Consider the following 72,089-nt stretch of genomic DNA (forward strand, 5'->3'; position numbering starts at 1 on the left):
GTTTAATACTTGGTACAGCAAATACAAAAATAAAGAAAGTAAAACTGGAAACAAATAAGACAGATCTCTCTCTTTATTGACTAACAAGATAATAAAGCATCTCAATCAGCCTCTTCTTCAGCTTCCTGAGCAAGAACAGTTAATAAAAAATGTTTTTTTAAAAACACTTGTACTTTTAAACATATAGATTATATTAAGCAAAATTATATATGATATTGCTCTTTGGGGAGGAACTTTATCTTTGAGTTGATGTGAATCTCACAGTTAAATATAAACTATTTAATGTGACAAATGTTGACAATGTTTCTTTTATACTGTCGATGGCTGTGGCCAGGGCTGTAGAGTTCTAGAATCGCCAGTGTCCCAGATTTGAGGTAGTTCAGGGGGTTCGGGGTCAATTATTTCACAACCTTTGTTATATACACCTTGGAAATATACTGAAGTCTGGACCTCGGTGACTTCATAACTGGCTACAGCCGTGGTTGAGCCTGGTTAAGACAAACTAATAGAAAAGAGAGGTGGCATCACACTTGAAAGTGCTGGAACTGAAGATAAGCTACTTAATGTGAGTTTTTGTATGACTGTGTAGATGAGATAATTGAGTGAAGCTCTTCCCACATGCAGTGCAGTGATACGGTTTCTCTCCAGTGTGGATCCTCTCGTGTGTTTTCAGATGTCCTGACACACTGAATCTCTTGTCACAGTGTGAACACTTGTAAGGTTTCTCTCCAGTGTGGATCCTCTGGTGCCGTTTTAAATCTTCAGCTCTAATAAAAGTCTTCCCACACTCAAAGCACATATGATTTCTTACACCAGTGTGTATTTTCTGATGTCCTTGTAAATCCTGCAGACGTGAAAAACTCTTTCCACACAAAGAACATGAATGTGGTTTCTCCTGTGAATGAACTGTCATGTGGATCTTCAGGTTTGAAGCCCTCAAAAATGTTTTACCACATTGATCACATTCATGCAGTTTCTCTCTAGTGTGGATGATCATGTGAGACTTAAGGTTTCCTTTATGTGTAAAACTCTTCCCACACTGATCACATGTGAACGGTTTCTCCTTTGATGTTTCTCCACTTCATTCACTTCTTCATTCTCATCCATTGAGCCTGAAATTAAAGTTAAAAAAAAGCTCAGTAAATCAATAAAAGAAAAATAATGTTGTGAAAAAAAACAAACAATCACAAGTGGATGTGCTAAACACTGGTGTAAACAGGGGCTAAAACAATTTGAGCTTGTCCACTTTTGACCACTTCCAGAGGTAGTCGAAAACACATTCAACCGGATTGCTTTGGTAGTGTAGACACTCATGTGGTCGAGTGTGTTCAAACAGACACAAATGCGTAAACATTATGGGAAGCGCTGTAGCCAGACGGCATTTAAACTTTGTTGGCTGAAGACCCAAGTTTGGTTTGAAGAAGGAAAACTCTGTGTTTGACGTGGACTTGCAGCTTTAAGAGCAGAAACAAAACTCTTCGTCTATTTTTCTGTCCATCTCTGGTCATGCTCACATGCAAATTGCATGAGCTTATTTCACCCATTATATTCAAAGCCTGTACATTTACCTGCCCATAGACCGTCCCCTCAAAGAAACAGAACAAAAGTGGTCGAAAGTGGATAAAAGAGATGGATTTGAAGCACCAGGTGTAAACGGGATTGGGCCCTTGTGTACTTGTGATCCAATTGACCAAAACGCATCTTAACACCAGCTGCAGGCAAAGCCTCACAATCTTCTTTAATCCTTTTGAACATGTGATTGAAACCAAATGTGAGACATTTAATAAACTGACCAATCAGCAGATTACAGCTTTCCCACATCGTACTGAAGGTGTGACATTTAGCAAACCTCAGATGTACACACACATCTTGGCCGACAGACCTTTATCACTATCAGCACTTCTTTACGGATCACTAATGGAATGCAATAATGCTATAATTTTAAAACTCCCTGTTTTTTACACAAACTACACCACGTGTAGCAAAGTCTATTTATTTGATTTTTTTTTTTAAATGTTGGAGTTAAGTCAAGATAGTAACAATATTTTAGAATGTGTTAAACTGTATTAAGACATATCCATAATTTTGGTAACATGGTTGCGGTAATTGTGAACCAGATGTAAAATAAACAGAAAAAAAGCTCAGATAATTCTTATATTGACTTACAGATAACAAACATCCTTGTTTTTTTTTTTGTTTTTTTTTTAATTGCACCCAGTTCATATTATTTGCTGCTTTAATTCTAATTCACAACTAGATTTGTCCTACTATAACAGAGCTAAATCTGATGAACTGCTTTATAACCTTAATGTTCTTCAGCCTCACTAATGAAGAATCAGGAATAAACACCAACCTCTTTGTTCTTCAGTGTGTTTCATTCTGCAGTGTTCTGGATCTCTCATGTTCTCACCGTCCTTCAATAAACTCTGTCTTTGCAGATTTCAGCTCTTCCTGATGGTTTGATGCTCGTCTTCACTTGTAGCTGATGGGAATATTCCAGCATTTATTGGTGAATTGCAGTGGGAGGAGCTTCACTGAAGGAGGAGGAGCTTCACTGAAAGAGGAGGTGCTTCACTGGAGGAGGAGGAGCAGATCTGACAAAATCAAGAAGAAATCACTTACAGAGTTTGTTTTTATTCTAATTTACACATTTTAAATGTTTATGGTCACATTATCTATCTATCGATCTATCTATCTATCTATCTAGAGAAGTAACTTTTAAGTAAATTAATGGAAAAGTGTCAACCACACACTTTATTTCTACATTTATCTTACCTCTCATTAACATATTGGCAAAGGATTTTATAAAGTATTATGGAGTATAACAATTAACAGACACCAAATATATATAAGAATAAAGATGAAAGAATAAAACTTATACAATTTTTTTTACAGATTTGCAAGAAACAAAGCAACAACTGAGTTTCACTAATTTTGTTTTTGTTTATCATATTTTATATGAAACATTAAATCCAGATTATTGAAATAAACAGTTATGAAACTGCCTAGGAAATTGCCTAGTGTTAATCTGCATCGCTATTTGTACTTGTGAATACGCAGGCCACAAGAAGTAATTAGGTGTTTTTTTTATTTTTTTTTTAGCACTTTTACTCAGAACATGCTAGTTGGCAACAAAGGATTCTATTCATTAAGCTAAGGTAAGCTAGAGCCGACCCTGTCAAACTAAAACAATGCATGCACTGAGACAAAAATGCATTTGCCCACCTATCTAAATGTAGGAAAGAAGGTGAATAAGCCCTATTTCAAAAAACGGTGGAGTGTTCCTTTAACCTGTTAAGCTGCAACCCCACTTTTGAAAAATCCCCAGAAATGGCATACCCAAACTGAAACAGATACAGTTCATGAACCCTTTGTACTAAAAGCACAAGTATGATCTCATTTGAAAATCAATTATTGTCATAATGAAAACAAATAGTTAGAAATAGCTTCAAAGTTTTGTAAAGTTATTAGAAATGTATTTTTATGACACATCTTCATGAAAATAAAATTGAAGTTGGCACTGTATCAATCTAGAAATGCACTGCAGCTAAAGCCACATGTCTGACCATGTTATGTTTAAAATCTGAAGATAAGTCTAAAACTCTGTATTTAGTTAAATGTTTTTCAAGATCATGTCATATGACTTTATTTTGATTAGACTCTAAAATGCAACTGATCTTCTAATCTTCATCTTCTAAGCATCCATTCAGTCTATTGTCTCTATTGTTTTGTTCAAGATGTTCAAGATGTTTATTTGTCATATGCACAGAGTTACACCATGCAATGAAATTCTTAAGTTGCAAAGGTTTCCCACAAATATAAAATATAAAATGTACACAATATACACACAATGGGTCTCATTCATGAAACACGAGCAGAACGAATTTTTGTGTAAATCGTGTGTAAAGTGGTTCTGGCGTAAATTTTCGGATTCATTAAAATGTTCGTATTTCCCAAATGTTAGTTGGTACGAAAGAAATCTACACCTGCTCCCAGCCACGCGTAAATAGTACGTTTAACATCCGAACGTTTTGCTCATTAATAAACTGCATTTTAATTCAACGTAATCGGGTACATATTTACACAGCATTTTGAAAAAGTATTATATATAGTAATTACATACGGTTTTTCTTTTTACTTGTATTACGAGAGCCAGTAGGCTAATAGCATCTGCAAACGGAACACAAGTCCACAAGTTTTTTTTATTTTTTTATATTCAAGCTGTTTTTTTTGTTTTTTTTTTTACAAGTCCGCAAGTTACAAGTGTTGCAGTCAAGCTTCATGTCGAACCATTTTCTTTTCACTTCTGGGACTGTTCGATTAAAAGATGAAACTCCATTAACTGCATCTGTAATATGCTGCCAAGCATTTTTACCTAAAGCATGTAGCCTATTACCTAAAAAAATCCTTTTTTTTTAGGACCTGATACGCCACTATGTACGCTTGAAAATAAAATGTGGCGTTTTGAATGAACTTCTGATAATAAAACTTCAATTTCTGCATCTGAGAAATTTCTCTTCTTCATTCGCTTTTTTTTTTTTTTTTTCTTCCAAAATTATACATGTAATAATACAATAGCATTCGCTTTTGAGAAGACATGTTGAAATCCTTCGTTTCGTGTCATAATATGATGCCCATATATAGCTGTCAGTCGGTTTTAATTGGCGGGATTTATGGTAATTGAGAATGAGCGTGCACGCGCGTCCCATTTACGAGTGATTGGAATTCATTAACCCACACACACATTTCACTATCAAATCTGACGTTTACGAAGTATTTGTGAATCAGGAGAAGAATTTTCGGGAATGTCTCTTTACGCGCAAATCACTCACATATTTACTCGTATATTTACGAATGTTTCATGAATGAGACCCAATATACTTAAAAGATGCAAGTGTAGAGTTTGCATTCGGCAGAGAGACACTAAAAGGCATAAAAATAAAAAATAAAAAAAAATAGAAAAGAGAGGTGGCATCACACTTGAAAGTGCTGGAACTGAAGATAAGCTACTTAATGTGAGTTTTTGTATGACAAAAAACATGTTTTGTGGTGCAATCGAGCCCCATTCAGTCTCAGTCTCTCCTGCACACATTCACGCCTCTCCAGCCTGGTTATGGCTCTAAATATTCAGTCTCAGTCTCTCCTGCACACATTCACACCTATCCAGCCTGGTTATGGCTCTAAATTCTCTTTTATCTGCATTATAATTACTAACGACTGGCTATTCACAGGCTATTCATAGAGATTCAATCCCTAATTTCTTTTATCAAAGTTCTCACTTCACATTTGAAACTGTATCAAATGTCATTCTTGAATAAAGAAACATTTCAGTAAGCATACCTATTTAGAAAAAAAAAAATCATAAATGAACTACTAAAAGAACTAAAAGAATGAAAGATAGATAGATAGATAGATAGATAGATAGATAGATAGATATATAGATAGATAGATAGATAGAAAGAAAGAAAGAAAGATAGATTAGTTAGAAAGAAAGAAAGGAAGATTACTTAGAAAGAAAGATAGATTAGTTAGAAAGAAAGAGATTCGAAAGAAAGAAAAAAGAAAGAAAGATGGATTAGTTAGAAAGAAAGAAAGATTAGTTAGAAAGAAAGATATACAAGAAAGAAAGATAGATTAGTTAGAAAGAAAGAATGAAATAAAGATTAGTTAGAAAGAAAGATAGAGATAGATTCGTTAGAAAGAAAGAAAGAAAGAAAGATGGATTAGTTAGAAGGAATGATAAATTGGTTAGACAGAAAGAAAGATTAGTTAGAAAGAAAGAAAGGAAGATTACTTAGAAATAAAGATAGATTAGTTAGAAAGAAAGAGATTCCTTAGAAAGAAAGATTAGTTAGAAAGAAAGTAAGAAAGATGAGTTAGAAAGAAAGAAAGATTAGTTAGAAAGAAATAATGAAAGAAAGATTAGTTAGAATGAAAGATAGATGAGTTAGAAAGAAAGAAAGATTAGTTAGAAAGAAATAATGAAAGAAAGATTAGTTAGAATGAAAGATAGATGAGTTAGAAAGAAAGAAAGATAGATTAGAAATAAAGAAAGAGATTTGTAGGAGCCAAAATGTGTTTGGGTTATGTGTTGTTCTCATTTTGACCATTGAGTGGCACTGTGATATCAGTGTATAAATGTAGCCGTCCTTATGTTGTAGCTAGGAGTGTTGCCCCGGAAAGGCAAAAAGGTTTTGACCGCAGTAGCTGCGGTAAACGTATGTAAACAACAAATCCAATTCTGGACATTGTGCATGGTGCTGTTGTGGAGCCAATAAACTGTGTATGATGGTGCAATTGAAGAATGGTATTTTCGTTTTTAATGAAGGAGATGAACAGCGTAATACCAAAGCAAGAAAGTGAGTCAACCTAATCACTCTGGGACCAAAACAACTCAGTAGCTTAAAATATCAGATTTAGCTCCTACAAGATTAGTTAGAAAGAAAGACAGATTAGTTAGAAAGAAAGAATGAAAGAAAGATTAGTTAGAAAGAAAGAAAAAGAAAGTTAGATTAGTTAGAAAGAAAGAAATATTAGTTAGAAAGAAAGAAAAAGAAAGTTAGATTAGTTAGAAATAAATAAATATTAGTTAGAAAGAAAGAGATTAGAAAGAAAGAAAGAGTAGTTAGAAAGAAAGAAAGATTAGTTAGAAAAGAAAGAAAGAACAATAGATAGATTAGTTAGAAAGAAAGATTAGTTAGAAAAAAGAAAGATTAGTTAGAGAGAAAGAAAAAGAATGATTTGTTAGAAAAAAAGAAAAAGAATAGTAGGAAAAGAAACAAAGAACGATAGATAGATTAATTGAAAGAAAGATAGATTAGTTAGAAAGATAGATAGATTAAAAAGAAAGAAAGAGATTTGTTAGAAAGAAAGAAAGATGGATTAGTTAGAAAGAAAGATTAGTTAGAAAGAAAAAAGAGATTAGTTAGTAAGAATGAAAGAAAGATTAGCTTGATAGATAGATAGATAGATAGATAGATAGATAGATAGATAGATAGATAGATAGATCTCGAAAAATATCAGGAAGGCCATTCCAGAGTTTAGGAGCTAAATGTGAAAACGCCCTCCCTCCTTTAGTGGACTTAGATATCCTAGGAATGACCAGAAGCCTCGAATTTAGTGATCTTAAAGAGCGTGATGGATTGTAGGGCGATAGAAGTTCCGTTAAATACCCAGGAGCTAAACCATTTAGGGCTTTATAGGTCAGTAGCAATACTTTGTAATTGATACAGAACTTAATAGGTAGCCAATGTAGAGATGATAGAATTGGTGTTATATGATCATATTTCCTTTACTAGTAAGAACTCTAGCAGCTGCATTTTGGACTAACTGTAGCTTGTTTATTAAGGATGCAGGACAACCAGCTAATAAAGCATTACAGTAATCTAGTCTCGAGGTCATGAATGCATGAACTAAATTTTCTGCATCAGAAACAGATAGCATGTTACGTAGCTTAGCAATGTTTCTAAGGTGGAAAAAGGCTGTTCTTGGAAAATTACACGTCATCCAGTATTTTATATCTTTAACACACTCTGTCAATTTAGATAATTTATTGTTTTCATCTGGTCGTGATGAAATATATAATTGAGTGTCATCAGCATAACAGTGAAAACTAATTCCATGTTTTCTTATAATATTACCAAGTGGCAGCATATATATTGAGAATAACAGAGGGCCTAACACAGATCCTTGCGGCACTCCATAGTTTACTGACGTTATCTTCGATTTTTCCCCATTTAAACAGACAAAATGGTAGTGGTCTGATAAGTACGATCTAAACCAGCTTAATGCCTGTCCCTGAACACCAGTGTAGTTTTGTAGTCGTTCTAAGAGTATTTTGTGATCTATAGTGTCAAACGCAGCGCTAATATCGAGTAAAACTAGTATTGAGATACAGCCTTGGTCAGAAGCTAGAAGTAAATCATTTGTAATTTTAACGAGCGCAGTTTCTGTGCTATGATGCGGCCTGAATCCTGACTGAATTTTTTCACAGATATCATTTTCTTGCAAGAAAGAGCACAATTGAGCGGACACAACATTTTCTAGTATTTTAGACAGAAATGGAAGATTTGAAATGGGTCTATAATTTGCTAGGGTTATTATGATCTAATTGTGGTTTCTTAATGAGAGGTTTTAAAACTGCCAACTTGAATATTCTTGGAACATGACCTAAAGATAAAGACGAGTTAATAATATTGAGAAGAGGCTCTTCCACTACAGGTAACGCTTCTTTCAGTAGTTGTTCTATTTCCTCAGTGAAGAAATTCATAAAATCATTACTACTACACTTAAATGGAATATTTTGCTCAGGTGATGTCTGTATATTTGTTAGTCTAGCCAAGGTGTTAAATAAAAACCTTGGATAATTTTGGTTATTTTCTATTAGTTTGCAGAGATGCTCAGCCATGGCTGCTTTTAGGGCCTATTTATAATGTGACATACTGTCTTTTCACGCGATTCTAAAGACCTCAAAATTAGTTTGTTTCCATTTACGCTCTAATATACGAGTTTCTCTCTTGATAACATGCGCAGCACTGTTGTTCCATGGTGCTTTAGTTTTCTCTCTAACCTTTTTTAATCTAATTGATGCAACGTCTAATGTACTAGAGAAAATGGTGGTCATAGTGCTAGTCATTTCCTCTAGTTCATCTGTTTGTTTGGGTTCACTGAGCAGCTGAGATAGATCAGGTAAGCGATTTGAGAATCTATCTATAGTGGTTGGAAGGATTGTTCTGCCTGATCGATAACGTGGCGCAACATGAAAAATTTCAGCAGTACGTAGTATGCAAGTTACCATGTAATGATCAGTGACATCATCACTTTGCGGTATAATATCTATATCGGTTGGATTGGTTCCATGTGATATAATTAAATCGAGTGTATGATTTAGACGATGAATGGGACCAGTGACATTTTGCTTGACCCCAAAGGAGTTTAATAAATCTGTAAACGCAGCCCCTAACGCATCATTTGTGTTATCTACGTGTATGAATCGGTCAAGACACGATGATCGTTGTTGCAGGCGATGTGCTGCGTACCATCTTGATCAGGCTCTTGTAGTCCTTCTTCAGAACCTCTGTCTGCCGCAGCCTGATGTTGTTCACTCCCGCGTGCACCACGACAGCTCCGACGCGCTCGTCACCGTTCAGGATCTCGGGAACCTGCGCAGCGACATCAAGAACACGAGCACCAGGAAAGCAGTGAGTGCGCACATGCCGAGGGTCCCCTCTGTCAGGGAATAAAACAAGGGGCAGTGGGAAGAGGCTAGGGAGGCAAAGAGATCAACCTGTGCATCGCCAAACTCTTCCCTAATCAGCTGAACCTTCTGGGGATGGAGTCTCCATTCTCCAGTAAGTGACTGAACCCCTGAGAGCTCGTCGGCCGCACGGTTCAGCTCTCCCAGAATGTGAATGGCTTGACGCGACCTCAGATGCTTCTGACTCCATAGGAGGAGATGACGGGCGAGTTGCGACATACGGCAAGAACGTAGACCACCTTGTCTGTTGATGTACGCTACTGTCTGAACGCACTACTACGTGTTGGTTCTTGAGCAACGCCTGGAAGCGGTGCAGAGCCAAGCATACTGCCAGGGACTCAATTGCGAAGCCAGTGCTGAAGCGGTCTCAGATGAAGCGGCCCGAGAGGTGTGGCTTCTGCTGCGGACGCCATATGCCCCAGGAGCCTCTGAAATAACTTCAGTGGAACCACACTCTTGCCCTCAAATTGATTTAGGCAATTCAGCAGTGACTGCGCACACTCGTTCGGAAAGCTGCACACACATGGCGAGTCGATTTCCATACCGAGAAAAGAGATCCTCTGCACGGGGGAGAGTTTGCTCCTTTCCCAGTTAACCCGAAGGCCAAAACGGGTGAGGTGCCAGAGCACCATGTACCTGTGTTTGCAAACCTGGTCTTGAGAGTGATCTAGGATCAGCCAGTCGTCGGGATAGCTCAGGATGCGAACCCCGTGTTGCCGGAGTGGCACAAGGGCTGCCTCGGCGACTTTCGTGAAGACGCAAGGGGACAGTGTACTGGTATACCTGCACCTCGAAAGCAAACCGTAGAAACGGTCTGTGACAAGGAAAAATGGAGACATGAAAGTACAAACCAATCTAGTGGACGAACGCATTCGAAAATGTGTTTGGCTGTCAACATCTTAAATAGAAGCCTGTGAAGGGATTGGTTAAAGACGCGCAGGTCCAGGATTGGTTAAGTAGGGGCAATAAAGTAGGGGCTGTAGAAGCCAGACTTTATTTCGGCTGGAGGGACAGTCTTGATTGCACCCTTCGCTATTAGGGTGGCGACCTTCGAACGCATGACAGGGGCGTTGCCACCCACCATGGTATATCAGACTTCTGGAAGCGGGGAGGAGACCGTGCGAACTGAATCGCATAGCCGAGCCTGATGGATCTCGTGAGCCAGTGGGACAGATTGGGAAGCTCTAACCAGGCTCCCAAAAACTGAAGTGAAAGGAAAAAGCTCAGCAGAGTGCTGAAGTGCCCAAAGAGAAGAACACACACTGTTGGCAGATCACTGCACAGATCAGCAGCAGGCAATGTGATCTTACTGGAACGCGTCGTTGCACCAACACACTGGAGAGCCGACTGGCTCGTAGTGGCAGAGTTGCGCTACGCAAATTGACCCATGGCCTTTCCCTTGTCAGTTGCTCGTTTTTCTAGAACTCGAAGGTGATAGGCTTCTAAGCGATACCCCCATCACGTCATTCACTGATGTAACTCGCTGTGACTGAACGAAAGGGAACTGTGTGTTTGACGTGGACTTGCAGCTTTAAGAGCAGATCTGTATGTTTTTCTGTTCCTCTCCAGTTGCAATCACATACAAATTGTGTGAGCTCATTTCATCCATTAGATAAAAGAACTGAGAAATCCCATATATTAACTGACCCACAGACCCTCCCTCGAAGACATCTGGACAGAAGTGGTTGAAAGTAGACAAAAGAGACCGATTAAAACACCAGGAGTGAACGTGAATGGGCCCTTGGTATACTTGTGTGACCCAATTGACCAAAATGCTTCTTAACACCAGTTGCAAACAAAGCCTTGCAATCTTATTTCATCCTTTCCTTGACCATGTGACTGAAACCAAATGTGAGACATTTAAACTGACCAATCAGCAGATTACAGCTTCCCACATCATACTTTAGGTGTGACATTAGAGGACATTAGGGGCACCGAAGGAACCTTTTCAAGTACCCCGATTTTGGCGTGTTCACACCCAGAAACTAGGAAAGATTTTAGTTGTAGGAACTCCATTTGGAGGAACTAATTTACTTTTTGCTAATTTACTAATTTACTTAAACCAGCACTATAGGAACTATTCATGACGTTCGAGTTCGCTGTTTGGCCGAACGCACGCTAAACACCAGCATCTGCCATTTAAAAAAAATGGCTGTGTAAACACACAGATTAAAGCCTATATATTTATTCTAGAAACTAACTCTACAAACATGTAAAACAGTGATAGATGAAGCTCTTAAAGGTGCTCTAAGCGATGTCACACGTTTTTTAGGCCAAAATTTTTTTTGTCACATACAGCAAACATCTCCTCACCATCCACTAGCTCCCTTGAACACACTGTAAAAAAGCATGGTCTCTGTAGACTCCCCAGGCTCCACAAACGGCAAGAAAAACAAACTAACCGACAAGAAGGATTTGGGGGTGGGGTTTGGGGGGTTAGTGCGCGGATGAGGAGGAGGGAGGGTCTAGCTAGCCTCCGTTTTGTTTGACAATACTTCGAACCTTTACGCTGAGGAGAAAATCCAATGCAACTTTGAAGGGACTAAGAGAAACATAATTATGTATTAGCATAACTTTTAGATGTAACTGAAGTAAAATTATAAAATTATTTATTTTTGATGCAAGAAGAAGGAGCAGACAATAAAAAACGAACAATAAAAGTTTAATACTTGGTGCAGAAAATACAAAAAGAAAGTAAAATTGGAAGCAAATAAGACAGATCTCTCTCTTTATTGACTAAAGATAGCAAAGCATCTCAATCAGCCTCTTCTTCAGCTTCCTGAGCAAGAACAGTTAAAAATTATATATGCGATGTTGCTCTTTGGGGAGGAACTTTATCTTTGAGTTGATGTGAATCTCACAGTTAAATATAAACTATTTAATGTGATAAATGTTGACAATGTTTCTTTTATACTGTTGATGGTTGTGGCCAGGGTTGTAGAGTTCTAGAATCGCCGGTGTCCCAGATATGAGGTAGTTCAGGGGGTTCGGAGTCATGCTCCCCCGAGAAAATACATATGTGCATTTCAAGACATATGAAGGCTAAAATCTCCTCACTCTTTCTTTTTCTCTCATTCTTTCTACTATGGTCTGTCTTTTCCCCTCCTAAAGCTGAGCTTTCTCTGATATTCTTTTGATTTTTGTCAGTGTCAGTGAAGAAAGTAAACATAGGCTCAACTGATATTTATATACATCAGTTTTCCTGATTATTTTTGTCTGTTGTTTAACATTTCTATCCTAAAATAGCTGTCAAATATGAAATGTTTAGTTTAGCTATATTTGATCTCACACTTCATGACCGTTAACTGAAGCGCTAGAATATGCGCTCAGCAGCTTCTGTGAACATAAAGCCTGTCTACTTTAATTTGATTGGTCATCTCAATATTCTGATGTTGATGAGCGGCGACAGACCGCAGAGCTCAGACGAGAAGATCTTGGAGCTGTGCAATATCCTTGCAGCACTAAAGTAGAGTTAATACTATATTAGGCAATTATTTCACAACCTTTATTACATACACTTCGGAAATATACTGAAGTCTGGACCTCTGTGACTTCATAACTGGCTGGTTTAGACAAACTAATGGATGCATCACACTTGAAAGTGCTGGAACTTAAGATAAGCTACTTAATGTGAGTTTTTGTATGTCTGTGTAGAGCAGATGAATGAGTGAAGCTCTTCCCACATGCAGTGCAGTGATACGGTTTCTCTCCAGTGTGGATCCTCTCGTGTTTTTTCAGGGATCCTGACTGATTGAATCTCTTGTCGCAGTATGAACACTTGTAAGGTTTCTCTCCAGTGTGGATTCTCTGGTGCTTTTTCAAATCTGAAGCTGTGATAAAAGTCTTTCCACATTCAAAGCACATATGATTTCTTACACCAGTGTGTATTTTCTGATGTCCTTGTAAATCCTGCAGACGTGAAAAACTCTTTCCACACAAAGAACATAAATGTGGTTTCTCCTGTGAATGAACTGTCATGTGTCTCTTCAGGGCTGAAGCCCACAAAAATGTTTTACCACACTGATCACATTCATGCAGTTTCTCTCCAGTGTGGATGTTCATGTGTTCCTGAAGGGTTCCATGTTGTGTAAAACTCTTCCCACACTGATCACATGTGAACGGTTTCTCTCCAGTGTGGATCCTCATGTGAATCTCGAGATTACGTTTGCATGTGAAACTCTTTCCACACTGAGTGCAAGTGAAAGATTTCTGAGATCTTCTTTGATGTTTCTCCACTTCTTCATTCTCATCCATCGGGCCTGAAATTAAAGTAAAAAAAAAATGCTCAGTAAATCAATAAAAGATAAATGATGAGGTGAAAAAAAATAAAAAATAAAAATAAATTATATATATATATAACCCAAATGCAATAGCAGAAAGAATTGAGTTTTGTTCAAACAACTGTTATTCAAGATTATGATGATTTTGATCCATTATGTCCCTGGAATTTTCCATGAAAGGGGTACATTAATGTACTAGACATTATTTTTTTATTCATTAGAGTCACAAATCTATAGAGCCCCTAATAATGGGATATTATGATGGGAGGAAAAAATATATTTCCATGCTTTTGTGTTCCCGCAAGAAACTTTTTGATACTCGCAAAACCTTAGAGATATTTGCGAGCAAGCGCAAAATTACACGTGGGAACGCAAACGCTTTTGCGAGGGAGATGTAAGGGCGTCCTCAGGCAGTGGTTCAGGCTTTAGGATTGTCGAATAAAGAAACATTATCAGCATGCTGGTGTAAAACTGTATATTTCTTATCCATTACCACCCATCGCTACCAACCACGGACAGTTAGTATAGTAAAAAATATATGGGAGAGCATTGCAATTTTGTGACTATATTTTAGGGGAGCAACGGTACATGTATTCATCCCGAACCGTACGGTATGGGCCCGGATTGGGCCCTTGTATACTTGTGATCCAACTGACCAAAACGCATCTTAACACCAGCTGTAGACAAAGCCTCACAATCTTCTTTAATCCTTTTGAACATGTGATTGAAACCAAATGTGAGACATTTAAACTGACCAATCAGCAGATTACAGCTTTCCCACATCGTACTGAAGGTGTGACATTTAGCAAACCTCAGATGTACACACACATCTTGGCCGACAGACCTTTATCACTATCAGCACTTCTTTACGGATCACTAATGGCCCTTGTGGTAAGAAAGAGGGGGTTGGAGCAGGAAAGCAAACGTCTTTGTTCATTTTGCAACCCTAAAGAACGCAAAAACAATGAAATATAGTTTTTCCATCACCATGTCCCTTTAGGGGCTCTGAGTAAATCACATTTTTGTAGTGAGAACTATTAAATATTTGATAAACTGGGCGCAGTCGCGCAAGTTAGAGGGTAGGTTTAATTTGACATCAGCTCTTACACCAATTCAAAATAATCCAGATTTTCCTCCTGGTACTGATGACTCTGGGTTCAACCTCTGGAATTCTTTAGGTATTGTGAGGCTGAAAGATACATTTAAGGGTTCATCACTTTTGAACAGTTGTCTCATTTGATAAATTATGCAACTACCTAAAATATTAACATTTTAAAAATACGGAATAGTGCTATAATTTTAACACTCCCTGTTTTTACACAAACTACACCACGTGTAGCAAAGTCTATTTATTTGTTAATTTTTTATTGTTGGTGTTTTAGCAAGATAATAACAATATTTTGGAATGCGCAAAAACTGTATTAAGACATATCCGAAATTTGGTTGCAGTAATTGTGAACCAGATGTAAAATAAACAGAAAAAAATGCTCAGATAATACTTATATTGACTTACAGATAACAAACATCCTTGTTTTTTTTGTTTTTTTTTTTAATTGCACCCAGTTCATATTATTTGCTGCTTTAATTCTAATTCACAACTAGATTTGTCCTACTATAACAGAGCTAAATCTGATGAACTGCTTCATAACCTTAATGTTCTTCAGCCTCACTAATGAAGAATCAGGAATAAACACCAACCTCTTTGTTCTTCAGTGTGTTTCATTCTGCAGTGTTCTGGATCTCTCATGTTCTCACTGTCCTTCAATAAACTCTGTCTTTGCAGATTTCAGCTCTTCCTGATGGTTTGATGCTCGTCTTCACTTGTAGCTGATGGGAATATTCCAGCATTTATTGGTGAATTGCAGTGGGAGGAGCTTTACTGAAGGAGGAGGAGCTTCATTGGAGAAGGAGGGGCTTCACTGGAGGAGGAGTTTCACTGAAGGAGGAGGAGCAGATCTGACAAAATCAAGAAGAAATCACTTACTGAGTTTGTTTTTATTCTAATTCACACATTTTAAATGTTTATGGTTACATATATATCTATCTAGAGAAGTAACTTTTAAGTAAATTAATGGAAAAGTGTCAACCTTATACTTTATTAATTTATCTTACCTCTCATTAACATATTGGCAAAGAATTTTATAAAATATTAAGGAGTACAACAATTAACAGACACCAAATATATATAAGAATAAAGATGAAAGAATAAAACTTATAAACAATAAATTTACAGATTTGCAAGAAACAAATAAAGCAACAATTGAGTTTCACTTATTTTGTTTTTGTTTATAATTTTATATGAAACGTGTTTAAATCCAGATTATTTAAATAAATGCTCTTATGAAACTTACCTATATCTATCTAATGTGTCAATTTACAGATCTGAAGACATCAGCATAATGAATGAGGAGAAAACAGGATCTATTGACATGAAATAAAGAGGCTTTTCAGCTGCTCTGATAATAGTGATGAGCCATAGACTATCAATACTCATTCAACAAGCCATTCAGGATCAGCAGATCATCTCACTTTATTATAAGTATTTGCTGCTAAAAACAGATTGTTTGAGTCAGAATATCTGCTGAAAGACTATTAAAATGCTATAAATTACTATTATTTCTCAAATGACACAGAAAACATAGTAATAATATAAAGACAGACACTATGACACCCATCTTTATCAACCCTTGTAATTTGCCTATATGAATCTAAATATAGTTTGATTTCCTAATAACAACAAAGTAGTTCGCTAACATCTTACCGTTTTGTATGGGAAGAGAAACCAAATCATGAAGACTGTATTTTAGTTAGCAGACACACGAATCGCGCATCATCATCCCTTCCTTGACTGTATTTATCAAGCTTCTCAAAGTGCCATTTTAGTCTTAAGTGCTGAGAATTCATTAAATCTACTCCAACTTTAATATTTAAGTATAAAAGCTAGTTATCAAATTTCTAAGAAACGCTCTTACTCTTCCAGTTTTACTCTTCTAACTTTTTTAAGCTAAAAAACACTCTTACTCTTCCAGTTATTTAAGACAGTTTGAGAGATCTCTCAAATGGTTAAGAGTTGACAGTCGGGCTTGTGATGTTACCAGTGGTGGAGGAAGTACCGAATCTCAGTACTTAAAGGTCCCATGACATGCTACTTTTTGTAGGCTTTAATATAGGCCTATAATAGTGGTCCCTAGTACTGTATCTGAAATCTCTTTCCAAAAATTCAGCCTCGGTGCAGAATTATAGCCACTACAAGCCAGTCCCAGAATGAGCTTCCTTCAGACGGGCCGTTTCGGTGTCTGTAGCTTTAAATGATAATGAGGAGGAGAAAGGCGGCGCAAGGTGGAGGGTGGGTGTGGCCTTGACCATCTTGCGCAACGGTACCATGCATGTTTACGTTGGATAACTGTTATAGCAATGGCACGAAGACACGCAGTCTTTCAAGCATTTCAGTTTGACCCAGAATCTGATCCGGATGGAGAAGCAACGGATGAAGAAGTTGCAACTCAGCGGCTCCAGCAGGACGTTTCCGAATGGTTAGTTTAAAATATTATGTCTGGATACGGTGCTTTATTCGGATGGTTTACAGTTATTATCATGTAGCTAACGCTAACCTAACTTACTGTTGCCTTTTCATGAGAGATCTGTAACGTCTGTATTTATCTTATTACAATTACATCAAGCTCTGCGATCTTGAAATGCGGATATCGCGCGCGCCATATAACCAACAGGAAAACGGTTATCCAAATAACAAAGAAGTGTACAACACTCGCGTTACAGTGTGTGTATTCACACACATAAACTGCATAGCTGCATAGCTAATGTTACAGCCACATTCTATGTGTAACAATCTAGGTAACCATAAACAGTAAAGCAACACACTTATATCATTAGTTGACTTACTCGGACAGCACCCCAAATATGCATTTATTCTATCACTTATTTATAAGTGTGAAATCTAAATTCTCCAGAAGCAGTCATCTTTTCTTTTACTGTCTATGCATCTTTGTTGTAAACGAATTCAACCCAAGCGCTCTTTGATGACGTGGATGATTACGTTACCGTTGCTCATCTGTCCATCATCGATTAAAGCCCGCCCTGCCGGCAATTTGATTGGCTCGGCCTTCTGGGAGCCGAGCATAATTACTCCTCAACGGATCGAGTCCAGACCGAACTTCCCGACCAAAAAATATTGTGGGCGGGGTTCGGGCTGGCACCCAGGCTAAAATTGGGCAATCCCAGCGTTATGTACGTGACATTTGCAGTAAAAACTTGAATGTAACTGACATGACAGATCATGACAGGGGCGGCAGTGGCTCAGTGGTTCATGTAGGTTGGTTCATGTAGTGTCGAGGTGTCCATGAGCAAGACACCTAACCCCAGCTGCTCCCGACGAGCTGGGTGGCGCCTTGCATGGCTGACACCGCCGTCGGTGTATGAATGTGTGAGTGTATGGGTGAATGTGAGGCTTATATGTAAAGCGCTTCGGTGGCCATAGGTCTGTGAAAGCACTATATAAATGCAGTCCATTTACAGATCTCCTTTACGGACGTGAGCGCTCTGAAAGCGGCACTAAAACACTGCTTTAAACCGTTCACAGAGACCTCAAACAGAAAACCCTTCTTTAAAGTGAATTTCGTTTTGTATTAATTGTATATTAATCAATAGATAATCAGGACACGGAGGTGCCGGCGCGTGAACTGGAGAAATGAATCGAAACTCAGCGTATAAGGTTATACTTGCCTCAAAGACCTGAGACTTATAAATATATAGAAAGCTTGAAATGTCTACTTTTAAACAGAGCAATTCAAAACGAAAGAAAACAGACTGCTCTCTGCATGTAATCCTTATGAAATGTGCATTTCTCTCTGGCGCGTTCGTTCACCTCTGCAAAGATCGTGAGTCAGCATCATCAACTTCATCTTTGCAGCCGACACTGACACAGCAAGGAATACTTGTTTATTAATAAACAATTAAAATGTCTCCTTGTTATATTTTACATATTCATAATCATTACTTTAGCCGGTTCTTTGTGACAGCTTTTAGGTGCTTTAATGGCAGCGCCACCCTTACATACATGAACCACCGAAAACATGTAGTTTTTTTTTCATTCCCTGTTTTGGCAGGGGGGAAAAACTGATCCGAAAATGTAACAAAACGTTGTAGAAATGTAGTGGAGTAAAAAGTATAATAATTGCTGCTTTACTTGAGTAAAGTACAGATACGTGAAAAATGTACTTAAGTAAAGTAACAAAGTATTTGTACTTCGTTACATTCCACCACTGGATGCGACAGAGACAGAGAAGAAATCTGAACAAATGAGCGCAGCTCGCACAAAGAAACTCACTGCCTATAAAAAAATTCAAAATGTGGAGTTTTTATATTTTTAACATACGATACAGTTAAGCAACCTCACACACCGAGTGCTGTTTCCCGAATACCATTACGATGTGACATTGATTTCATACAACAGTTCATTAAACAGTTAAAATTAAGTCACTTAGTGGAACCATTCCCCTTGGCAACAACTTCTCCCTTCTTATAACACCAGTGACATCCATGTTCCCCATTAAATTGTTTTATATTTTGGACAGTGCATTGAGCAACACACAGACAGATTAAAATACGAACATTCAAGCTTTGTGCATTACTGTTAGACATTCCTGCTCTAGCTGAATGCATTTATCGACAAATTGCTGCATAAAATAATTTTGGGCTTAGAAGCACCAAACCACTAACCAGCCAGCAGCACATCTGCTTCTCATGTCTGGGGGAAGCCTATCGATTATGATTTGGATTGGCCAAATGTGGAAGGGAGATGCTTTAAAAATGGGGATACCAACAACATTCCAAGTAAATTAAAGGTTCAACTGGTCTGGATAATTTAGGGGATCACAGCTTTATACAAGGCACCATCAAATATATCTTGAACAGCTTTTGGCCCTGGTCCATTTGTAATCCAACGCTGCTCTATCCAACGCTGCTCATATCCCCTGGTTCAGAACAACATGAGACACAGCTGGGAGTTCATTTCCGAAGTAATGATGACATTCAGGGCAGATTTACATAATCTCAAAAGAGTTGCAATCAGATTTTAAGAAACGTATACAGACCCTCTCCAAAAAATTTGAATATCATGGAAAAGTTTATTTATTTCCATAATTCCATTCAAAATGTTAAACTTCCATAGATTATAGATTCAGGGCCCACAACTTAAACGATTTCAAGTATTTAGTTGTCACTTAGATTTGCCGTGGACGAACAGGCCATTCGTGGTCACATAGGCAGTCAGGGGGACGAATAGGCTGTTCGTGTTCAGTGGGCAGTGCCACGAGCTGTCACTTAGATTGGCCGTGGACGAACAGGCCCTTCGTGGTCGCACAGGTGGTTAGGGGGACGAATAGGCTGTTCGTGTCAGTGGACAGGGCCCCGGGGTGTCAGTGGGTGGGCACGGGGCGGTCAGGGGGATGGACGGGCCCTTCGCGTTCGCGCAGGCGGTTAGGGGAACGAATAGGCCATTCGCGTCAGTGGGCGTGGTCAAGGAAATTCGCAAAAAGGGGGTCAGAGTGAGGCTCGGGCACTCCGTGGACGCCCGCCTGCAACCTGTTCGGCGCGCGCCGAAACGACTGCCAGTGGTCGGTAGATCGCCCCCCTGTAGGCACTGAACAGATTGCAAGCGAGGGGGCCGAAATTCGAAAAATCACCTTGGGGGTGCCGCACAGCGGTCCACTGACCTCCTACAAAGTAGTGCCTAGCAGGCTCTTCACGGACCCCTGACCGGCGGCCTTGGCCTAAAGAGCGCTAGTGCCTCTGTGCCGAGGGTCCCCTCTGTCAGGGAATAAAACAAGGTCTCAGATGAAGCAGTCCGAGCATTGTGGCTTTCGCTGCGGATGCCATATGCCCCAGGAGCCTCTAAAATAACTTCAGTGGAACCACACTCTTACCCTCAAATTTAAGGCAATTCAGCAGTGACTGCACACACTCGTTCAGAAGCTGCTCACACATGGCAACCGAGTCGATTTCCATACCGAGAAAAGAGATCCTCTGCACGGGGGAGATTTTGCTCCTTTCCCAGTTAACCCGAAGGCCCAAACGGGCGAGGTGCCAGAGCACCATGTCCCTGTGTTCGCAAACCTGGTCTTGAGGGCGAGCTAGGATCAGCCAGTCGAGATAGCTCAGGATGCGAACCCTGTGTTGCCGGAGTGGCACAAGGACTGCCTCGACGACTTTTGTGAAGATGCAAGTGGACAGTGTACTGGTATGCCTGTGCCTCGAAAGCAAACCGTAGAAACGGTCTGTGTCGAGGAAGAATGGAGACATGAAAGTACAAACCAATCTAGTGGACGAGCACATTCAAAAATGCGTTTGGCTGTCAACATCTTGAATGGAAGCCTGTGGTCGTAACCCACCGGTTTTCTTGGGTACAATAAAGTAGGGGCTGTACATTTACATTTAGTCATTTAGCAGACACTTTTGTCCAAAGCTACTTACAAATTAGCGAGTCATCGTGACGAGGCTACAAAACAACGCAAGAAGTGCTCAAATTATGAAATATGAAGTTCAGGCGTTGTTCAGAGTAGCATAAGCCTGATAAGCGAGGATTTAAAGGAAAAGGAAAGATTTTTTTTATGAGGTTAAGTGCTCACGGAAGAGATGGGTTTTCATATGTCTTTTGAATGTTTCCAGGGATTCTGCATTCCGGATGAGGGTGGTGAGAGCATTCCACCAGCATGGAACTGTGAATCAGAATGTTCTGGAAAGTGATTTTGTGGCTTTCTGTGATGGAACCACGAGACGTCGCTCGTTGACCAATCGTAGGCTTCTGGTAGGGATGTAGACTCGTGGGAATGAGTGAAAGTAGGAGGGAGCTGAGCCTGTGATAGATCTGTAAGCAAGCGTCAATTCCTTGAACTTGATGCGAGCAGCAAGTGGTAGCCAGTGCAGAGAGATGAACAGAGGAGTGACGTGGGCCCTTTTGGGCTTGTTGAAGACAAGACAAGCTGCAGCATTCTGAATAATTTGTAAAGGTTTAGTTGCACATGATGGAAGTCCAGCCAGAAGTGCATTGCAGTAGTCAAGCTTAGAGATGACCAGGGCCTGGACGAGAAGTTGTGCTGCATGCTCAGTTAGGAAAGACCTGATCTTCCTGTTGTTGTGCAGTGCAAACCTGCATGAACGAGCTGTCTTTGAAATGTGATCTGTGAAGGTCAGGTGGTCATCAAATATTACTCCAAGATTTCTGACCGACCTTGATGGGGTGATTGATGATGAATCTAGCTGGATAGTGAAGTCGTGTTGTAGAGATGGCTGTAGAAGCTCGGACTTTTTCTCGGCTGGAGGGACGGTCTCGATCGCACCCTTCGATATTAGGGTGGCGACCTCCGAACGCATGAACTGAATCCCATAGCCGAGCCTGATGGATCTTGTGAGCCAGTGGGACAGATTGGGAAGCTCTAACCAGGCTCCCAAAAACTGAACCAGCAGAGCGTCCCGGTGTGGGGGCAAGGTCATATGCCACGTCCCGACAGAGGAGGCCAGGGAAGGATGAGCATTCCTGGACGAGCAGAGGGGGACGAGAGTGGTGAGGCGGAGCGTTGCACACTGACATCCGCGGCCTCTGGGGGCTCAGAGATGGGGTGTCAGTTTGTTCTTTAACCACATTAGGGTACTGCCGGCCGTGAGGCCAGCAGCAGGGTGTAGAACAAAATATTCTCCTCCAGCCCTCCACCAGGGGAAGGAGTGGCCCTGCTACCATCTCCTGCAAAGAGCTGCAGTCCGCAGCTGCATCCCATCTCTGAGCAGTCTGCATCAGGACCAGGGTAGACGAAAACCTACAGGCTTTGGAGGGGTGCTTAGGATCACCACGCCAGGTAGAAGTGCTCCGAGGACACAACTGCATCGCAACAGAGCGCTCCACCGGGGGACCCCAGTGTACCCTTTAGCCACAGCTCCATCAAAGGAAGAGAAGGTGGAGGAGAAACAATTATGGGAAAACAATTGAGACTGCCAGGACCTCGTGACCTCCTCATGCACCTCCGGGAAGAAAGGTATTGGGGGCGAGCACTGACGGGTGTCGGCACTCGCCACCCTCAAAGACCAATCATCCAGTCATGAGCGCTCAGGACAGGGTGGAGTATTCCATTCCAGCCCGATGCTCGCGGCTGCCTGGGAGAGCATGGCTGACAATTCCGGATCAGACTGGGGCAATGCTGGCGCACCCGAATTAGGCAGCACAACAGAGTCTTCATCTCCGGAAGACTCCAGCCCACCTTTTGATGTGCGAAGGAAATCATGTCATCATCTGGAGTGCCAAACGAGACACAGTGAGTGTCAGAAGATGGTCCCGTGATCTCAGCTTAAACACTCGTGGGTGGCGGTGCACAAAAAGGGTGTGTGGCCCGAGGAAGAATCATCGGGGCTTTATTCCACACCGTCACCCTCAGGTTACCCTGGCCACCAGCCAAAGTATCACCTCTCACGGAGGCGATAGGTTGGGGTTTGGTAGAGGGGACTCCACCTCTATGGAGGTCATTGAGTCTTGACCGCAGCACCGCAATGGTCATGTTCACGCAATGAGAACATGACTCGTCCACAAATGCTGCCTGAGTGTGATCTAAACCCAAACACACTAGGCAGCGATTGTGCCCATCGGATGGCAAAACGAACCGACCACACCCAGAAGTGCATGGGCGAGACATCTTTAAAAAAACGTGCCACGTGCAAGATCTTTTGTGAGTGAGAGGAAAAAGTTCAGCAGAGTGATGAAGCGCCCAAGGAGAAGAACACACACTGCTGGCAAGAAGAGTTCACGCGTGTGATCATAGGTACTAAACCTATGCGCGTGAACTCGACAATCGATTACTATGGACTTCGACCGAAAACAGGATGTAAATACAGGTATGTGCGCTGGCTGAATAAACATCATTTTTATTCATATCTTTCACATCTACTGCAGTCAGATTCACCCGTGTTCACTCCGAAGGAATCACTCACATGACCTGTGCACTTGTAATGACACATCAAGGATGTTAAGAGGCTAAAAGCAGGTTTAAAACTTGCCCCATTGAAGTCAACAGGGTGCAAATTTTAAAAAGAGGATAACACTCTAAAAAAGAGGATTTTTGTCGTTGTTCTCTGTATTGACAGCACTCCAAATGTACAAAAAAATGAGCTCAATGTTAAAATTGACCGGAGTTCTCCTTTAATGGAACGCGTCGTTGAACCAACACACTGGAGAGCCGATTGTCTCGTAGTGGCATAGTTGCGCTACGCAAATTTCGCAGACCCATGGTATTTCCCTTGCCAGTTGCTCATTTTTCAAGAACTCGAAGGTGATAGGTTTTTAAGTAAAATCCCCATCACGTCATTCACTGATGTAACTCGCTGTGACTGAACGAAAGGGAACTCTGTGTTTGACGTGGACTTGCAGCTTTAAGAGCAGATCTGTATGTTTTTCTGTCCGTCTCCAGTTGCGTTCACATACAAATTGTGTAAGCTTATTTCATCCAATAGATAAAAGAATTGAGAAATCCCATATATTAACTGGCCCAGAGACACTCCCTCGAAGAAATCTGGACAGAAGTGGTTGAAAGTAGACAAAAGAGACAGATTAAAACACCAGGAGTAAACGTGAATGGGCCCTTGGTATACTTGTGATCCAACTGACCAAAATGCTTCTTAACACCAGTTGTAAACAAATGCTTGCAATCTTATTTCATCCCTTCCATGACCATGCGACTGAAACCAAATGTGAGACATTTAAACTGACCAATCAGCAGATTACAGCTTCCCACATCGTACTTTAGGTGTGACATTAGAGGATTTCGCACCGAAGGAACCTTTTCATATTTCATAGAACTATTGGTGGAAGTACCCAGATTTTGGCGTGTTCGCACCCGGAAACTAGGAATGATTTTAGTTTTAGGAACTCCTTTTGGAGGAACTAATTTACTCCTACTTCAGAGTCGGTCTAAACCAGCACTATAGGAACTATCCATGACGTTAGTGTTCGCTGATTGGCCGAACGCACACGAAACACCAGCACCCGACATTTAAAAAAAAAAATGGCTGTGTAAACACACAGATTAAAGCCTTTATATTTACTCTAGAAACTAACTCTACAAACATGTAAAACAGTTATAGATGAGCCTCTTAACCTTTACGCTGAGGAGAAAATCCAATGCAACTTTGAAGGGACCAAGAGAAACATGATATGTACATATGTATTTCTACTCAGCATGACTTTTAGATGTAACTAAAGTAAATTGATCAAATTATTTATTCTTGATGCAAGGACGAGGAGCAGACAATAAAAATGGACAATGAAAGTTTAATACTTGGTGCACAAAATACAAAAAGAAAGTAAAACTGGAAACAAATAAGACAGATCTCTCTCTTCATTGACTAACAAGATAGCAAAGCATCTCAATCAGCCTCTTCTTCAGCTTCCTGAGCAAGAACAGTTAGTAAAAAATGTTTTAAAAAAAACACTTGTACTTTTAAACATATAGATTATATTAAGCAAAATGAAATATGCAATATTGCACTTTGGGAAGGAAGTTTATCTTTGAGTTGCCGCCTCGGTGACTTCATAACTGGCTACAGCCGTGGTTGTAGCTGGTTAAGACAAACTAATAGGAAAGAGAGGTGGCATCGCACTTGAAAGTGCTGGAACTGAAGATAAGCTACTTAATGTGAGATTTTGTATGACTGTGTAAAGCAGATAATTGAGTGAAGCTCTTCCCACATGCAGTGCAGTGATACGGTTTCTCTCCAGTGTGGATCCTCTTGTGTGTTTTCAGGGATTCTAACCGATTGAATCTCTTGTTGCAGAGTGAACACTTGTAAGGTTTCTCTCCAGTGTGAATTCTCTGATGCCGTTTCAAAACTACAGCTGTCATAAAAGTCTTCCCACATTCAAAGCACATATGATTTCTTACACCAGTGTGTATTTTCTGATGTGCTTTTAAATTCTGTGGACGTGAAAAACTCTTTCCACACAAAGAACATGAATGTGGTTTCTCCTGTGAATGAACTGTCATGTGGCTCTTCAGGTTTGAAGCCTTAAAAAATGTTTTACCACATTGATCACATTGATGCAGTTTCTCTCCAGTGTGGATGATCGTGTGTTTCTGAAAGTGTCCTTTATGTGCAAAACTCTTCCCACACTGATCACATGTGAATGGTTTCTCTCCAGTGTGGATCTTCATGTGTTCCTGAAAGTGTCCTTGATGTCTAAAACTCTTTCCACACTGATCACATGAGAACGGTTTCTCCCCTGTGTGGATCCTCATGTGAACCTTCAGACTCTGTTTGTATGTGAAACTCTTTCCACACTGAGTGCAAGTGAACGATTTCTGAGATATTCTTTGATGTTTCTCCACTTCTTCATTCTCATCCATCGGGCCTGAAATTAAAGTTCAAAAAAAGCTCAGTAAATCAATATAAGAAAAAAAAAAAAAAAAAAAAAAAAAAAACGATGTCATAGCAGAAAGTATTTTTTATTTATTTTTTATTTCCTTTATTTAACCAGGAGAATCACATTGAGATATTATTATCTCTTCTTCCAGCGAGACCTGGTCAAGATAGCGGCACAGAGTTTCACACAAAAGATTAACAATAAGACAACACCACAATTTACAACAATCAAAAGTTAGGTTAAAGCAAATCAATTAAAACAATTACAAGTATCCTGTAAAACATTTTGCAAAAGACATTTAAAAGTGCTTATGGTTGGAAGTGCGTCTAAATTAAGAACTTTTTGCAATTCATTCCAAGCCCATGGAGCATAAAAGGAAAATGCACTTTTGCCAAACTCTGACAAAACCCTTGGGACTTTTAGCCGAATGTGGGAACCTGACCTAGTACAATAATTATTTGTATAATAAATTAAAAGATTTGATATATAAAAAGGTAATTTACCTAAAAGAGCTTTTGCAATAAATAAATACATGTGTTGCTTTCTCCTTTGATATAAAGATGACCAAGATAAAGAATCATATAAAATACAATGATGCGTCCGTGACTCTGCACCGGAGACAAAACGCAAAGCTGCATGATACACAGAATCTAGTTTTCTAAGTAGAGATGTAGCTGCATGCATATAAAGAAGATCACCATAGTCGATTATAGATAAAAAAGCACTCTCTACTATTTTCTTTCGGGCCTCATAGGGAAAACAGTTTTTTAAACGATAAAAGAAACCTAGTTTTGGCCTAAGCTTCTTCAACAGATGATCAATATGTACATCAAATGCTAATCTTTCGTCCATCCATATACCTAAATATTTATAAGAACTTTCTAATGGTAAGTCATTTGAAGTTATAATTGAAATGTCAGTTACTTTCGAGCGACCCCGGCTAAAAATCATGTATTTTGTCTTTTTTGAATTTAGAACCAATTTTAATTGCGTCAAAGAGTGCTGCAGTACTTGAAAAGCATTCTGTAGTTGCTTCATAGCTTGATTTAAGGAAGATGCTGTTGTATAAATAATTGTATCGTCTGCATACAAGTGTAATTTAGCGGAGTCTATTCCATGACCAAGATCATTAATATAAATAGAAAATAAAAGAGGGGCTAAAACGGATCCTTGAGGAACCCCAGTATTAACTTGTAGGAATGGTGAATTGTAGTTTTCCACGGACACACATTGAGTACGATCTGAAAGATAATTTTCAAACCAATTTAAAGCAGCTTCACTAAGGCCAATAAACCTGAGTCTCTGTAACAATAATTTATGGTCTACCGAATCAAAGGCTTTTGATAAATCAACAAATAAAGCAGCAGATGACTTTTTGCTATCTAGAGAGGTTATAATATCATTTGACACTGACATTGCTGCAGTAATGGTACTATGTCCTGTTCTGAATCCAGACTGATAATCATGAAGAATATTATTGGCTGACAGATATTGTTTTAATTGGTCGTTTATTAATGATTCCAAAACTTTCGCTAAATCTGGCAATCTAGATATAGGACGGTAATTGTTTGGATCTTCAGGATCTCTGCCCTTTAATAAAGGAGTAACCATTGCCGATTTCCACATTTTTGGGATAGTATTGGAGACCAGACTTAAATTGAATAAAGAGGCTATAGGTTCTGCTACGAAATCAGCTGCCAATTTTAGGAGATAGGGCTCAATTTGATCGATTCCTGCCTTTTTTTTTTGGATCTAGTTTCATTAGAGCTTCATGAACCTGTGCGGTAGTAATGGGCACAAAATTAAATGATTGTGAAAGGCAATATTGGATAGATTCTGCAGTTTCTTTACTAGTATTAACACCCGAATTAATAGACTCGGAGGTGGAGCCAACTGAAATAAAATAACTATTAAGAGTATCTGCAATAGCTTCTTTGCCCTTAACCACAATATGATTAGCTTTAAGATGGTCTGGAAATTTTAATGACAGATTTGATACGTAAGTAGACTTGACTAATTTCCAAAACTTTATGGGATTATTTAAATTTTCATTTACTGCGGACAGATAATCATCACGTTTTGCACTTTTGATTAATTTTGTGCATTTGTTTCGTAATGCTCTATAGGAAATCCAGTCTAAGGAATTGTTTGAGTTCTTTGCCTTAGCCCAAGCAGCATTCCTCTGTTTTATAAAGGTAGAAACGGTGTCATTGAACCAGGGGTTATTTTTACCACTTATCCTAAATCTTTTAATTGGAATATGTTTATCACATATGGATGTGAATGTAGATTTAAAATAATCCCAAGCCAGGGTATTGAGTTGTGTTCAAACAACTGTTATACAAGATTATGATGATTTTGATCCATTATGTCCCTGGAATTTTCCATTAAAGGAGTACATTAATGTACTAGACATTTTTTTTTATTCATTAGAGTCACAAATCTATAGAGCCCCTAATAAAGGGACATTATGATGGGAGGAAAAAAATAATATTTCAATGCTTTTGTGTTCCCGCAAGACACTTTTTGATACTTTTTTTGTTACATTTATTTTAAAGGTCCCATTGCATGAAATTTTCACTTTATGAGTTTTTTTAACCTTAAAGGGTATATTGCAGGTTAGAAAATCAATGACGCTGTTACGCTGCACAACGAAGCTCTTACTGTACTTACCTCATGTTTGCATTGGTGAAATCATTATTGAGAGTGCAGAAACTGTGTTGCAATGATCTTCATTCACGCGATCAACAGGCTGTCATCTGCTCAATGCTCTTCACTGCAACCTTTTATGTGATGGGAATAGATCTAAATACTTAAACTTCTCACGATTCGTTAATCTCGATAGCTGTAATAGTAAAAACGTATACTAGCTGTAATAGTAAAAGTTTTCAAGAGAGTTGACAAGTAGCCTAATGCTAGATATTTCATATGCAAGCATGTCAGCCAATCACAGCAGTGGGCGTTTACACTGAAGTCTCACAGCAGCCAATCACAGCAGTGGGCGTTTACACTGAAGTCTCACAGCAGACACGCCCCTTCAAAGAGAGCGTTCAAATCAGAGACTTAAATCAGGCTAGGAAAAATGCCTTTTATTTCTAAATTATAACAACTTTTGATCAAAAACATACTAACATTATAAGGGCACCCCAGGAAACATTCTAAAATAATAAAATAATCCATGCAATGGGACCTTTAACATTTTAAAAATACGCAATAATGCTATAATTTTAACACTCCCTGTTTACACAAACTACACCATGTGTTTCAGCTTAAATCAGCTTAAAACCAATCCAAACACCGCAGCAAGCTAAGACATGTGGGTTTATACTGAAGACGTGTCACGCTGAACCATTGCACATGATGGGATGTCTTTATTGTTCCATTTCACAAGCTTAGAAAGAACCAACACTTACTTTAATAGTTGCATTTCATCAGCCGTGCGAAGATACCTCAGACAGTGCAGTAACAGAAGATGAAGACGATGGTGACGGTCAACAGAAAGTTTCTCCACATGCTCACTCTGCAGCCATAATCCAAACACACCACCGTGCCACACAGGTGAGCACACACACTAAATACAGACACCACACCCCCGGTGACACCCACAGTAATCAATGATGTCACTATGCGCATGCACATACACAACAGTATAGAAAAAGGAGGAAATATCATAGAAGACAAGTCAAACCCAATATATGGCTCCTACATTGCTATTAAGAAATTATTATCTTGCAAATTTAATCTCGCAAGCCACTTCTATGTATAATAATATTGAACCATTTGTCTGTGATGCATTTTTGCTAAAGAGAGAGAGAGAGAGAGAGAGAGAGAGATCTTTCACGCGGAGCCACGGCGCCCACAACACAACAGCTCTGCTTAATGAGTGACGATGAGGACAGAACTAAACACTGAAACGGTTACACTTCAGATCTTTGATATTAAACTCATTTTATTTTAGATTTAGATGTTGGCTTCCAATGATTATAAAAAAGAAGATATTTGAGCCGCATTCTGTCTAGCGCAACTTCCTTCCCTTCACAGCGGTGCGCTGCGGTCATTTCTCCCTAAAACCCAAACATAACGTCAGAATCTGCACAATCGGTGATTGTTGTAAAATGTAGTCTATACTGTTGCTAAACTGCGGGACACGTTTGATAATAAAAGGTTATTAAAAGTACCAAAATTGGCGCAATAGACGCTGTTCCAAATGCACCGCGCGCTGCGAAACACACCGCAACCAGACAAGCAACGTATATTTTGGGCTTCGTGTGCGCATCTAAACGATCAAATATACACAAAAATGTCAAAATGGCCGTCTTGGAGATTCACTTAAACAGTTTATTCACTCAAATGCAGTTTAATGTCTTTTTAGCCCATATTACTCCTGAACAGTAATGTCAATAGACATTACTGAAATTAAAGCACTGGGTATATAATTTGTATATTAGTTTTATTGTATACTTTTTTTGGTTTGACCATGTGTTTGCACCATGTGTGTTTTGGTGTCCTATGTCTTTTGTATATAAAACCAGTGTTGGGGAGTAGTTAACTACAAGTAGCGACGCTACTAACTTAACTACATTTTTCAGTAGCTTGGCATTAGCTCAGTTGCTTTTTAAACAGTGTAGCTTTTCCAGTAGCTAACTACTTTTTGCAGCAAATAGCGGTGTAGCGCGAACAAAAGCTACATTGCGTTTTGTCGAGCCTGCGCGAATCAGCGCGATGCAAGGATATTCTTCTTCTTGTTAGATTAGTAAACTAATTTTTTGCCATTACCGCCACCTGTTGTTTAATCACGCATCTTGCAGGTAATGGTGCACTGACGTACAGAAGTGGGTTGACACACTCATATTATCCATTATGGAGCAAGACGTGGCGGCAGATTTGGAGGATGGAGAAACAACTAACGTTAATTACCCATGGCCTTATTTGTCCAAGTTCATGTCTCTCAAAGAAACGACAAGTAAAGGTTACACTTTTGTATGCAATCTTTGCAAACCAAAGTTTAAAACGCTGTCTACGTCGAAGACCTCAAGCACAAATTTAAGGACGCACATAAAGGTGAGTAATGGCCATTTTAAATGTATTAATTATCCTGCTTTATTGCTCTCTATGTTACATCAAATTTCTATTTCTGATTTAATTACAATGACCCGCCATGATCTGTCCGCCAGTTTGGTAATGAACATAAAAGACCACTAACGTTTGCACCATCGTGTTTGTCAGTTGAACAAAAAATGTAATCTTAGTTTGTTTATCGCACGACAAAGGCTTTGATCTAATTAAATTGCTGTATAGATTTGTTGTGACTGGTTTCAGAGTGAACCGAACTGTGCTCACAAGCAGCTTGTGATTCACGTTCTTCTTTCACAGTAAATTCTGCGTGCATTTTCAAATACCAGTTATGCTGTTTAACGTTCACAAAACTTCCAACATTTGTGTGGGCAGCCAGATAATTACAGCATTTCACTCGATTTTTAATATAAAAGCGTTCTTAATGTTATAGAAACGTAAAGGTCTCGTCACAGTTTTCCGCCAAAATAAAAGCTCAAGTGTTTAATCCTTTCAAGTGGAGAAATTAAGACAAGTGTTATCATTTAGCTACCTTAGTGTAAAATGAAAATTAATATAAAAAGGAAACATTCCTTTATGTTGTTGCGCAGTTGTATTATTAGTAGGCTTATATATTTCTGTCTTGCATAATCATAATTTAAAAGTGTGGCATTTAAAATGTGTTTTTCTTTCTAATTTCTATTTCTTTTCCCTTTATCCTATGCCTATCAGAGACTAAACTGAATGAGTTACTGAGAATGCAGCAACAATTCAGTAAAAAGATAACGACACCCTCCATTCAAGAACAGAGTTCCTCAAGCTCATCAAGACCAATTCAGTATTTCATGAGTATTTCAGTATTTCAATTCAGTATTTCACCAGTTTCCCAGGAAAAATTCAACAAGCTGGTTCTGAATTCTGTTATTCAGGGGCTTCATCCCCTCAGCATGTGATGTCTAGAAAGACATTAGTCAGAATGCTAGAGGATCAATACATTTCCATGAAGGCAGATATGTGTAAAGTTTTGTCTGAGCAGGAATTTGTAGCAACAACCACAGATGCATGGTCTACAAATCACAAGAGCTATCTGGGAGTCACTGTCCATTGGATAGATTCAGACACACTTACCATCTCTTCCGGGGCTTTAGCTTGCCGAAGGATCAAGGGAAGGCACACTTATGACACTCTGGCAGAGATGCTTGAAAGTGTCCACATGGAATTCAGCATTCAAAACAAAGTTGTGTTAACCACTACAGACAACGGTTCAAATTTTGTAAAAGCATTTACTGTGTTCGCAGCTGAAGAAAAAGTGACTGAAGATGATGAAGAAAATGATGAAGAGGCAGATGTTGAGTTCACTGATGTTGCAGCATTTCTACAAGAGACCAAAAAGGATGACTACCACTTGCCAGCCCATCAACGCTGTGCCTGCCATTCTCTCCACTTGGTTGCAACCAAAGATGCTGAGGCAGCTGTGGAAGATTCTTCATTTAAAAAGATTTCAAGGGCAGCTTTCGCCAAATGTCAAAGCCTTTGGAATAAGCAGAGTAGAAGCACCCAAGCTTCTGACAACATTAAAGACAGACTTGGATGCATGCTGGTTGTGCCTAATGTAACACGTTGGAACTCTACATATAATGCAATGGATCGTATGAAAACTTGCATTGAAGAGAAACCTCAGGAGCTCCATGATGTTTGTGAGAAAATTGACATTCCACGACTGAAGCCATCAGAGATTACATTCATCAAATATGTCATGGTGAGTTTGAACTGTCTAAGATGTATTGAATCAATCATTTTATGTAAATATTTTTAGTGTTTCATAGAATCCCATATTTGTAAAATAAAAATATTTTTGGTATATACTGTATTTTAAATACAAATTTTATTAAAACCAATAACTTTAGTAGCCTAATTCTTTAGTAAATTATTTTAAAGTTAATTACCTATTAATAACTCTTAAGAATATAATAATCAACATGACTTATGCATCCTGTGATTTTCATCATGTATTTTTGCACTCATGCATACAGCCATGTTTTATGTGTAATTTCACAGGTGATGGCACCAGTGTTCAAGGCCCTAGATGTTCTCCAGTCGGACAAAATGGCATACCTCGGAGTCTTGGTCCCCACAATCAACATTCTTGTTGAGAAGTTGCAGTCACTCAAGCAAGAAAACCTCCAATTTTGTGGGCCATTAGTTAATGCCATCATCAGTGGTGTGAACAGAAGGTTCAGTTACCTTTCCGGTAAAAAGTATCTCATGGCAACGGCTTCACATCCTATGTTTCGTATGTCTTATATACCAAATTAACAAAAAGATGACATCATCTTAAGACTAAAACAGGAGCTTTCAGCAGCACACAGTCCACATGTTGCAGAGACAATTGTTTCAAGGAAGCCAGAAAATGAAAGCGATGAGATCACAGACTTGAATTGAACATTTGATCACAGATGAATTGAACATTTATCTACAGTCTACCGCAAACACACCTGATAGTGCTTCCCAGCATCTATCAAAAATGAAGAGAGTCTTCATTAAGTGCAAAACTGGTGTCCCTGCCAGTGCCGCATGTGAGCGGTTGTTTAATGTTGGAAAGGATATTTTCCTGCCAAAATGCAACCGTCTTTCCGACAGTCATTTTGAGAAACCTCTCTTGTGTCGAATTAACAGGTCAGGCACTTCTGCTTCAGTTTAGTTAAGAGAACAAATTGAGTTGCCTATACATTTTGTTATTGCCTGCTCTTATTAGAAGGACACTGCACCTCAATTCTCGACTGATGGTGTGAAACCATTCCTGTTTTGCTTGAGTGGTATAACAATAACAGTGACTAACTATGCCAGTTCAACTAAAATACTTAACATTTTCCAAGCGTTTTTACTCTTCAGTTGAGGCTTTTGTAACATTACAAATTATAACATTTTGACCCTTTGGAGGTTAATGTTTTGGATGAGGTTTCAGTCTACTGCAACTACACCGGATAGTTCTTTCCCTGCCAGTGCCACATGTGAGCGGTTGTTCAATGTATTTTCTTGCCAAAATGCAACCATCTCACAATCGGTATTTTTGAGAAAATGTTCTACATGCAATTTACGTTGGATGTATATTTTGTTCTTGCAATGTTGTATTTGTTGCAATTTTGCACTTTTGACAAACAGTCTGAGATATTTGAGTGTTGTGTGTAGTGCTGGGCGGTGTTCCGGTTCATACCGAATACCGGTGTTTATTTTTGTTATGATATTAATTTTTTAAATACCGCAATACCGGTGTATGTCGCTTTAATAGCGATCGGAACGCGGCGCGACACTGTTTGAGAGGGTCCTTTCACTGTTGCACTGTGGTGACGCACGTGTTACTAAGGGGCTGTTTACACCTGGCCACTTCATGCGTTTTCTCAGATCAAGATAACTATCTGATTTATCAAAACGATTCCATTTACACCTGGTCACATAAATGTGTTTTTGCGAAACGGATTTAAATCCGATCTTCAATTCCCGTGCTTTATGTAGATTTAATGGAGCAACACGGAAAGAAACAGATATGAGCTGCATTTTATTGATCATCAGCTAAAATTTCAAAATCAAAGACCGCAATAATAGAGAGCGGCAACAGCCCTGGTAAGATCATTTCGTTTCTCTACTTTTAATGATGATGATTGTGTGTTAAGCGTCTCACTTTTACTTTTGATTTGCGATAGTTTACTCGTTGGCTTAAGTTAATGAATATATGCTCAGCTTCTCATCTGCGGTGATGCGTGTTCCAGTTGCGTCGTCATAACTGGCTATAAAATTACATATAACCTATAACACGCTCTCACACGTTTATTTTTTTTAGCATTTTTGGGAGGAGTACAATTTACATATGTGGTTTCAACAACCAGATGCATTTACACTTTTCCAGTTCGTCTGGAATGCGTCTCAGATCTCCTCCTGAAGTGGTTTGAGCGATCGGATTCAAATCCGTCTCGAATGCATTTCGGAGGGCATTTAGCAGTACACCTGGTCTTTTCACGATCGGATAGCTATCCGGTCACAGAAAACGCATGAAGTGGCCAGGTGTAAACAGCCCCTAAGCGTGACTTTGAAGATGGATAGGTTAAACTATAATTGATAGCTGTCAAATTATATTACAGTGTTTCCCATACATTGGTTCACAATATCAACACAGCCTTTTGGAAAATCTGTTTGTGGTTGGCATTGACATCGTTGAATAAACATGAGCACTGCACATTTCAAAATCAAAAGGCGGCGCGGGTGTTTTTATATGAATGTATGTGAAGTTAACTGACGGTCTTTAGAAAAGCTTCTTTGTTATTACGATTGAAGAGACAAACAACAAGCATCAGTTTTACGAGTGCCCTTGAATGCACCGCTAAAGCCAGCGCGCACACACTACCAGGGACGTGGGAACTATGTTGTGAGAGGGGGGGCGGCGTTTCCATGGTGACGCGTCATTGCTTGTCACGTGACACACCGCAGCAGCAACAGCGCTGAATGAATGATGATCTGCTTTTATGTCATTTTTCCTTTTTTATTCAGAATATTCACAAATGTGTTAGCTATGGCATGAAATATCTGAAAAGTTGTGATATATGACAGCTCTGAGCGCGCCTGTCTCTGGCTAAATTCAACATTTGAATTTAGCAGTTGATCATGTGATGCACTTGATCGTACGCTCCAGGGACCAGCCTAGACTGATTACACCTGTGTGATCGTACGTGCGAAAGGCTTAAAAACAATACATTTTCTGACACAAAATTTTGAAATGTAGGCTTAAATCAAACACATTTTAATTCAGATTCTGTATTATATATATATATATATATATATATATATATATATATATATATATATATATATATCATATTGTATCGATATCGAGATATCTGGCATGAAAATCGAGATATGAAATTTTGTCCATATCGTTCAGCCCTAATCGTTATTTATCTTTCCTGATAAAGTAGCGTTTATGAGCGTTATGAGCTTACCGGGGAAACCGCTATTTCTGCCACTCCTAAAGCGCCTCTTACACCCAGCCATGCTTGGGGAAAAAAACCCGTCATATACCATGAAACCAGTGTAATTTAGAAAAATACCGTGATGTGGATTTTTGGTCATACCGCCCAGCACTAGTTGTGTGTAATAAAACAATACTCTTTGAAATCATAATTGTATTGCATTGTTTTAAACACTAAATATTTTACTTAAAACATTCCTCAGACACTTATTCAGTTATTTACAGAGGTGGACGAAGTACACAACTTCCTTACTTGAGTGAAAGTACAGATACTACTGGTCAAATATTACTCCGTTACAAGTAAAAGTTGTAAAGTATCAAAAGTAAAAAGTAAATGTCAATGCATTGTTTTATTATTGTTGCATTGTTGTGTGTAATACCTACAGTACCTTATGCCTCTGAATCTATGCCTGCACTTATATTAATATCACATTTATTTCTAGAACACAGTTCCAGTAGTGGAATTGAATGTGAGATTGAATAAGTGCTCTCAATAACGTCCACAATGGTTTCGAACACCCAAATGGCTGTTCCCTCAAATATTGCCCTATTTAAAGTTTTTTGGCTTTTAGTATGAATATGTTAGCCTTACTGTTATCTATAAGCTAGTGTGCTCCAAAAAAGTGACAAAATTCGCATTTAGAAGACCAAACCCAACGTTGAAAATGAAAATCAGGTTTATGTCAGAATCCAATGTCAGATTGACGTTGATCTCCAACATTGGACAGACGTTGTATTGTGGTTGAAAATGAAAATCGGGTTGACGTCAGAAACCAACATCAGTCGGGTTCTGACGTCAACCTGACTTTTATTTTCAATCAATATCCAACGTCAATCTGACGTCGGGTTCTGATGTCAATCAGATGCAGGGTTCTGACGTCAACCCGACTTTCATTTTCAACCAAAATGCAACCCCTGCAACCAAAATCATCCACTGACTGATGTTACTTTCTACTCAAGGATCTGACAAAATTGTAGTGGAGTAAAAAGTACGATATTTGTCTTTCAAATGTAGTGAAGTTAAAGTAAAAAGTTTCCAGAAAAAATAATACTCAAGTAAAGTACAGATACTCAAAAGGTGTACTTAAGTACTGTACTCAAGTAAATGTACTTTGTTACTGTCCACCTCTGGTTATTTATAATATACGTTGTTCAAAAAAATCAAAAGTAGTTTCAATGTAGCTAGCTACTTTTTGATAGTTACTTGTAGAGTAGCTAACTACTTTTCCAAAAGGGTAGCTTGACTGTAGTTTAACTACTTTAACTTACGAGTAGCTTGTAGCTTGTCAAACTACAGTTTCAGAGTAGCTTCCCCAACACTGTATAAAACACAAAAGCCTGCACCCTTCTGCATAACATGTTTTATTTGTTTTGTTAAAGCATTGATTTTTCTTTTGCTATAGATATTTATTTTTTATTTATTTATTTTTTATATAACAAAAATAAGAATACCGTTAAAGTACCAGATTGATAAGGAGTATAGGTAAGGGTAGTAATACCGTTAAAACCTTAACGATACCCATCCCTAAATCAGGAATAAACACCAACCTCTTTGTTCTTCAGTGTGTTTCATTCTGCAGTGTTCTGGATCTCTCATGTTCTCACTGTCCTTCAATAAACTCTGTCTTTGCAGATTTCAGCTCTTCCTGATGGTTTGATGCTCGTCTTCACTTGTAGCTGATGGGAATATTCCAGCATTTATTGGTGAATTGCAGTGAGAGGAGCTTCACTGAAGGAGGAGGAGCTTCACTGAAGGAGGAGGAGCAGATCTGACAAAAATCACTTACTGAGTTAAAAAAACATAGTCCACCCACTTTAAGTATTTATGGTCACATTATAAAAAATTAAGAATAAAAAAAAAGATTAAAACATAAAAATATATGTTGCAAGAAACAAATGGCACACCAATACAGTTAACTCAACTTTTTTTGTTTATTGTGTTGCATATGAAACATGGTTCATCACAGATTATTGAAATAAAAGCCATTATAATACTTACCTATATCTTGTAGATGTCACAATAGCTGATCGTGTCGTTTGCTCAAATCTGTTGACAATAAAATGAGCTTAATGTGGCAATTTACAGATCTGAAGACATCAGCATAATGAATGAGGTGAAAACAGGATCTATTGACATGAAATAAAGAAGCTTTTCAGCTGCTCTGATAATAGTGATGAGCCATAGACTATCAATACTCATTCAACAAGAATATAGAGAATACAAGAATGATACAGAAAATATATAACAACAGTAATATAAATATAAAGACAGACACTGACGAAATTATCAACCCTTGTACTTTGTCCATATGAATCCGATTCCCTAATAACTTCATAACAAAGTAGTTCGCTAACATCTTACCGTTTTGTATGGGAAACGAAACGGACACACGATGAAAAACTTTCTGAAAAGAGCCCGTAATATGTTGCGTAAACTGTATAGTAGTTACGTGATTTAACCATAGACTGTAAAAAATAGGATTTAACGTGTGAACTGTTTACCTCAAAAGCCTCAGGAGACGCGCGAAGGCGAGAGTGATGACGTCATCACCACGAGACGAAATAAATGATAGATTATCAAAACTAATTTTTAAGCATATTTTTTCTCCACACAACTCTGTGATTTGGAGCAAACATATATTACGTTTAAAAATAAATCTTTATTTTACAGAAACTGGTACAATAACAGTATAATTTTGGTCAGACAGTTATTTAAGAATAATGAACATCTCTTTACTGTGAATTCCTTAATCATTATAAGGTCCCTGTAACTACTAAAGAGTTTGCTGTAGTATTTGATGCCATTCCCAATGGCCTTATTCAACTTTTATCAGGCATGTTTTTTAAAAGTATATTCTGCTCACCAAGGCTGCATTTAAAAAAACACTAATATTGTGAATTTTTATTACAATTAAATAAATAAATAATAAAGTCTTATTTGTTCCTGTGACCAAAGCTGAATTTTAGCATCATTACTCCAGTCTTCAGAGTCACATGATCCTTCAGAAATCCTTCTAATATGATGATTTGATGCTCAAAAAAACTTTTTTTTTCAGGATTCTTTGATTAATAGAAAGTTCAAAAGAACAGAAATATAAATCTTTTGTAATATTAATCACTACCGTTCAAAATTTTGGGGTCAGTAAGAAATTTTATTTAATTTTTGGCGGGGGAAAGAAATAAAATAAATCAATACTTTTATTCATCAAGGATGAATTAAATTGATCAAAAGTTACAGTAAAGACATTTCTAATATTACAAAAGATTCTATTTCTAATAAATGCTGTTATTTCTGTTTCTATTTAGATGTCTAAAATGGGATCATCAACATGTGAAAAACTACTTAAACCCAAAATCGTATCAATTTATATAGAGATTTCTGTAACTTATCCAACCATACACAAAACAGATCAGACATCCAAGAAATGCATGCTTACTCAAAATGACATTGCACTAAACATGATGCAAGTAGTTTTACATTTTGTTTACCCAGAAAACTAACATATCTAGCATGAAGTTTTGTTCTAGCATTAACCTTACCTAAAGTTTTCATAGCCATACTTGCACCACTTAAATCATTGTCAAGGACACAGCCAAGATAATCAACACTATTTCTGTTTGATATTACACAATCCCCTACCTTGACAGACAGGTTAGGAACCTTGTTCAGTTTACTTTTAGACTCACATAACATGATCCCATTTTTTACCTAAATGCAATAAGAGTTTATTTTCAGAGAGCCAGTCTCTTACTTTATATAACTCCTCATATCACTTGTATTTTACTGACATCCTTGTCTGAAACCAGTAAAGCAGAGAACAAATTACAGTCACAAACTGCTTGCATATCATTTATGTATAGGAGGAATAAAAGGGGGCCTAAGACACTTCCCTGGGGAACTCCATTATTAATAATTGTTTATTCAGAGAGAAACCCATCAATTTTCACACTTTGAATTCTCCCAGTTTAATAAAAGTTCAACCAGGCTATCAGCATACTTGGAAAACACATGACACTTAATTTATCTTACAGTATTGAATGATTCACTGTCAAAAGCTGTTTGGAGATCCAAGAGTACCATTGCACACATTCTCCATCAATCTGCTTCCTTATAAAATCTGTTAAATACAATACATTTACATTTTATCATTTAGCAGACGCTTTTATCTAAAGCAACTTACAAATGCAGAGAGCAATAGAAGCAATTAAGTCAAGTCAAGTCACCTTTATTTAAATAGTGCTTTTACAATACAGATTGCATCAAAGCAACTTCACAAACAACTTCAAGTTTGTTTCTAGAAGAAAATTGCGTCTTCGACCACCTTAAGAAAGGCAGATCAATAATATTGTTGAATATTAAATGTCCCCAACTAAGCAAGCCAAAAGCCAATAAATGAGGAGAACAATAGAAGCAATCAAACTAACAACAGGAAAACATTAGAATTAACTAATTATTTATTCTTGATGCAAGAAAGAGGAGCAGACAATAAAAATGGACAATAAAAGTTTAATACTTGATGCAGAAAATACAAAAAGAAAGTAAAACTGGAAACAAATAAGACAGATCTCTCTCTTTATTGACTAACAAGATAATAAAGCATCTCAATCAGCCTCTTCTACAGTTTCCTGAGCAAGAACAGTTAGTAAAAAAGTTTTAAAAAACACTTGTACTTTTAAACATAATAGATTATATTAAGCAAAATGATATATGCGATATTGTTCTTTGGGAAGGAACTTTATCTTTGAGTTGATGTGAATCTCACAGTTAAATATAAACTATTTAATGTGACAAATGTTGACAATGTTTCTTTTATACTGTCGATGGCTGTGGCCAGGACTGTAGAGTTCTAGAATCGCCGGTGTCCCAGATATGAGGTAGTTCAGGGGGTTCGGAGTCATGCTCCCCCGAGAAAATACATATGTGCATTTCCAGACATATGAAGGCTAAAATCTCCATCACTCTTTCTTTTTCTCTCAGTCTCTCTACTATGGTCTGTCTTTTCCCCTCCTGAAGCTGAGCTTTCTCTGATATTCTTTTGATTTCTGTCTGTGTCAGTGAAGAAAGTAAACATAGGCTCAACTGATATTCATATACATCAGTTTTTCTGATTATTTTTGTCGGTTGTTTAACATTTCTATCCTAAAATAGCTGTCAAATATGAAATGTTTAGTTTAGCTATATTTGATCTCACACTTCATGACCGTTAACTGAAGCGCTAGAATATGCGCTCAGCAGCTTCTGTGAACATAAAGCCTGTCTACTTTAATTTGATTGGTCATCTCAATATTCTGATGTTGATGAGCGGCGACAGACCGCAGAGCTCAGATGAGAAGATCTTGGAGCTGTGCAATATCCTTGCAGCACTAAAGTAGAGTTAATACTATATTAGAGAATTATTTCACAACCTTTATTATATACACCTCGGAAATATACTGAAGTCTGGACCTCGGTGACTTCATAACTGGCTACAGCCGTGGTTGAGGCTGGTTAGACAAACTAATAGGAAAGAGAGGTGGCATCGCACTTGAAAGTGCTGGAACTGAAGATAAGCTACTTAATGTGAGTTTTTGTATGACTGTGTAGATTAGATGAATGAGTGAAGCTCTTCCCACATGCAAAGCAGTGATACGGTTTCTCTCCAGTGTGGATCCTCTCGTGTTTTTTCAGGGATCCTGACTGACTGAATCTCTTGTCGCAGTGTGAACACTTGTAAGGTTTCTCTCCAGTGTGAATTCTCTGGTGCCGTTTCAAATCTTCAGCTGTGATAAAAGTCTTCCCACACTCAAAGCACATATGATTTCTTATACCAGTGTGTACTTTCTGATGAACTTTTAAATTCTGCAGACGTGAAAAACTCTTTCCACACAAAGAACATGAATGTGGTTTCTCCTGTGAATGAACTGTCATGTGTTTTTTCAAGTTTGAAGCCCTCAAAAATGTTTTGCCACATTGATCACATTCATGCAGTTTCTCTCCAGTGTGGATGATCATGTGTTCCTGAAGGTGTCCTTTATGTCTAAAAGTCTTCCCACACTGATCACATGTGAACGGTTTCTCTCCAGTGTGGATCCTCATGTGCATCTTAAGGTGAGCATGTTGATTAAAATCTTGTCCGCACTGATCACATGTGAACGGTTTCTCTCCAGTGTGGATCCTCATGTGAATCTCGAGACTATGTTTGTGTGTGAAACTCTTTCCACACTGAGTGCAAGTGAACGGTTTCTCTCCAGTGTGGATCTTCATGTGTTCCTGAAGGTGTCCTTGACGTCTAAAACTCTTTCCACACTGACTGCAAGTGAAAGATTTCTGAGATCTCCTTTGATGTTTCTCCACTTCATTCTCATCCATCGGGCCTGAAATTAAAGTAAAAAAAAAGCTCAGTAAAACAATAAAAGAAAAATTATGTAGTGAAAAAAACGATCACAAGTGGACGTGCTAAACACTGGTGTAAACAGGGTCTAAAACAATTTGAGCTTGTCCACTTTTGACCACTTCCAGAGGTAGTCGAAAACACATTCAACCGGATTGCTTTGGTAGTGTAGACGCTCATGTGGTCGAGTGTGTTCAAACAGACACAAATGCGTAAACATTATGGGAAGCGCTGTAGCCAGACGGCATTTAAACTTTGTTGGTTGAAGACCCAAGTTTGGTTTGAAGAAGGAAAACTCTGTGTTTGACGTGGACTTGCAGCTTTAAGAGCAGAAACAAAACTCTTCATATAATTTCTGTCCGTCTCTGGTCATGATCACATGCAAATTGCATGAGCTTACTTCACCCATTATATTGAAAGCCCGTTCATTTACCTGCCCATAGACCGTCCCCTCAAAGAAACAGAACAAAAGTGGACAATAGAGATGGATTTGAAACACCAGGTGTAAATGGGATTGGGCCCTTGTATACTTGTGATCCAATTGACCAAAACGCATCTTAACACCAGCTGTAGACAAAGCCTCACAATCTTCTTTAATCCTTTTGAACATGTGATTGAAACCAAATGTGAGACATTTAAACTGACCAATCAGCAGATTACAGCTTTCCCACATCGTACTGAAGGTGTGACATTTAGCAAACCTCAGATGTACACACACATCTTGGCCGACAGACCTTTATCACTATCAGCACTTCTTTACGGATCACTAATGGCCCTTGTGGTAAGAAAGAGGGGGTTGGAGCAGGAAAGCAAACGTCTTTGTTCATTTGCAACCCTAAAGAACGCAAAAACAATGAAATATAGTTTTTCCATCACCATGTCCCTTTAGGGGCTCTGAGTAAATCACATTTTTGAAGTGAGAACTATTAAATATTTGATAAACTATGCAACTACCTAAAATATTAACATTTAAAAAATACGCAATAATGCTATAATTTTAACACTCCCTGTTTTTACACAAACTAACTACGTGTAGCAAAGTCTATTTATTTGATCATTGTTTTTAAATGTTGGTGTTTTAGCAAGATAATAACAATATTTTAGAATGCGCAAAAACTGTATTAAGACATAATTTTGATAACATGGTTGCAGTAATTGTGAACCAGATGTAAAATAAACAGAAAAAAATGCTCAGATAATACTAATAATGACTTACAGATAACAAACATCCTTGTTAAAAAAAAGTGTTTGCACCCGGTTCATATTATTTGCTGCTTTAATTATAATTCACAACTAGATTTGTCCTACTATAACAGAGCTAAATCTGATGAACTGCTTTATAACCTTAATGTTCTTCAGCCTCACTAATGAAGAATCAGGAGTAAACACCAACCTCTTTGTTCTTCAGTGTGTTTCATTCTGCAGTGTTCTGGATCTCTCATGTTCTCACTGTCCTTCAATAAACTCTGTCTTTGCAGATTTCAGCTCTTCCTGATGGTTTGATGCTCGTCTTCACTTGTAGCTGATGGGAATATTCCAGCATTTATTAGTGAATTGCAGTGGGAGGAGCTTTACTGAAGGAGGAGGGGCTTCACTGAAGGAGGAGGAGCTTTACTGAAGGAGGAGGAGCTTTACTGAAGGAGGAGGAGCTTCACTGGAGGAGAAGGAGCAGGTCTGACAAAATCAATAAGAAATCACTTACTGAGTTAAAAAAAAATAGTCCATCCACTTTAAGTATTTATGGTCACATATTATAAAAAATGAAGAAGAAAAAAAGATTAAAACATAAAAATATATTTACAGATATAAATATATTTTGTTTATTGTGTTGCATATGAAACATGGTTCATCACAGATTATTGAAATAAAAGCCATTATAAAACTTACCTAGCCTATATCTAGATGTCACAATAGCTGATCGTGTCGTTTGCTCAAATCTGATGACAATAAAATTAGCTTAATGTGTGAATTTACAGATCTGAAGACATCAGCATAATGAATGAGGAGAAAACAGGATCTATTGACATGAAATAAAGAGGCTTTTCAGCTGCTCTGATAATAGTGATGAGCCATAGACTATCAATACTCATTCAACAAGAATATAGAGAATACAAGAATGATACAGAAAATATATAACAACAGTTATCCATCCATCCATCCATCTTCTACCGCTTATCCGGGACTGGGTCGCGGGGGCAGCAGTCTAAGCAGGGATGCCCAGACTTCCCTCTCCCTAGACACTTCCTCCAGCTCTTCCGGGGGGACACCGAGGCGTTCCCAGGCCAGCTGGGAGACATAGTCTCTCCAGCGTGTCCTAGGTCTTCCCCGGGGTCTTCTCCCGGTGGGACATGCCCGGAACACCTTCCCGGGAAGGCGTCCGGAAAAGATGCCCGAGCCACCTCAACTGACCCCTCTCGATGTGAAGGAGCAGCGGCTCTACTCTGAGCTCCTCCCGAGTGACCGAGCTTCTCACCCTATCTCTAAGGGATCGCCCAGCCACCCTGCGGAGAAAGCTCATTTCATCCGCTTGTATCCGGGATCTTGTCCTTTCGGTCATGACCCACAGCTCATGACCATAGGTGAGAGTAGGAACGTAGATTGACCGGTAAATCGAGAGCTTCGCCTTGCGGCTCAGCTCCTTCTTCACCACGACAGACCGGTACAGGGACCGCATTACTGCAGAAGCTGCACCGATCCGCCTGTCAATCTCCCGTTCCATCCTTCCCTCACTCGTGAACAAGACCCCAAGATACTTGAACTCCTCCACTTGAGGCAGGAGCTCTCCACCAACCTGAAGCGGGCAAACCACCCTTTTCCTACTGAGAACCATGGCCTCGGATTTGGAGGTGCTGATTCTCATCCCAGCCGCTTCACACTCGGCTGCAAACCGTCCCAGTGCATGCTGGAGGTCCTGGTTTGATGAGGCCAGCACGACAACATCATCCGCAAAGAGCAGAGATGAAATCCTGTGGTCCCCAAACCTGACCCCCTCCGGCCCCTGGCTGCGCCTAGAAATTCTGTCCATAAAAATTATGAACAGAACCGGCGACAAAGGGCAGCCCTGCCGGAGTCCAACATGCACCGGGAACAAGTCTGACTTACTGCCGGCAATGCGAACCAAGCTCCTGCTCCGGTCGTACAGGGACCGGATAGCCCTTAGCAAAGGGCCCCGAACCCCATACTCCCAGAGCACCCTCCACAAGATGCCGCGAGGGACACAGTCGAATGTCTTCTCCAAATCCATAAAGCACATGTGGATTGGTTGGGCAAACTCCCATGAGCCCTCCAGCACCCTGTAGAGGGTATAGAGCTGGTCCAGTGTTCCACGACCGGGACGAAAACCACCAGTGTTCCTCCTGAATCCGAGGTTCTACTATCGGCCAGATTCTCCTCTCCAGTACCCTGGCATAGACTTTCCCAGGAAGGCTGAGAAGTGTGATCCCCCTATAGTTGGAGCACACCCTCTGGTCCCCCTTCTTGAAAAGAGGGACCACCACCCCGGTCTGCCAGTCCAAAGGCACTGTCCCCGACTGCCACGCGATGCTGCAGAGGCGTGTCAGCCAAGACAGCCCCACAACATCCAGAGACTTGAGGTACTCAGGGCGGATCTCATCCACCCCCGGTGCCTTGCCACCGAGGAGTTTCTTGACTACCTCGGTGACTTCAGCTTGGGTGATGGACGAGTCCGCCTCCGAGCCCTCAGCCTCTGCTTCCTCAATGGAAGACGTGACGGTGGGATTGAGGAGATCCTCGAAGTATTCCTTCCACCGTCCGGTGATATCCCCAGTCGAGGTCAACAGCTGCCCACCTCCACTGTAAACAGCGTTGGTAGGGCACTGCTTCCCCCTCCTGAGGCGCCGGACGGTTTGCCAGAATCTCTTCGAGGCCGACCGAAAGTCCTTCTCCATGGCCTCACCGAACTCCTCCCAGGCCCGAGTTTTTGCCTCCACAACCACCCGGGCTGCAGTCCGCTTGGCCCGTCGGTACCCATCAGCTGTCTCAGGAGTCCCACAAGCCAGCCAGGCCCGATAGGAGATTCTTCAGCTTGACGGCATCCCTTACTTCCGGTGTCCACCACCGGGTTCGGGGATTGCCGCCTCGACAGGCACCGGAGACCTTACGGCCACAGCTCCGAGTGGCCGTGTTGACAATGGAGGTGGAGAACATGGTCCACTCGGACTCAATATCTCCAGACTCCCTCGGGATCTGGTCGAAGCTCTGCCGGAGGTGGGAGTTGAAGATCTCTCTGACAGGAGATTCGGCCAAACGTTCCCAACAGACCCTCACAGTACGTTTGGGTCTGCCGAGTCTGTCCAGCTTCCTCCCCTGCCATCGGATCCAACTCACCACCAGGTGGTGATCAGTTGACAGCTCCGCCCCTCTCTTCACCCGAGTGTCCAAGACATACGGCCGGAGGTCAGATGAAACGACCACAAAGTCGATCATCGACCTCCGGCCTAGGGTGTCCTGGTGCCATGTGCACTGATGGACACCCTTATGCTTGAACATGGTGTTCGTTATGGACAAGCTGTAACTAGCACAGAAGTCCAATAACAGAACACCACTCGGGTTCAGATCAGGGGGGCCGTTCCTCCCAATCACGCCCCTCCAGGTGTCACTGTCGCTGCCCACGTGGACTGAAGTCCCCCAGTAGAACGACGGAGTCCCCAGTCGGAGCACTTTCCAGCACCCCTCCCAGAGACTCCAAGAAGGCCGGGTACTCTGCACTGCCGTTCGGCCCGTAGGCACAAACGACAGTGAGAGACCTATCCCTGACCCGAAGGTGCAGGGAAGCGACCCTCTCGTTCACCGGGGTAAACTCCAACACATGGCGGCTGAGCTGGAGGGCTATAAGCAAACCCACACCAGCCCGCCGCCTCTCACCATGGGCAACTCCAGAGTGGTGAAGAGTCCATCCTCTCTCGAGGAGTGTGGTTACAGAGCCCAAGCCGTGCGTAGAGGTGATCCCAACTATCTCTAGTCGGAATCTCTGAACCTCACGCACAACCTCAGGCTCCTTCCCCGCCAGAGAGGTGACGTTCCATGTCCCTAGAGCTAGATTCCGCGTCCAGGGATCAGGTTGTCTAGGCCCCCGCCTTCGACTGCCGCCCCAACCCACTTAGCACCGCCCCCTTACGGTCCCTCCTGCAGGTGGTGGGTCCACGGGAGGGTGGCCCCACGTCGCTCCTTCGGGCTGAGCCCGGCCGGACCCCATGGGGGGAGGCCCGACCACCAGGCGCTCGCATACGAGCCCCAACCCCGGGCCTGGCTCCAGGGTGGGGCCCCGGCTGCGCCATACCGGGCGACGTCACGGTCCTCGAATTTATAGTCGTCATAAGGGTTTTTGAACCGCTCTTAGTCTGACCCGTCACCTAGGACCTGTTTGCCTTGGGAGACCCTACCAGGGGCATATAGCCCCAGACAACATAGCTCCTAGGGTCATTCGGGTACTCAAACCCCTCCACCACGGTAAGGTGGCAGTTCAAGGAGGGGATAACAACAATAAATGTAAATATAAAGACAACCGCTGATGACAATATCAACCCTTGTAATTTGTCCATATGAATCCGATTCCCTAATAACTTAATTACAACAAAGTAGTTCGCTAACATCTTACCGTTTTGTATAGAAAAAAGAAACAGACACACGATGAAAACCTTTCTGAAAAGACCCCGTAAAATGTTGAGTAAACCGTGTAAACTTTATAGTAGTTACGTGATTTAAAGGCACAATATGTAATTTTTCTGCTTTAAAAATAGCTAAAATCACTATATCTATGTTATATATTTTCTTTAGTTGTGTACTTACATTATCCCGACAGTTTCCACGAACTTTAAAATCCGGAGAAATTTAGTTTAATTCGAAGACACGGCACGTTTCTTTATTTCCGTTTTGTCGGCCGTCTATGACGTTATATAACCTTTGACTCCTCTAGTTTCTCTAACTTCCTGCGGAACCCGGCAGAACCGCCAAACACAAAGGGGAACAGAAGCAAAGAAGAGACGAAGAAGAAAGAAGTAGTAGCTAGCCTTGATCGAGACTATTTATAGTGGTTATATTAGTATTTATACCTCAATCAAATCAAATCAAATCAAATCAAGTATATTTGTATAGCGCTTTTCACAATACAGATTGTATCAAAGCAGCTTCACAGTATTAAAATAAAATAATACAACAAAGTTTGTTGCTAGTGGAATTTATTGATTGATAGAATAAAATTAAATATCCCCAAAATATCCCCAACTGAGCAAGCCAAAGGCAACAGTGGCAAGGAACCAAAAAACTCCATCAAGTGACCTAATGGTGTCCTAAAACTCCATCAGGTGACCTAATGGAGAAAAAAAAACCTTGGGAGAACCCAGGCTCAGTCGGGGGCCAGTTCTCCTCTGGCATTTATGAACTAGAGGCCGGATTGTAGTTTGAAACTGTGAGATTAACAATATTATATGAATGCCTGGCTGAAAAGATGCGTCTTTAATCTAGTTTTAAACTGGGAGAGCGAGTCCGAGCAACAAACAGTATCAGGAAGACTATTCCAGAGTTTTGGAGCCAAATGTGAAAATGCTCTCCCTCCTTTGGTTGATCTGGATATCCTAGGTATGACCAAAAGCCTTGAATTTATTGATCTTAAAGAGCGCGATGGATTATAGGGCGATAGAAGATCGGTTAAATAGACTGGAGCTAAGCCGTTTAGGGCTTTATAAGTCAGTAGCAATACCTTATAATTAATACGGAACTTTATAGGTAGCCAATGTAGTGATGATAAAATCGGTGTTATATGATCATATTTTCTTGATCTAGTAAGAACTCTAGCAGCGGCATTTTGGACTAACTGTAGCTTGTTTATTGAGGATGCAGGACAACCGGCTAATAAAGCATTACAGTAATCTAGTCTCGAGGTCATGAATGCATGAACTAACTTTTCTGCATCAGAAACTGATAGCATATTACGTAGCTTAGCAATGTTTCTAAGGTGGAAAAAGGCTGTTTTTGTAACATACGAAATATGATTTTCAAAAGACAGGTTACAATCGAGTATAACACCCAGGTCTTTTACTGTAGAGGATAAAGTAACAGGACATCCTACGATGTCAAAGTTGTATTGTGAGAGGTTCTGTGGGCGGTTTTTTGAACCGATAAGTATTGCCTCTGTCTTGTCTGGATTTAATAAAAGAAAATTACGCGTCATCCAATCTTTTATATCTTTAACACACTCTGTCAATTTGGATAATTTAGCGTTTTCATCCGGCCATGATGAAATATATATTTGAGTGTCATCAGCATAACAATGGAAACTAATTCCATGTTTCCTTATAATATTTCCAAGTGGTATCATATATATTGAGAATAACAGAGGGCCCAACACAGATCCCTGCGGCACTCCATAGTTTACTGGAGTTATGATCGATTTTTCTCCATTTAAATAGACAAAATGGTAGCGGTCTGATAAGTATGATCTAAACCAGCTTAATGCTTGTCCTTGAACACCAGTATAATTTTGTAGTCGATCTAAGAGTATTGTATGATCTATAGTATCGAACGCAGCACTTAGATCAAGTAAAACTAGTATTGAGATGCAGCCTTGGTCAGAAGCTAAGAGTAAATCATTTGTGATTTTAACGAGCGCAGTTTCAGTGCTATGATGCGGTCTGAATCCTGACTGAAACTTTTCATAGATATCATTTTCTTGCAAGAAAGAGCCCAGTTGAGTGGACACAACTTTTTCTAGTATTTTAGACATAAAAGGTAGATTTGAAATGGGTCTATAATTTGCTAGATTATTATGATCTAATTGTGGTTTCTTAATGAGAGGTTTTATAACTGCCAGTTTAAATGTTCTTGGAACATGACCTAAAGATAAAGATGAGTTAATAATATTGAGGAGAGGCTCTTCCACTATAGGTAACACTTCTTTCAGTAGTTTAGTTGGTATAGGATCTAATAAACATGTTGTTGTTTTAGATGAAGTGATAAGTTTATTTAACTCTTTTTGTTCTATAGTTGTAAAGCACTGTAATTGTTCTTGCGGGGGGATAATTGAGGCTGAATTATAAGGTGCGATTGAGGATTGAACGTTTACAATTGTGGTTCTGATGTTTTCTATTTTCTCAGTGAAGAAGTTCATGAAATCATTACTACTAAACTGTAACGGGATATTTTGTTCGGGTGACGTCTGTTTATTTGTTAGTCTAGCCACGGTGTTAAATAAAAACCTAGGATTGTTTTGGTTGTTTTCTATTAGTTTGCGGAGGTGCTCAGCCCTGGCCGCTTTTAGGGCCTTTTTATAACGTGACATACTGTCTTTCCACGCGATTCTAAAGACCTCTAAATTAGTTTGTTTCCATTTACGCTCTAAATTACGGGTTTCTCTCTTTAGAACATGCGTAGTATTATTGTACCATGGTGCTTTAATTTTCTCTCTGACCTTTTTTAATCTAATGGGTGCAACAACATCCAATGTTCTAGAGAGAATGGTGCTCATAGTGCTAGTTAGTTCTTCTAGTTCATCTGTTTGTTTGGGTTCAGGCAGCAGCTGAGACAGATTAGATAAGCAATTTGAGAAATTATCTATGGTGGATGGAAGGATTGTTCTGCCTGGTCGATAACGCGGCGCCGCATGACATATTACAGCAGTACGTAATATGCAAGTTACCAAGTAATGGTCAGTGACATCATCACTTTGTGGAATGATATCTATATCGGTTGGATCGGTTCCATATGATATAATTAAATCGAGTGTGTGATTAAGACGATGAGTTGGTCCGGTGACGTTTTGCTTGACCCCAAAAGAATTTAATAAATCTATAAACGCAGCCCCTAACGCATCATTTGAATTATCTACGTGTATGTTAAAATCTCCAACAATTAATGCTTTAACGACATTGACCAATAGATCTGAGAGAAAATCTGCAAACTCTTTTAGGAAATCAGCGTAAGGCCCAGGCGGTCTATATACGGTAGCCAAGGCTAGAGATAATATGGATTTTTTTCTAACATCTAAGAGCGTAACATTTAGTACAAGTATTTCAAATGAAATAAACTTATAACCCGTTTTCTGAGTAACATTGAGAATATCTCTATAGACCGCTGCAACACCGCCGCCACGACCAATCAGACGGGGTTCGTGCTTATAGGAGTATCCTGATGGAGTAGACTCATTTAGACCGAAATAATCATTAGGTTTAAGCCAAGTTTCAGTAAGGCAAAGTACATCGAAGCTATTATCCGTGACTATTTCATTTACAATAACTGCCTTAGGTGTGAGTGATCTAATGTTTAGAAGACCTAGCTTTAGAAATTGTTTTTGATTACTAATAGCAACATTTTCTGGTTTAATAACAATTAGATTTTTTCTAGATCCTGCAGTAGATTTATTATTTGATCTCACTAAACGAGGAATAGACACAGTTTCTATGCAATCAATAACTTAGTTATGGATCACGATTATGCTTTGCCTGCACGTTCTGTGAAGCGCAAACGTACGGGTGAAATAATGACCTTAGAAGGTTTTGGGACAAGAGAAGAAACAAGACACGGGTAAATATTGGAGCTGCATTTCAAAGATGGAGAGAGCTTCGTGACAAGCTTAAACTACAGAGAGATGCCGATCTCGCTTGCATTTTAATAAACAGGTAAGTTAACTTATGCATCCATTCAGCTAACTAACGTTATATCTATCCGTATATTTTGTGAAACGATGATGTCTTGTGTAAAACGGGCTAGCTGTCATGTATAGTATAATGTAAATCCACATTTGTGCTATATCTAGCTGGAGAAAGTAGCTTCATTTGCAGTTCACTATCTTGTTCGATATCATAGTATAAACGTAATTATAATTATTCACGAACGGCGGCCGTTTTTAACAACATCTATTAATACTAGCTAGATGGAATATTGATTTGATAGGGGTCTGATAATTCATATATCTCTCCGTTCGAAAAGACGTGATTGTCAAAATACTAAGTTAGAATGAGAGCGACAGAGCGCGTGTTCCAATGTTGCTGGTTCGCTCGCTTACTCTGTATTATGGGTTCGAGATGGTAAACTAAATTTTTAATATTTTTCAAACAGTTATGAAAAAGGAGGCCCATCTACATCAACTCCTTGCAAGAGACATGGGGCCCTATTTTAACGATCTGAAACGCAAGTGTCAAAGCGCAAAGCGCAAGTAACTTTGTGGGCGGGTCTTGGCGCTGTTGCTATTTTCCCAGCGGGATAAATGACTCTTGCGCCAGGCGCAAATCTAAAATGGGTTGGTCTGAAGTAGCTTCATTATTCATAGGTGTGGTTTGGGCGTAACGTGAAATAAACCAATCAGAGCGTCATCTCACATTCCCTTTAAGAGCAGACGCGCTTTGTTCTAAAGCGGATTCCTATTATAACGGCGGATTTGCCAGACGCGCGCCAGGAGCGGTTCACAGCCAAGGAGAGCAACGCTCTCGTCAGGGACGTTGGGGATGGAGAAACCCACCCAAATTAACTTCGGTTAAAAAGGCGTATGATAATTTGGGTAAATGTGTAAGCTAGATGTATGCTTTTATAATAAATCTATCTATCTATCTATCTATCTATCTATCTATCTATCTATCTATCCATCATAATAATGTATGATTTGCAAAAGTGAAAACTGCTGCTTCTGTGTAGATGAGAGAATCAAAGTGTATGCGCGTTGTGCACACGCTACATTGATTATGGCCAAGCATGCGCCCTTAAAATAGCATATGAATAACATGCGCAACGCGCCACTGACTTTAAACTATTTTTTCCTGGTTAGTGGCGCAATTGTTTTCTAAACCTGCAAAATAGCATGAAGGAACGTTTGCGCCGGAACACGCCTCCTTTTTTGCGCTGAACCGCCCAGGGAGCGCAAGTTCATTCCCTAGTTTAGCGACGTGCTTCTGTGGAGGGAAAAGCGCGCTTTGCGCGGGTGCAAAATAGGAATGATACATGCGTCAGTGTACAAAGTCAATTGCGCTGGGTGCAAGATAGGGCCCATGGAATGCCAATTCAAACTCTATCGACCATAGCACCATCCAGTGAGTCATCATCACATAGGTAAGGTATAAACAAGTTTTATAATAATACTTTTCAAATTAACTACGTATGATAAGTACACCAAATGAATAACTGCATTTTTTTCTTTTAAAGAGAACACTGCTTTCTGGAGTCTGATATTGAAGTCCTTTCCATGGCTGAAACAGAAAAACAGGCACTAGATGAAAGGTGATTTTAAAACCGTATTATAAGTAATAAACTGTTATTTGTTGAAATTAACAATAGTGAAACTGAATAAAGTCCTTTCACTTAAAATCATTTATTATATTTAAACCAGCTATGCACAAATGACACAAAGAGCTGTTGTGGTGCAGACTTGGTTTACAACAAATCCACCTCATTTTAAAACACTGTTTTAATTCTTTATTATTATTTTTTTTAAGTTTTTCTAAGATGAGTATTCATGATGAGTCCACCATTAGCGTAACAGAAGACGCTAATGATCTTCAAAACACAGTGTAAGTATTATTCTAATCCATAGATTTATACTTTCCCTGTTTTATACCCACGATGAGAGCTCTCAAGATCTGAAACTGAATCCTCCCAAAAAACACACCCTTTGTGTAATATTCTGTGTAATCTTATTATTATTATTCTGGACAAAGTTTGGCGCGTAATTACTGTGTAATCCATTGAGTTATTCTGTATTTGTCTTTGCAATTTTTTATTTTATTTTCAGGATTGACTGGAGAGACCCAGATGATGATGATGCATGGGAAACAGCTAGTGAAGATAGTAGTTCGGCTGATGACTATATCCCATCTATTTGTATGAGGTTTGTCCGAAGCAAGTTTACCCTTTTTTCACACCATAGTTTATGAATGTTCTGTGACTGTAAATGTATGTGGGTAGGCTTAGACCAATGGCAAGCTAAACATAGACTATATGTGATTTCTTGTTATTGAATGGAAGAAAAGTTGAAAAACTTTATACACTGTATAATGTAATGTTGTGTCTATAATACGTTTCTATTTTACTGAGATCTTTTCAAAATTGAAAAAAACAAAATACTTTTTCCTATAGTAAGCACATGTTAATGATGCATACTGTATTTTTTTTTTACATTGACAGAAGTAGGGGAGGAAAAAAAAACAATTGAGATGATGGAAAAGCTTCCGTTCATTGGCCTGGAAGAGACTGTACATCTTTCCACAGAAAATGAAGTACCGCCACAACAAGAAGATTCGGTCCCTTCTTCTACTAGCTTCCAGGTCTTATGTGAGGATGATTTAATTGGACAACGAGCATCGATAGTGTATGAATCCAATTTGAAACAGCTGGTTACATATCTAAAGCTGCCTTTTTCGAAATGCAATTTCACAAACAATGTGACAAATCAGGCGTGCCAGGCTTCAGCACCATTTGAAGTAAATCTGACTTCAAGAGGCACAGGAACAATCATTGAACGGGTGAGTCAAAAAGTATCTCTATACCACAAGATCATATAAATGTAAACTATTCGCTTACCTTTAATTTTTACAAACCATTTCGTTTTTGTTTCATAAGAAACATACATCTTGTGGTGGGAATCAGAAAATGTGCACACATTAACATGTCCCACTTAGTCACTTATATATTTATTTTTGTACATTCTGTATTTTAATTACACACACACACACTCTCTTTTTTTATATATATACATACACACATCTATACAAATTTAAAACTATGGTGGGGACACATGTCGATCAATCTAATTCATTTTTTGATATCTTACAGATATGTTCCAATGGTCACCGAATATGGAGGTGGAACTCACAGCCCACACTAAAATATGGGATTCAGGCAGGGGACTTTATGATGGCTACAAACATACTCCTGTCTGGGAATAACTACTATAAAGTCTCCCACTTGTTCAATTATATGAATATGGGCTTTGTTGGGAAGGACTTATTCTTTAACAATCAAGACAACTACTGCCTAGGAGCAATCAAGGAATTTTGGGAAGGGAAGAGATCTACAGCAATCCAACGGCTGCAGGATAAAGACAGTGTTGTTGTGCTAGGTATGTCCCCTGGCTTCTTCAAATAATGGAAATTCCAAACTTAAATTGTGTGTGCAGACTCCAAACATCATAATATAGTTTATTTGGTAATTTTTGTTATGTAGATTTTTTAAAAGTACAAGGTTCCTTATCCAATTTTATCTTGCTTTTCTTTGATCTTGTCTTGTACTTTTCAAGTTTTTCATTTCAATTCTTGTTTTCAAATCATTGTTGTTGTTGACTTTTACAGCAGATGGAAGAATGGATAGTCCAGGCCACTGTGCCCAATACTGCACCTACACCACGATGGAGAACGGATCAAAGGAAATCATATCAGTTGTGACCATTGACAAAAGGCAGACCCAGCGAAACTCTGTCATTATGGAAAGAGAGGCTTTTGTAAGAACCATGGACAAACTTCTAACTGAAATAAAGCTCACAGAAATATGTACACTCAGATTTCTTCTCTTATGAGTAAGTTGGTATTATTTACAGTGCAAATGTAAAATCCTTTTTTATGTTTAGTAGGTGTGTATGATTTGTCTGTTGCATGTATTAACTTATAAATGACTCATTTTTGTTTTGTTTACAAGATCCTAACTCTGGTAGATACAAGGACTCTGGAGTACTTCACTCATGGGATATGTGGCATGGAGCGAAGAATCTGGCCAAGAAGATCACTGCAGTGGGTTTTCCTATTTTTGAAGTTTCAGATGTATGGACATTTAAACATATTTCTCTATCATATTCTAAATATGTTGTTTGTCAGGGCAAAAGATACTACTGAAGTGGACAAAAGACATTGTTAACCACTTCTGGTACTGTTGTAAGACGGCAGAGACGGATGGCCATTTCCGGGTAAGACCTCTGAATTCGGATTATGAAATCTTGGAAAGTAACTACATAAATGTTTACATTTAGTACAATATTGTTAACTGTCTTGAGGAAGCCTTGAGAAACAAGCATTTAATCATGTGGATAGACTGACCATAAACAAACCCGAACTTGACAATGAAAAAGTCTCAAGAATCGTAATCCAAAGCACTTTGCACACACATGGGCAGTCTAACAAAAATGTAATTTCTAATGCAAAAACTTTATACATACAGACTCCAAAGTCTATTTTCAGTCATTTGACACACTGCCAGCCTTAGATCAGAGCGCACAAATTACAACACCATAAAACCTAAACTATTTATCCATGTTTATTTTTGTTGTTCCACTGTCTGATATAATCTTCAACTACTTCTTGTAGAAACTCTGGAGCAGTGTGCTCCACCATGTTACCAATGGGCGCAAATGGTACCTTGGCCAATGCATGCATGATTGCCTGCCAGAAAATCAGGAGAAGGAATGGCTGGAGAGTGGGTCACAGGCTCACAAGGCACTAGAAAAGATTGTGCTCAACAAGCGATGGCTGAAAGATGTGCACAGATATCTGCCTTTCCGGTAAGTTCAGTTACCACAAGCCTTTTTCAATGTGAACTTATGTCTGATGTCCATGTAGCAAAATAAAGGGCATAGCTAAACCTTTTGGGCTATCAATGAACTGTGTATGTAAACACATGAAAACATTTTTTTTATAAATTAATCAAACTTTGATGTAATCTGCTATACCAGGGGTCTCAAACTGGTTCCACAGAGGGCCTATGCTGGTTATTGGTACACAGGTACCCGAGACCCACTACAATTATGAAATATCCGACCCAGATCCAAAAAAAACCCCACATAAATATTGGATCCAGAAACGTTCGTGTCCCGGGTCGGACCTCGGGTTTCGAGTATGGGTGGATCCATGAAGACCTCTAGTCTGTGGTATAATTCTTCAGAAATTATTTCCACAGATCTACCTGTCAGCTGGAGTCCTTTCACAACCACATCCTGATGTATGCAAGTAAGCGTTTCAGTTTCTCGCCGACGGTTTATGAGGCAAGGACTCTCCTGGCAGCCCTTGACTACAACCACCATATAAACAGACCACCACAGCTTAACAAAGAAGGCCAAATGATGTAAGATTAACAATAATTTCTCAGTACACACTCTTCAGAAAAGCATATTGGTCTACAGTTAATAAATTATGTATACACCTTTTTTACTTTGTAATGAATTAATAATTTTAGACCAACAGGTTGTTTTTCAGCAATATTATATTTTTTAATTATTAATGTATTCTACAAAATTAGAACTTGGATTTAAAAAAAATGTTTTATAGCTTCCGTCGACAATACCAAAAGAAATCCGGGAGATGGACTGTCTACACCTTGAAAGTTGCAAAGGACTACAGCTACATCCCTGATCTGCAGGCAGCCATTTTGAGGAAACGACTGCATTCTGAGAGGGGGTTGCCAAGGCAGAGGATTCTACGTCCTGATGACCCTAGAACACTCGGCCTCCTTCCAAATGTTCCTCCTCCATCCATAGACACCATTATTGAGTCCCACGTCAGTAGAGGCCTAGGTATGACCACCTGAAAGTTTAAACTGTAAATACATTTTCCGTAATCAAATTTGTCATTAGACTGTAAAAGAACACTATTTTTCTGTATTTTTCAACCGATGGGAAATTATACTATATTCCTGTATATCTAAATGCAATGTTTTTTCTCTTATAGGGACCGGCACTACACAGCAAGAGACAACGGAGTAGCAACGAATCCTTGTTCATCTGAACCCAAGGCCTCGTCAACTGAGCAATCTGGAATTGATTTTTGGAGAGGAGACTTATATACCAAAGCATTTTATGCTAATTTTCAACACATGAGAGGTGCAAATAAATAGGATGCAAGTTTAATGTTCAACTCCAGAATAGCTTTTATTTTTACTTCAAAAATATATTATTTGCACATCAAATTGTCTTATGTCTCATCCTCTTGCTATTACTTATGTGCAGTATGTTATTAAGAAGGCAGTAAGGAACAATATCACTTAGTTTACATTTTAATATACAGTGTATATATCAGGCATGGCTCTTGAATTTAATTGTGGAAGCAGAGCAAATATTACTGACCGGCTTCCACCAACCTATTGTGCAATACCATTCAGCTTTGCCTAGTCCGGTCAGTAATATGTGATCAGCTTCATCAATTAAGATTCACAATTCACGCCTGAGAGATAGATAAATAAAAATATATAGAAAGAGAGAAACTAAGTAAACATCAAAATAAACATCAAACACAAATGATAACACCAGTGAGGTGGCTTTAAAAACCACAGTAGTTATAACACTGTTTCTATGAAACCAGTGTATCTGCCAAATGGGTCCGGGTATTTATCCCGTATTCTGGACACACAACAGCTGGGGATGACAACACGGTTTCCCGCACCAAGGGCACCATAATGCCACAAGACAAAATTCCTATGTGCGGCATAGCGGTATTCCCGGTTGTCATTCCCAGGAAGCTGTGTGTCATGGAGAGCATAAATGTCGTTTCTGAGCCGCCGTGCTAAGCGCAGTACATGCTCATCTAAAATATACAATGACATGTGGGGCAATGTACTTATGCAGGTGGCCTCCATCATCCCACAACATTTATTCTCCAAGTCAGTTCCCATTTCCCTGCACCTTGAACAGCTGCACCATCCAGGCACACCTTGTAATGGTATTTCTGTTCCCTGAGCAGCTGGCTGGAGCACATCAAAGATGAGGCCAGGTTCTCTGTCCATGACTCTGACTAGGAGTCTACGAGCGTCATCTGCATCCATGTTCCAGATCTGCTCCTGAAAATAACAATGTTAAGAATTTAACAAATGTAACCCTAATTCTGAAATGATTTCTTCCGGTAACCATCACACTACAAATTTTCCAAATTGTTTATCTCCTTCACACTCTCTTGTCTCTCCCTCACTTTGTATTTTTTGAAAAAGGAAGTTTAATCTTAGCCTGGCACTTGCAGTATTCCGTAATGTAGCAGTATGAGTTTACGTGTAATGAGCTGGCGTACTTTTGGCCAATCCCCGTGTGAGGCTCCGTCCTATAAATATAGCGAGTAGTCCTTCTAACGCCCTCTCCTGCTCGTCAGTGACGGAAGTTGTGTTGTGCTTCCGGGTCGCTCTCTCCGTGTGCTCTGCTGTGTTAACAGGTAGGGTAGCGGCTTTGTTGTCTTTATGCGAATATTATTGTCATTATCTGCAGTGATGGTTACTGTGTGTTGGATGCTCAGATCTCCGGTTGGAGGTCCAGTCTTCCACCTTGTCGTTCAGCGTATCCAATAAACGGATTTACTGCATTATTGGTGCCATTGGCACACGTCGAGCCATCTCCCTCGGTTGTACATGGATGCTGCTTGATCGGTATGTATGCCATGGCGTTGGGTTCATTTATTTTATTTTATTTTTATTAATTTTAATGGTAATATTTGTGTGTAAATAACAGGAATGAGGCCGGTTTAGCTGGAGATCGTCGCCAGCAACACAGTATTGGGTTGCTAGCTGCTGTTTTGCCTGTACGGTAGTGTTGCCTACCAGTGGCGGTTCTAGACCATTTCAACTGGGGGGGCCAAGCTGGGGCCAGTTGTACTGTTAGAGGGGCTAGTTACATTTAGACCTTATTGTTGTCATATCATTTTCTGCACTGCACTGTAGGCATTAACAGGCAAAATACCATGTTTACAATCATTCAACAATGTATTTGCATTTCCATTATATTTTTTAGATTTGCATTACATATTCAGAATCAGTCACATTAACTGTATTCTACGATTTTTGTGTTTTTTTGCAAAAAATTTCAGCAAATTCATCTAGATTTAAGGCCTTTGCCCTCCTTGACTCAATACTTAGAACGCCTAAATTGCTTAATCTATCATCTGACATTGTGGACCTGAGATAGGTTTTCACCAGCTTTAGTGCATACAATATAATATACAATTAAATTATGCTTATTTTAAATGTATTGTGCAGGCTAGGTATAAAAAATATAGGAAAAACCATGATAATATGAAACGCTTCAAAACAGAGCGCACAAAGCGCGTATGCGCATCGCGGGTGCAGAATGATGTGCTCAAAGCAACGTGGAGTCACAGTGTTCAGCGCTGCGCTGCACAAGTGCGCATTTAAAAGTTCACGGCACAAAGCGAAGAAATGTCGAGCGCACAAATCCTAGTGTAGCCTATATCTGTCCAACAGTTTATTGATAATGTGTTTCTTCACATAGTGAAGTTTTAAATTCCAGTTATTGTGCGTTTGATGCCGATTCATAGTCCTTGTGGTGTGAACAGGCACACGGTAGCGAGTCGTTTTAAAACAGCAACAAACATAAAATACAAATACACAAAATAAAGTCATTTTATGCAAATCCACAGCCTTTTATCTACAGATCAAGCATTATAATGTGAATATATCATATTGGAGAGAGTTTTACCATGCATCCTGCTGTAACCGGACGAGGCGCGCGCGCGCTGTTTGAATACTGAATGGAGAATGATTGACAGATGAGGGAAAACGAGTTTCCATAAACTTTAATTTAATGATGTAAATAGACTTCTGTCCCTCACATTAAGCTATGGAATGGCTTCAGATGACTTTGTGAAATTATAATCAGACCCAAGTCACCCAAACTGACGTGAAAAAGAGGCGCAGAAAAGCGCGGTTTGCATCCCTGTTTAAGTAAAAATACTCAGCACCATGAGTTTGTTGATCATTTTTATCCTTTTTCAAACTGCCACAAACTAACAAACGGCCAGGGGTGCATTTCCCGAAAGCATCGTTGGCCAACTGTGGTCGCAAGTTCATCGCAATGTCCATTGAACTCTATTGGTAACGAGGGAACTTCCGACCATAGTTGGCTAACGATGCTTTCGGGAAACGCACCCCTGGTTAAGATTAGCTGATCTAACGTTACACTTCTGTAATGCATTTAATACAAATACAACATATTAACAACTTTACTCACAGTCACCTCTTTCCTTCTTTGCTTTAACTATAATATTCGCGCAAAACGTCCACCAACTTCTGAATAGAAAAAACCCTGCAGATCCGATTTAAGCAGTCCCTCTAGGGTTACATTTGTGTTCCGTGTTGCCACTGTCTAATAACGGATGTGAAAAACAACGATAGCAAAAAATAGTTTTGTAAAAATTATTTCACACTCCACATTTAGGGGGGCCACAAGGGGGTCCAAGCTTGTTGTCACAGGGGCACTGGCCCCCCCTGGCCCCCCTCTAGAACCGCCACTGTTGCCTACGCTGCTTTGCCTGTTTGGCCTGTACGGCTGTCTTCCTGGACTGTTGGTTTTCCCGAACTGCTGTTCGCTTTGTATACGTATTGAATCTTGTAACAGCAACTGGAGCAGATTGCTGTGTGCTCGTCTTGCCATTACAACTGCGGGGCAATTACGGCTGCATGGCCAACAGTATGTGCCACTTGCTTTGTGTGAGCTATTGTTTTTATGATGTTTGAATATACCTCAAGGGGTTGGGGCTTTATATTATAATTTTGCTGATTAAGAAGTTTGTTTTTTTTCTTATTTTTTTGTGTTTTTTTCTTTGTTTTGATTCCAATTTAGATTAAATTTGTATTTATTCCTTGTGTGATTTCTTCTCTTCTGATCATTGGATTTATATATCCATAGATATATAAAGTTTTCTTTATACTGCCCTTTTATAACCATTGTTGGTTTTGGCAGTCATTGTCTGTATCTTGTGACAAGTTTATTCCTGATTTTTTTCTGATTACTGAATTCATATACACTTATTTATTTTTCTTTATTTTTTTTAATGTTTTTCTACTGCCTCTTGAGGACCATTGCTGGTTCCGGCAGTTATTGTTTATATTTTGTGATGAGTTGTTAGTTCTTTTCATTTAAAGATATTGATTTGCTGTATTTTTCTATTCTTTTTGGTGAATCTTTGTTAATGGAGTCTGCATGTTTCGTTTTCTTTTCATTACAGTGACTGAGAGCCGATGGTGGTGGTGGTGTCTAAGTGGTGGTGTCCCCTTCCGGTGTGCTGTTGATTTTCTTGTTTTCCCTTGTGTTCACTGTGGTGTGGTTGTGTTTACTGTGGGACTTCCCCTGGGATCTCTAACTGCCTTTGACTCCTTTCTCCTCCATCGGTAAGCCTCAGCAATTACAAATTAATTCTTTTGTGTGTTTTTCTTTCTTTTTTTTCTCTTCCCCAAGAGATGACTGTTAAATTATTGAAATAAAGTGTTTCTTCAAAATTGAACGTCGTCTTTGGCTGTATTGTACGTGTACCTGTGTGTCCTTAATTGTATGAATATCATTGCAATAAGGGAGTAAAATCATTCCCTGGGTGAAATTCCCAGGGTGGCGTAGTCGGTGTTTTGTCTGTTCTTGTTTTGAACGCCACAGTAAGATACCTGTGTCTGGGACCTTCTTTCCTCTTGCAGCCTCTCCACCCTCATTCTGTCCTCTTCAGAGATTCCAAGTGCTGCTCTAGTCACTCTTCCTCTAGCTGCCTGTCTACCCCTGGTTGAACTGCTGGGTCCTGCAGTTCTTCCTGCTCTTGTCGTCCCTCTCCTTCCACCTGCCGTCCTTCCTCTTGCTGCCCTGTTCCCAACAGCAGCTCCACTCACTTCTGCTTCACTGCTGATTTCGACTGCTACACTTGTTTCCGCTCCACTGCTTGCTGCTGTTCTGCCTGCTCTGGCCATTCCCCTTCCTCTACCCACTGGTCTTCCTCTTCCACTCACTCCAGCTGCTCTGCTTGGCCTTCCTGTCCCTTTCCTACTTCCTCTTGCAGTCACTCTTCCAAATAATGAGTCCTTCTCTCCATGCCGGGGACTCCACGTCTCATCACTAATTTCTAATGATGCTATTGAGGCATCCGGTGAGGACCCATCTATCTCTTCCTGTAATATATTCACATGTCAACAGAAACACAAACATCTTGAGATACAGAAAAGACATTAAAGACATTTATAATGTGATTTATGTTTTAAAATAAACGCTGTTCTTTTGGTTTCCACAGAAATATTAAGCAGCACAACATTGAAAATAGCTACGAATAGCTTTGTGAGCTACAAATTAGCATATTAGAATGATTTGTGAAGGTGACACTGAAGAGTAATGATGCTGAAAATTCAGCTTTGACATTCTAGAAAAGTATTACATTTTAAAATAAATCTAAATGGAAAAGTCATTTTAAATTGTAATGATATTTAAAAAAATATTACTGTTTTACTGTAATGTAAATGCAGCCTTGGTGAGCATAAGCAACTTCTTTCTAAATCATTTTTAAAAAATTCCTACCAACACAAACTTGAAAACAGTAGTGTATCTATTTGACGTACATTTTCATCAGAAAATGTATTTTTGAGCGTTTGGTTCAAATGCAAATTTCCAAATGATGTGCTCTTTAAAAGATGAACATTATACTGTAACATTTTCACTCCGACCACACATAATGTCACCTGATTCATCTTATCAAACAGCTAATTATTAGAATTAGGTGTGATAAAACAGGGTTGGAGTGCAAAAAGTCCGGACAGTATTTCACCAGGACCAGGGTAGGAGACGCCAGAATACATTAACGTTAGTAGACTCATCTTACATTAGCTAACGTGACCTCGCAGCAATTTCATTAGAATGGCATTACATGAAGTGATTAGCCGTAACTACACGTAACAAAAATAGAGATATAATATAAATAACAATACATTACCTCGTCAGTGAACATGTTTTCTGCTGTAGATGCTAGATGGCTGGTTGTCATTGACAATGACAACAACTCCCATGAGCTCACGCTCTTTCCCGACGTCATCAAAATACGTCTTTTGTTATTATTTTGATTGAGTGACCCCTAGTGGCCAAAAATTACATACTGTCCGTTTAACGTGTGAACTGTTTACCTCAAAAAACTCAGGAGACGCGCGACCGCGAGAGTGGTGACGTCATCACCGCGAGACGAAATAAATGATAGATTATCAAAAACTAATTTTTAAGCAAAACTTTTCTCCACTCAACTCTGTGATTTGGAACAAAACATATATAACGTTTAATAATAAATCTTTATTTTACAGAAACTGGTACAATAACAGTATAATTTTGGTCAGACAGTTATTTAAGAATTATGAACATCTCTTTACTGTGAATTCCTTAATCATTATAAGATCCCTGTAACTACTAAAGAGTTTGCTGTAGTATTTGATGCCATTCCCAGTGGCCTTATTCAACTTTTATCAGGCATGTTTTTAAAAGTCTCTTCTGCTCACAAAGGCTGTATTAAAAAAACAACAAAAAAACAGTAATGTTGTGAAATGTTATTACAATTTTTTTATTATTATTATATGTGAATATATAGTAAAGTATAATTTGTTCCTGTGACCAAAGCTGAATTTCAGCATCATTACTCCAGTCTTCAGTGTCACATGATCCTTCAGAAATCATTTGAATATGATGATTTGATGCTCAAAAAACGTTTTTTTTTTTTTTTTTTTCAGGATTCTTTGATTAATAGAAAGTTCAAAAGAACAGAAATATAAATCTTTTGTAATATTAATCACTACCGTTCAAAAGTTTGGGATCTGTACGAAATTTTATTTATTTTTTGGCGGGGGAAAGAAATAAAATAAATCAATAATTTTATTCAAGGATGCAGTGGTGGCTCCAGAGATTTTCTGTTGCAGGTGCTATGGGGATGCTCAACACTTAAGAGAAGGTGCTTTGAATTTTGCGGTGTCATTATGTCATTATGGAGTCGCATTGGACCTCCCTTGGTATAAATATACACATGCGTACACGCGTATTTCATTCATTCCGCGACTATAGGTATATATATATATATATATATATACATGTAAATGTATAAGTATTCAACGCAAGGGCTATAGACACAACATACATAAGCCTGCCAATGTAAACCTCTGAAAATATTATTTCACACAATTATGTCACAGTGGAGCCCTGAATACAACGGAGCAGCAAACAGCAGCAACAGAAGGCAACAGACACACGCTTCGGCCTAAAATGCTCAGATCACGAAATCACACAGCCAGTTACCAACACACTAGTCTAATGATGAATCAGCAGTGTTCCTATTGTTGGAGCATCATATATGTAACTATGAAGAGCCAAGATTTGTGCTTCAACCACCAAATTAATTAAATATTTAACAGCCAACAGAGGGGGAAATCAAGCACTTACCATAGATGTCTTCACAACAAAACAATACGTCTGTTGCTGTGATTGAGTGCGAAGGCATCAATGATGTTATCGCAGTCAAGGGTCCTTGTTCTCTCCGTGTTTATAGCCAAAAGTGCCAGATTACTCGTCCTAGCGTCTCCACTGCTGTTCCTCGGGTAGTTTTTTACACGGCCCAGGCAAGAAAAACTGCGTTCACAGCTCACTGATGTGACAGGAAGTGTCAGGGCTATGCATATTAATGTGTACAGGTCTATAAATGCATCTTTATATGGCCGAATTAAGGATAGGAACTCCTGTGTGCTGTGGATGGCATGTCCCTGTTCTTCCTTCCTTTGTAGAAGCCGCCGCACCTGGTAGAGCTCTGCTGACAGGTTTTCCTCACTGACACCATAGTGTCGGGCCATGGGCAGCAGAAGTTGTTTGTCCAAAAACGATGTGTGTTTTGGCCTGAGAGTTGGCACACCTCTCAGTACATCATTTGCCTCTGTTGAAAAGCACCATTTCATTTCCACCATCAACCTGTCTATAACTGGATTGAAAGAGTGCGTTTTCATTCCATCAGTGTTGTCCGTCTGTGTTCTCTCTATCGGGGCCTCCACAATAAAATCTTCCAGGTGTCGAGTTTTCTGGGTCTGCCTTTTCTCGCGTGAAGTATGTGTTGTGCCTGTGTTTGCACACAGAGTCTCTGCTTGTTGTTGGATTTCTTTCCACTTAGTGTCTGTGCGCTTTTCTGATAGAGCATTAAAGGGATAGTTCACCCAAAAATGAAAATTCTGTCATCATTTACTCACCCTCAAGTTGTTCCAAACCTGTATGAGTTTCTTTGTTCTGCTGAACAGAAAGGAAGATATTTGGAAGAATGTTTTAATCAAACAGATCTCGGTCCCCATTGACTTCCATAGTAGGAAAAAATATATACTGTGGTAGTCAATGGGGACCGAGATCTGTTCGGTTACAAACATTCTTCCAAATATCTTCCTTTGTGTTCAGCAGAACAAAGAAACTCATACAGGTTTGGAACAACTTGAGGGTGAGTAAATGATGACAGAATTTTCATTTTTGGGTGAACTATCCCTTTAAGTACAGACTCGGCCAAATCCTCTGCCGCAACGAGGTCAAAATTGGGGGCCTGTAGCTGATCTGACATGAACTTTGTTGTTCTAAATAAATCCTCAAGCATGATGAGATGCAAAACAAACTTCTTATCGATGATGGCACTGATGGCTCTTGCCTCTGCCCTCCGATGTGGGTGTGACTGAGTGATGACATCACGCAGGGTGGCTCGGATAGCGGGGAGAGTTTTCTTGACGGCGCAGATTGCATTATAATGGCAACCCCAGCAAGTATCGCACAGTCTCTTGAGTTCCACTGGTTGTGCTGTCGGGTCGAGCTCTTTTTGTTTTCTCATGAATAGATCGTGCACCACGGATCCACAAAAAAACTTGTAGAGCATTTGTATTGTCTCAAAAAACTCTGCTGCAGCGCTGACATTATGTACACAGTCCACTAACACTAAATTCAGCTTGTGTGCATGGCAATGTATATAGATGGCTTGCGGCACCGAATTTTTCCTGCACACCATTATTACATCCTGACATCACAGATGCTCCGTCGTAGCATTGACCGACACAGCGACGTATATATCAATATTATAACAGATAACAGAAATCTGCTCCTTTTTACTCATATCTTTACTCTCATCCACCAAAACAGCAAAGCACTCGGCATCTCTTACCTCATCACTTATCTTCTTTCTTATCATTTCTGCCATTACAGCAAATATCTCATTTTGAATATCATGGTGAGTGTATTTAGCGTTTGATGGGTTGGTAGCTAACTTCTTGTCCACTGTTGGATCAAACTTAGCAATAACATGCAGCAGCTCATGAAAGTTTCCCAAGTTGTGTGACTCCTCACCCTCTCTGTGCGATCCTCTGGCAGGCTGTGAAGCGCAGGCTCTCCACCACAGCTTTCATGTATTTTCTGTTCTTCATAGCTAACGCAGAATGTCCCTTATCAAGCAGGTTTGCTATTTTAGATCCGCTTGTCTCTTTTTGCTTGAACTCATTCCATCCTTCCATAGCAAATTTGTGGCCCATACTTTCATGATGGCTCTTCAGAGATGCTGATGCTTTCCGCCAGTTGTTAAATCCATTGCTGCTGCTGGTAAATGTTGACTCTACATGAAATCCGTGCCCTCGTTTCAGAAAATGCCTACATGCAAAACAAAATGCGGCATCTTTGACCACGCTGTATTCCAGCCATGAATACTGATCCATCCAACTTTTGTTAAAACTTCTCTGCTGATTCCCAAATTGCCGTGTGGGGTATTTTTGAAGGACTGGCCTTCTTGGGCCCTCTTGAGGATGGTTGTTAATATCAGCTGCAGCACAAACCGTAACGTTAGCATCCTCAATGGAAACCGCCGCAGGCGATTCTCCTCCGTCTTCAAGTTCATCCCCAGGATTGTCTTGTTCCTGAGGCTCTGTGACTACGAGTGTTGTGTCTGCACCTTCACAGTCTCGTTTCTCGTTTGTTGTTTCAGGATGTGACTCAGAACGTGGACGTTTAGGGAGCAAAAAACGATCCATTTTGGTGTATTTTACTTTGCTAAAACTCGCTATCAAAAACAAGCTGAAATGCGTTAAGGTCAAAGGTTCGCCGGGCGCTGTGCCCATTGGCCAAAGAAGATCACCTGTTTGGGCCTCATGTTATTTTAGAATAAAATATATATTTTTTAAATTATTATTTAATTCCTATTTTAAAAACATGAAAAAGAATATTCAAACATAAAATTCAAATATAAATATAAAAAATTACAGACATTTCTTGGGGGTGCTATGGCTATTATAGGGGGAGCTGCAGCACCACCTAGCCCCCCCCTGGCGCCGCCACTGCAAGGATGAATTAAATTGATCAAAAGTTACAGTAAAGACATTTATAATATTACAAAAGATTCTATTTTAAATGCTGTTCTTTCTATTTATATTTAGATGTCTAAAATGGGATCATCAACATGTGAAAAACTACTCAAACCCAAAATCATATCAATTTATTTAGAGATTTCTGTAACTTATCCAACCATACACAAAACAGATCTGACATCCTCAAATAACATGGATTCCGTTTTTTACCTAAATGCAATGAGTTTATTTTCAGAGAGCCAGTCTCTTACTTTATATAACTCCTCATATCACTTGTATTTTACTGACATCCGTGTCTGAAACCAGTAAAGCAGAGAACAAATTACAGTCACAAACTGCTTGCATATCATTTATGTATAGGAGGAATAAAATGGGGCCTAAGACACTTCCCTGGGGAACTCCATTATTAATAATTGTTAAAACGCGGGCGCGTTTTGCTGGATTTTCTCCACATTGTAGCACTATAAACTTAAATTACTCCGTCATTTATGGTCATACAGAAAAAAGAAATATAAAAAAAGAATCTGTGATATTTCTACTTTTGTATGTGTCCACTTACAATCAAATCAAAACATTGTGCTTTTGTAAAATAAAGAAAATAAACAGGGTGTGCTTTCTGCCTCTCCGTCGCGGTGAACTTTTTTTTCTTGAGCACGTCTATAAACTGAAACAAAACTCAGCGAATACTTGTCACACATTTATGAGCCATATACCTTTATAAACATTTAAGTGTGTACTTTTAAATGATCGGATTCAAACTGAAAACAAATATTCTCTGTTTAAGTCATTTGTATAAAACCAACAAGATGTCCAGCTTCTCAAACGCTTCCTAATTATTTTTTATTTGGCCACGCCCATGAGCGCAAAAGAGATTCACATGCAAATCTCCACATGGAACACGATCGCGCTCATTACCTCGAAAACAAAACACCAAAACACTTCACAAGTCTCTGCTTTTAGACGCGCCTGAGCTTACATTGGATTTACCTCAGAAGAAGAAGAACGCGATCTGAAGACGAGAATGATGTAAGGTAAGAAATTCGTACATATTAGTTTGTTATTGTTGCATAAATTTCACATTGCAGTTGAACTGTTGCTAGATATATGGTGAATATTATAATATTTAGACCCGTGTTTACTGTTACTGTGTTTGTGGATATCTGCTCAAACGTAGATATGTATATGGTAACCGTAATGTTTTATATTTGAGTGCGATCGCGTTTGAATGTATCATATTTTGGATCGTGATCGCGTTTGAATGCATCATATTTTGCAGCGCGATCGCGTTTGAATGTATCATATTTTGGAACGCGATCGCGTTTGAAAAGCAAAACGCACCAAACGGCTTCATGTTTTTACTATTATCTCATTTCATATCATCATAACGAATGGAAACATTTGAAGTAACATGATAATCAATATATTTTTCTCTAGCTTAGTTGTTACTGAAATCTTTTGGAAGATTTATACTGCTATAGGTTATTGTTATTATTATTTTATCCAGCACTGCGCATAGCTTATGCCTACAAGGCACAACAAACCTGGTGTTCATTATATTATTTATTGTTGGAAACATGTGTGTATGTTTGTGTATTTTGTGAATTTTAAAAAGCAATTTTAAACAGAAAAATCTAAAATTTATTCCCAAAATCGTGCAGGCCTTTCTCTTGATATCAGTATGTTCACTTTTTTTTCTTTCAGGGCCCAGATGCCACTGAGTCCTGCTGACTTCAACATTCACATGAGTCTCTGTACATGAACATGGTAAAGTGAAAATCAAACACCTTGGAAATGAAAGGTATGTACAATGTTTTTAGGAATGGCACAAAGGTCTCTGTCTTTGGATCATTGTTTTCAATAAGTGCTTTTTTGCATTTGTTGTGTGTATCTTTGGATTATGTTGTGTTGTAAATAAATCCAAACAATTTAAAAGCCATTCTTTTTTAAATCTCCTCATTTATTGTGCAAGGTTGCTCAGAATGACAGGGCCTGATAGCTCCTAATAGGGCCGTTAGGGGAGGGTCTTTGTCTTTCTCAGGTGTGAAAACAATACATATTAATGACCTCCGCATAGAGCTTTCTCACACAAAACACGTCGTAAAAATTTTAAATCAATATATTGTCTTATCTGAATCAGCAGTCAGGGTGATTTTCACATAGTTTTAGAGCAAATATTCTAGGCTACGTCATACAATTTTCAAAAGTCTTGTGAAGAAATAATCAGTATGGGTTTCATGGCCTTATTTCAGTGAGATTTTTTTTTGTATTTTCACAAACCACGCATAAATGTCATTATCTCAAAACTACAAACTTTTACATACATGCTGCTGATATATTATTGTAGCAGAGTTTGTGCTGAATACAGTGTAATCAGACTTTAGCCATGAAAATGTCACAAGTAACAGAAATAAGCACAAATGTCAGAGCATGTCAGAACACCTCCAGGGCGCAGAAAACAGCTCAGACTCCAGAGGGTTAAATGCGAAATACCTCTAGTTTTTTCTAGGATTCAACATGTCGAATTGGCCGAAAAAAGCCAACGAAGACCAATTTCAGCCGACGGTGCAGAACACACTGAGGAAACTTAGTCGGTCGACAAACAAAAACTGCCCAACGGCCGAACGTCGGCTTGGTGTGTTCCAGGCTTTAGATATCATTAAAATTAAGAAATTATTTATTCTTGATGCAAGAAAGAGCAGACAATAAAAATGGACAATAGAAGTTTAATACTTGGTGCAGAAAATACAAAAAGAAAGTAAAACTGGAAACAAATAAGACAGATTTCTCTCTTTATTGACTAACAAGATAATAAAGCATCTCAATCAGCCTCTTCTTCAGCTTCCTGAGCAAGAACAGTTAGTAAAAAAAAAAAAACAAAAAAAAAAAAACACTTGTACTTTTAAACATCTAGATGGTAACACTTTACTTGAAGGGGTGTGCATAAGACTGACATGACACCGTCATAATCATGACATGACAGATGTCATAAATATGAAGGAGGTTTTATGCATGTTTATGACAAATGTCATTAAGTGTCATTCGCTCAATTATGACATTTTTAATGCAAATATGACATTGTGTGAGATGTCTTTGTTATGGCAACTTGACTTTACTAAGACAACACAACCTGTCATAAATATGTCATAAACATGGCATAGCAGATTAATTATCAAACTTAAGAAACCACTTAGCTTTATGGGTTAACATTTCATTAAACTGTCATGTGGTTGGTTTTGACATTGGCTGTCATGAAGCCATTATAACATTTTAATGACAAATTAAATTTGTACCACTGTAGTTGAGGTCAAGAAAAACATTCATGACACAGTTATAATGGCCTCATGACAGCAAATGTCAAAACCAACCACCTGACAGTTTAATGAAATGTTAACCCATAAAGCGAAGTGGTTTCTTAAGTTTGATAGTTAATCTGCTATGTCATGTTTATGACATATTTATGACAATGTATGTTTGTCTTGGTAATGTCAAGTTGTCATGACAAAGACACTGACAGGTTATGATGTATTGGTTTATGTCAAGTTGTCATAACAAAGACATCTCAAACAATGTCATATTTGCATTAAAAATGTCATAATTGAGCGAATGACACTTAATGACAGTTGTCATAAACATG

General features: G+C 39.2%; 1 long non-coding RNA gene across 1 annotated transcript; it reads right to left on the reverse strand.

Annotated features, from left to right (window-relative positions):
* Window positions 1-24,844: 24,844 nt before the first annotated feature.
* Window positions 24,845-38,548, reverse strand: LOC311084943. Its single transcript, XR_014606678.1, has 4 exons — window positions 38,386-38,548; window positions 38,023-38,070; window positions 37,572-37,772; window positions 24,845-25,939 (listed from the first exon to the last, which is right to left on the reverse strand). It is a non-coding gene; the product is annotated as an uncharacterized lncRNA (long non-coding RNA).
* Between the last annotated feature and the right edge of the window lie 33,541 nt (window positions 38,549-72,089).

Source organism: Abramis brama (assembly GCF_963993115.1).
Source record: "Abramis brama genome assembly, chromosome: 6".
In the NCBI taxonomy this organism is placed as follows: domain Eukaryota; kingdom Metazoa; phylum Chordata; class Actinopteri; order Cypriniformes; family Leuciscidae; genus Abramis; species Abramis brama.